This window comes from Patagioenas fasciata, chromosome 17, assembly GCF_037038585.1.
Source record: "Patagioenas fasciata isolate bPatFas1 chromosome 17, bPatFas1.hap1, whole genome shotgun sequence".
Lineage (NCBI taxonomy): Eukaryota > Metazoa > Chordata > Aves > Columbiformes > Columbidae > Patagioenas > Patagioenas fasciata.
Window position 1 is genome coordinate 14,573,430 of NC_092536.1, and position 70,140 is coordinate 14,643,569.

At 59.0% G+C, this 70,140-nt stretch overlaps 3 protein-coding genes across 3 annotated transcripts; 1 reads left to right on the forward strand and 2 right to left on the reverse strand.

The window, feature by feature from the left end:
- The first annotated feature begins 23,908 nt into the window (after window positions 1-23,908).
- Window positions 23,909-29,276, forward strand: LOC136109003 (uncharacterized). The gene is made up of 4 exons (XM_071815877.1): window positions 23,909-23,927; window positions 23,990-24,299; window positions 28,483-28,547; window positions 28,683-29,276. The coding sequence occupies exons 1-4, from the start codon at window positions 23,909-23,911 to the stop codon at window positions 28,970-28,972; spliced, it is 684 nt and encodes a 227-aa protein (XP_071671978.1). The 3' UTR covers window positions 28,973-29,276.
- A 1,116-nt stretch (window positions 29,277-30,392) lies between these two features.
- On the reverse strand, window positions 30,393-33,956 carry LOC139829254 (uncharacterized). The gene is made up of 4 exons (XM_071815878.1): window positions 33,778-33,956; window positions 33,276-33,479; window positions 31,087-33,122; window positions 30,393-30,397 (listed from the first exon to the last, which is right to left on the reverse strand). The coding sequence occupies exons 2-4, from the start codon at window positions 33,419-33,421 to the stop codon at window positions 30,393-30,395; spliced, it is 2,187 nt and encodes a 728-aa protein (XP_071671979.1). The 5' UTR covers window positions 33,422-33,479; window positions 33,778-33,956.
- Window positions 33,957-38,711: 4,755 nt separating this feature from the next.
- On the reverse strand, window positions 38,712-40,611 carry LOC139829260 (zinc finger protein 541-like). The gene is made up of 4 exons (XM_071815950.1): window positions 40,483-40,611; window positions 39,943-40,064; window positions 39,161-39,501; window positions 38,712-39,084 (listed from the first exon to the last, which is right to left on the reverse strand). Exons 3-4 carry the CDS (start codon window positions 39,319-39,321, stop codon window positions 38,850-38,852), a joined length of 396 nt encoding a protein of 131 aa, XP_071672051.1. The 5' UTR covers window positions 39,322-39,501; window positions 39,943-40,064; window positions 40,483-40,611; the 3' UTR covers window positions 38,712-38,849.
- Between the last annotated feature and the right edge of the window lie 29,529 nt (window positions 40,612-70,140).

Sequence of the window (70,140 nt, forward strand, 5' to 3'; positions counted from 1 at the left end):
AGGGTGCAGAGTTGGGGGGTGCAAGATTGGGGGTAGCAGGGTTTTGGGGAGCAGGGTTTAGGGGTCAGGCTTTAGGGGGACAGGGTTTGTGGGGCAGGGTTGGGAGGGATGATTTTGGGGTGCAGGCTTTAGGGCAGCAGGATCTTGGGGTGAAGGGGTTTGGTGTGAAGGGTTGGGTAGGACAGGATTTGGGGTGCAGGTTTTTAGGGTGCAACTTGTGTGGGTCAGGATTTGGGGTACAGGGTTTGGGGGTGCAGGATTTAGTGGTGCAGGGTTTGGGGGTGTGGGTCTTGGGGACGCAGAATTGAGGGTTCAAGTTTTTGGAGTTCAGGGATTTGGGGGTGCAGATTTTGGGTGTTCAGGACCTGGGGGTGCAGGATTTGGGGATGTAGGTTTGGGGTGCAGGGCTTAGGGTTTCAGTATCTTGGGTTGAAGAGGTTTGGGGTGAAGGGTTGTGTACGGCAGGATTTGGGTGTGCAGGGCTTTGGGCTGAAGGTTTGGGGGTGCAGGGTTCGCATGTTCAGGAACTGGGGGTGCAGGATTTGGGTTTGCAGGTTTGGGGAATTTTGCGGTAAAGGATTTGGGGTGCAGGGTTGGGGGACGCAGGATCTGAGGGTGCAGCGTTTGGGGTGCAGAGTTAGGGGCTGCAGGATCTGGGGTGCAGGGTTTGGGGGGCACTGTTTTGGGGGGAAGGATTTGGGGGATGCAGGGTTTAAGGGTTTAGAATTTGGAGGTGTCGAATTTTGGGGTGCAGGAGGTGTGGGGTTTGGGGTTGCAGGATTTGGGGGAGAATGGTTTGGGGGTGCAAGACTTGAGGGTGCAGGGTTTGGGGGTTTGGGACATGGGGCTGGAGGATTTGGGGGTGCAGGATTTGGGGTGCAGTGTGTGGGGGTGCAAGATCTTGGGGTGTACGAGCTTTGTGTGTGGGATTTGAAGGACAATGATTTGGGGGTGCAGGGATTGGGGGTGTAGGGTTTTGGGGTTGCTGCGTTTGGAGATTCGGGATGTGGAGGTCAAGGATTTAGGGGTACAAGGGCTGGTTGCAGGATTTGGGGTACAGAGTTTGGTTGCAGGATTTGGGGTGCAGGGTTTGAAGTGCAGGGCTAAAGGGGGCAGGATTTGGAGGTGCAAGATCTGGGATGAGGGGTTCAGGTGTTCAGCACCTGGGGGTGCAGGACTTGGGGGGTTGGAGGATTTGGGAGTTGGAGGATTTGGGGGTGCAGGGTTCTGGGGTGCAGGGATATGGGGTGCAACTTGTGGGGTGCAGAGTTTTGGGTATAGGGTTTTGGGGTGCAGAGTTTTGGGGGGGAGGATTGGGGGAGCAGGGTTTCAGGGTGCAAGGTTCAGTGGTGCAGGGTTCTGGGGGTGCAGGGTTTAGCGCCAGAATTGGGGGTGCAGGGTTTGGGATTGCAGGGTGTTGGGGGAAGGATCTGGGGGTACAAGATTTGGGGTAGCAGGGTTTTGGGGAGCAGGGTTTCGGGGTCAGGCTTTAGGGGGACAGGATTTGGGGGGCAGGGCTGGGAGGGATGATTTTGGGGTGCAGGGTTTAGGGCAGGAGGATCTTGGGGTGAAGGGGTTTGGGGTGAAGGGTTCGGTAGGACAGGAATTGGGGTGCACGATTTTAGGGTGCAACTTGTGGGGGCAGGATTTGGGGTCCAGGAGGTTGGGGGTGCAGGGTTTGGGGGTGTAGGATTTAGTGGAGCAGGGACTGGGGGTGAAGGTCTCGTGGAGGCAGAATTGGGGGTGCAGGTCTTGGGGAGGCAGAATTGGGGGTGCAGATTTTGGGTGTTCAGGACCTGGGGGTGCCAGATTTGAGGATGTAGGTTTTGGGGGGTAGATTTTGGGGTGCTGGGTTCGGGACATGGGTCTGGAGGTTTTGGGGTGCAGGGTTAAGGGGTTTAGGATTTTGGGGTGCACAGTTTAGGGTGCACGTTCTGGGCATGTATGATTTGAGAGTGCAGGGCTTTGGGGTACAGGATTTGGGGTGCAGGGTTTTGGGGTCAGGATCTGGGGGTGCAGGGTGTTGGGGAGAAGGATTTGGGGGTGCAGCATTTTGAAGTGCAGGGTTTGGAGGAGGGAGGTTTTGGGGGTGAAAGATTTGGTGGTTCAGGTTTTGGGGGTGCAGTGTTAAGAGGGTGGAGGATTAGGGGTGCAGGATTTGGGGGTTCAGGATTTGGGGCTGCAGAGTATGGGAGGGAAGGATCTGGGGCTTCACGATTTGGGGGTGCAGGGTTTAGAAGTCAGGTCTCAGAGTGCAGCGTTTGGGGTGCAGAGTGTGGGGTGCACAGGACTGGGGAACAGGATTTGGGGGTGTGCAGAGGGGGGGTGGGGTGTCAGGGTTCAGGATTTGGAGGTGTGGAGTTTTGGGGTGCAGGGGATGGGGGTGAAGAATCTGAGGGTGTAGGGTGGTGGGGGAAGGATTTGGGGGTGAGAGATTTGGGGTGCAGGATTTGGGGGTGCAGAGTTTTGGGAGGCAAGGATCCGGGGCTGCAGGATTTGGGGGTTCAGTGTTTAGGGCAGCACAATCTTGGGGTGCAGGGGTTTGCAGTGAAAGGTTTGGTAGGCAGGATTTGGGGTGCAGGATTCTGGGGTGCTGGGTTTGGGGTACAGGATTTGGTGTTGCAGGGATGGGGTTGAAGGGCTTGGGTTTCCAGGCCTTTGAGGTGCAGGATTTGGAGGTGCAAGGTTTGGGAGGGAATTCTTTGGGGTGCAGGGTTTGGGGTTCCAGGAGGTGGGGGAAGGACCTTGGGGTGTAGGGTTTGGGGGGCAGGGTTTTGGGGGAAGGATTTGGGGGTGCAGGGTTTTGAAGTGCAGCGTTTCAGGGGAGCATGATTTTGGGGGTGCACATGTGGGGGTCCAGGTTCGGGGCGTGCAGAGTTTGTGAATGGAGGATTTTGGGGTGCTGGGTTTGGGGCTGCCTAATTTTGGGGTGCAGTGTTTGGGTGTTCAGGACCGGGGGTGCTGCGTTTGGGAATGCAGGCTTTGGGGGTGCAGGGCTCAGGATTTGGGAGGGCAGCATTAGGGGGTGTAAGATTTCAGGATTTAGGGGTGCAAAGTTTGGTAGGGATGAATTTAGGGGTGCAGGATTTGGGGTGTAGGGTTTGGTGCTGCAGGATTTAGGGGTGCAGGGTTTGAGGGTGCAAGGTTTGGGTGTTCAAGATTTAGGGGAGCAGGATCTTGGGGTGCAGGGTTTGGGGCTGCAGGGGTTTTGGGTGAGGGATTTAGGGTTCAGGCTTAGGGGTGCAGGGTTTGGGGGCGCAGGGTGTTGGGGAAGGATTTGGGGGTACAGGGTTTGGAGGTGCAGTGTTTCAGGGATCGGGGTTTGGGGGCAGAATTTGGGGTGCAGGGTTTGGGATGGCAGGATTAGGGGGAGCAAGACTGTGGGGTGCAGGGGTTTGGGGTGAAGGGTTTGGTAGGGCACGATTTGGGGTGCAGGCTTTAGGAAGGAAGGAAGGAAAGAAGGATCTGGAGGTGCAGGATTTGGGGGTGCAGGGTTTAGGGGTGCAGGATTTAAGGGTGCGGGGGTTTGGGTGAAGGGCTTGGTAGGGCAGGAATTTGGGGTGCAGGGTTTGGGGGTGCAGGGTGTTTGGGGAACGATCTGGGAGTACAGGGTTTGGGGTGCTGCGTTTGGGGGTTAAAGGATTTGCGGGGGCAGGGTTCAGGTGTTCGGGACCTGGGTGTGCAGGCTTTGCGGGTTCAAGGTTCCAGGTGCATTGTTTGGGGTGAGAGGATTTGGGGGTGCAGAGTTTTGGGGTGCAGGGCTTGTGAGAGAGGAATCGGGGGTGCAGGATTTGGGGATTCAGGGTTTAGGGTAGCAGGATCTTGGGGTGCAGGATATGGGGGTGCAGTGCTTGTGGGTGCAGGGTTTTGGGGGTCAGGATCTGGGGGTGCATGATTTGGGGGCTCAGGTTTTGGGGATGAAGGGTCTTGGGGTGCTGGGCTTTGGGGTGCAGGGTTGGGGGCAGGTTTTGGGGTGCAGGGTTTAGGAGCGCAGGATTTGGGGGTGCAGGATTTGGTATTACAGGTCTTGCGGATTCATGGCTTGGGAGGAAGGATTTAGGGGTGCAGGGTTTCAAGATGCAGGATTTGGGGTGCAGTATTTGGGGTTGCAGGTTTGGGGGGTGCAAGTTGTGGGGCGGCAGGATATCGGGTACAGGGTTCTGGGCTGCAGGGTTTGGGGGTGCAGGATTTCAACGTGCAGGGTTCTGGGGTGCAGTATCTGGGGGTCCAGGGTTTGGCAGTGCATTGGCTTTGGGGGTTGAAGGATTTGGGGGTGCAGGATTTGGGGGTGCAGAGTTAGGGGGCAGGATTTTCAGTGCAGGCTTCAGGGCACAGAACTTGGTGGTGCAGGATCTGGGGGTGCAGGTTTTCGGTGGGGAATTTGGGGGTGCAGGGTGTTGAGGAAGGATCTGAGGGTACAATATTTGGGCTTTAAGGGTTTAGGGGGGCAGGATCTGGCAGTGCAGAGTTTGGGGACAGGATCTGGGGGTGCAGCGATTGGGGTTACAGGTTTGGGGGTGCAGGGTTAAGGGAATTGTTTGAGGTGCAGGGTTATGAGAGTGCAGGATTTCTGGGTGCAGAGTTTGGGGTGCTGGGTATGGGGCAGCAGGATCTGGGGGTGCAGGTTTTGGGGGTTCATTCGTTTGGGTGGAGGATCTGGGGGTGCAGGGTTTAAGGGTTCAGGATTTGGAGGTGTAGGGTTTTGGGGTACAGGGTTCTGGGTTGAGGTTTTGGGGTGCAAGATTTGGGGATGCAGTGTTAAGGGGTGGAGGCTTAGAGGTGCAAGATTTGGGGATGCAGGGTGTTCGTGTGTCTGATTTGGGGGTGCAAGATCCTGGAATTCAGGATCTGGGGCTTCAGGATTTGGGGGTGCACTGTTTGGGGGTGCAGGGTTTAGAAGTCAGGTCTCAGAGTGCAGCGTTTGGGGTGCAGGGGCTTGGGGGGAAATTTAAGGTTGCAGAGTGTGGGGTGCACAGGACTGGGGCACAGGATTTGGGGGTGCGGGGTTTCAGGGTTCAGGATTTGGAGGTGTGGAGTTTTGGGGTGCAGGGGTGGGGAGTGCAGGGTGGTGGGGGTGAGAGATTTGGGGTGCAGGATGTTGGGGTGCAGAGTTTTGGGACGCAAGGATCTGGGGCTGCAGGATTTGGGGGTTCAGTGCTTAGGGCAGCACAATCTTGGGGTGCAGGGGTTTGCAGTGAAAGGTTTGGTAGGCAGGATTTGGGGTGCAGGATGCTGGGGTGCACTTCAAAATGCTGCACCCCCAAATCCTTCTCCCCAACACCCTGCACCCCCAGATCCTGACCCCAAAACCCTGCACCCCAAATCCTGTACCCCAAAGCCCTGCACTCTCAAATCATACATGCCCAGAACGTGCACCCTAAACTGTGCACCCCAAAATCCTAAACCCCTTAACCCTGCACCCCCAAATCCTCCAGACCCATGTCCCGAATCCAGCACCCCAAAATCTACCCCCCAAAACCTACATCCCCAAATCCTGCACCCCCAGGTCCTGAACACCCAAAATCTGCACCCCCAGTTCTGCCTCCCCAAGACCTGCACCCCCAGTCCCTGCTCCACTAAATCCTACACCCCCAAACCCTGCACCCCCAACCTCCTGAACCCCAAATCCTGCCCCCACAAGTTGCACCCTAAAATCCTGCACCCCAAATCCTGTCCTACCCACCCTTCAGCCCAAACCCCTTCACCCCAAGATCCTACTGCCCTAAACCCTGCACCCCCAAATCATCCCTCCCAGCCCTGCCCCCCAAACCCTGTCCCCCTAAAGCCTGACCCCGAAACCCTGCTCCCCAAAACCCTGCTACCCCCAATCTTGTACCCCCAGATCCGTCCCCCAACACCCTGCAATCCCACACCCTGCACCCCCAATTCTGGCGCTAAACCCTGCACCCCCAGAACCCTGCACCACTGAACCTTGCACCCCAAAACCCTGCTCCCCCAATCCTCCCCCCAAATACTCTGCCCCCAAAACCCTATACCCAAAACCCTGCACCCCACAAGTTGCACCCTGAAATCCCTGCACCCCCAAATCCTCCAACCCCCAAGTCCTGCACCCCTAGGTGCTGAACACCTGAACCCCTCACCCCAGACCCCTCACCCCAAAACCCTGCACCCCAGTACCCCAGACCACCAAATCTTGCACCTCCAGATCCTGCCCCCTTTAGCCCTGCACTTCAAACCCTGCACCCCAAATCCTGCAACCAAACCCTGTACCCCAAATCCTGCAACCAGCCCTTGTACCCCTAAATCCTTGACCTCCACATCCTGAATCCCCAAAAGCAGCAACCCCAAAACCCTGCACCCCCAATCTCTGCACCTCCAAATAATTTTCTTTCAAATCCCACACCCAAAGCTCGTACACCCCAAGATTTTGCACCCCCACACACTGCACCCCAGATCCTGCAGCCCCGAATCCTCCAGCCCCATGTCCCAAACCCCGAAACCCTGCAGCCTCAAATCTTGCATCCCCAAAACCCCAGCACCCCAAACTGTTCTCCCCCAAATCCTGCAAACCGCAAATCCTGCACCTCCTGCACCCCAGAATTCAACACCTCCAAATCTTAAACCCTTAAACCCTGCATCCCCCAAATCCTTCCCCCCAACACAGAGCACCCCAAACCCTGCACCCCCAGTTCCTGCAGCCCCTAACTCTGCACCCCAAACGCTGCACCCTCAGATCCTGTGTCCCCCTAAATCTTCCACCTCCAAACCCTGCACCCCAACATCCGGCTGCCTTAAACCCTGAACCCCCATGTCCTGCACAGCCAAGCCCTACACCCCAAGATCCTTTCCTCCCGAACTCTGTACCCCTAGGTCCTGAACCCCAAAATCCTTCCCCCCCCCCACCCCGCACCCTCAAACCCTGCACCAACATCCCTGCACCTGCAAATCCTTCCCCCCAACACCCTGCACCCCAAAATTCTACACCTCCAAATCCTAAACCCTTAAACCTGACCCTCCAAATCCTTCCCCCCAACACAGTGCCCCCCAAACCCTGCACCCCAGATCCTGCAGCCCCTAACTCTGCACCCCAAACGCTGCACCCTCAGATCCTGCGTCCCCCAACCCTGCACCCCAAGTCCTTTACCCCAAAATTCCCAAACCTGCAAACCCAAATCCTGCACCCCCGGGTCCTGAACATGCGAACCCTGCACCCCAAAGCCTCAGCCTGAAGCCCTGCGCCCCCAAATCCTGCAGTACACAACCCTTCACCCCAAAACTCTTCAACCCAAGATACTGAAACCCTAAGCCCTGCACCCCCAAACCTACATCCCCAAATCCTGCACCCCCAGGTCCTGAACACCCAAAATCTGCACCCCCAAATCCCTGAACTCCAATAACCTGCACCCCCAATTCTGCCTCCCCAAGACCTGCACCCCCAAACCCTGCACCACTAAACCCTGCACCCCCAAACCCTGTACCCCAAATCCTGCCCCCCACAAGTTGCACCCTAAAAACCTGCACCCCAAATCCTGTCCTACCCAACCCTTCACCCCAAACCCCTTCACCCCAAGATCCTGCTGCCCTAAACCCTGCACCCCAAAATCATCCCTCCCAACCCTGCCCCCCAAACCCTGTCCCCCTAAAGCCTGACCCCGAAACCCTGCTCCCCAAAACCCTGCTACCCCCAATCTTGCACCCCCAGATCCTGCTGCTCCAAACCCTGCACCCCCAAATCCTCCAGCCCCACGTACCGATCTCCCAAACCCTGCACCCCACAACCCTGCACCCCACAACCCCTTCACCCCCAAATCCTGCACCCCCAACCCTACCCCCTAAACTTTCCACCCCCAATCCTGCCCTACCAAGCCCTCCACCCCAAACCCCTGCACCCCAAGATCCTGCACCCTAAACTCTGCACCCCCATATCCTCCTTCCCCAAACCCTGCACCCCAAAACACTTCACTCCAAACCACTGCACCCCTAAACCCTGAACCCCCAAATCCTGCACCCCTGGAACCTGCAACCCCAGACCCTGTAGCCCCAAATCAGGCCCCCCAAAATCCTGCTGCCCCAGCCTTGCACCCCCAAATCCTGCACCACCTAATCCTCCAACCCCCTAACACAACCCCCTAACCCCTTTGTCCCCAGGGCCCATTGTGACATCCCAGGACCCCCCATTGTCCCCTGGGCCCATTGTGACACCATGGGGAACCCCCTTGTCACTGGGGACCCATTGTGACACCATGGGGAGCTCCCCTTCTCCTCAGGGCCCATTGTGCCATCCTGGGGACCCCCATTATCCCCAGAGCTCACTGTGGCACCATGGGGACACCCTTTGTCACTGTGGCCCATTGTGACATCCAAGGACCTCCCATTGTCCCCAGGGCCCATTGCTACATCCTGGGGACCCCCTTGTCCCCAGGACCCATTGTGACACCATGGGGAGCCGCCCTTGTCCTCAGGGCCCATTGTGAACATCCTGGGGACCCTCCATTGTCCCCAGGGCCCATTCTGACATCCTGGGGAGCCCCTTTGTCCCCAGGGCCCATTGTGACGTCCCAGAACCCCCCATTGTCCCCAGGGCTCATTCTGACATCCTGGGGACCCCCTTGTCCCCAGGACCCATCGTGGCACCGTGGGGACCCCCCTTGTCACTGGGGACCCATTGTGACACCATGGGGACCTCCCATTGTCCTCAGGGCCCATTGAGAAATCCTGGGGACCCCCTTTATCACTGGGGACCCATTGTGACAGCCCAGGACCCCCCATTGTCCCAAGGGCCCACTGTGACATCCTGGGGATCCCCCTTTATCCTCAGGGCCCATTGTGACACCGTGGGGACCCCATTAGCCCCCAGGGCCCATTGTGACATCCGGAGGACCTCCCTTTGTCCCCAGGGCTCATTGTGGCACTATGGGGACGCCCTTTGTCACTGGGGCACATTGTGATATCCTGGGACCCCACTTTGTCCCCAGGGCCCATTGTGACATCCTGGGCACCCCCTTGTCCCCAGGACCCATTTTGACATCCCAGGATCCCTTATTGTCCCCAGGACCCATTGTGAAACCACGGGGACCCTCTTGTCACTGGGGCCCATTGTGACACCATAGGGAACCCCCCCCTTGTCCTCAGGGCCCATCGTGACATCCTGGGGACATCTCTTGTCCCCAGGGCCCATTGTGACATACTGGGGACCCCTCCTTCTCCCCAGGGCCCATTGTGACGTCCCAGGACCCCCCATTGTCCCCAGGGCCCATTGTGACACCATGGGGACCCCCGCCTTGTACTCAGGAGCCATTGTGACATCCTGGGCACCCCACATTGTCCCCAGGGCCCATTGTGACATACTGGGGACCCTCCTTTGTCCCCAGGGCCCATTGTGACTCCGTGGGGACCCCGCTTGTCCCCAGGGCCCATTGTCACATTCAGGGGACCCCTTTTTATCCCCTGGGCCCATTGTGACGTCCCAGGACACCCCGTTGTCCCCAGGGCCCATTGTGACATCCCAGGACCCCACTTTGTCCCCAGGGCCCGTTGTGGCACTGTGGGGATCCCCCTTGTCCCCAGGGCCCATTGTGACATCCCGGGGACCCCCTTAGTCCCCAGGGCCCATTATGACAGGGTGGGGACTCCACTTGTCCCCAGGGCCCATTGTGACAGCATGGGGTCCCCCCCTTGTCCCCAGGGCCCATAGCGGCTCCATAGGGACCCTACTTGTCACTGGGGACCCATTGTGACACCGTGGGGGTCCCCCCTTTGTCCCCAGTGTCCATTGTGACATCCCAGGACCCCCCTTTGTCTCTAGGGCCCATTGTGGCACCATGGGGACCCCCCATTGTCCCCAGGGTCCATTGTGACATCCTGGGGACCCCCTTTGAACCCAGGGCCCATCGCGACACCATGGGGCCCCCCTTGTCACTGGGGATCCATTTTGACACCATGGGGACCCCCCCTTTTCCTCAAGGTCCATTGTGACATCCTGGGCACCCCTCATTGTCCCCAGGGCCCACTGTGATATCCTGGGGACCCCCTTGTCCCCATGGGCTATCATGGCACCGTGGGGAACCCACCCTGTCCCCAGGGCCCATTGTGACACCGTGGGGACCCCCTTTGTCTCTAGGGCCCATTGGACGTCCCAGGACTCCCCGTTGTCCCCTGGGCCCATTGTGACATCCCTGGACCCCCCTTTGTCCCCAGGGCCCACTGTGACATCTTGGGACCCCCCTTTGTCACTGGGGCCCATTCTGACACCATGGGGACCCCCTTTGTACCCAGGGCCCATTGTGACATCCTGGGGACCCCCCCTTGTCCCCAGGGTCCATTGTGACATCCCAAGACCCCCTTTGTCCCCAGTGCCCATTATGACATCCCAGGACCCCACTTTTTCCCCAGGGCCCATTGTGGCACCATGGGGACCCCCTTTGTCACTGGTGCCCATTGTGACATCCCAGGAACCCCCTTGTCCTCAGAGCCCATCGTGACATCCCAAAACCCCCCATTGTCTCCAGGGCCCATTGTGACATCCTGGGGACCCCCCTTTGTCCCCAGGGCCCATTGTGACACCATGGGGACGCCACTTGTTCCCAGGACCCATTGTGGCATTCTAGGGACTCCGTTTGTCCCCATGGCCCATGGTGAAACTGTCAGGATACCCCAGGTCCCCAGGGCCCACTGTGACCTCCTGGGGAGACCCCATTGTTCCCAAGGCCCATTGTGGCACCATGGGGACCTCCTTTGTCCCCAGGGCCCATTGTGACATCCCAGGACCCCACTTAGTCACCAGGGCCCATTGTGGCACCATGTGGACCCCCTTTGTCACTGGTGCCCATTTTGACATCCCAGGACCCCCCTTGTCCTCAGAGCCCATCGTGACATCCCAAAACCCCCCATTGTCTCCAGGGCCCATTGTGACATTCAGGGGACACGCCTTTGTCCGCAGGGCCCATTGTGACACCGTCGAAATACCCCATGTCCCCAGGGCCCATTGTGACATCCTGGGGACCCCCCTTGTCCCCAGAGCCCATTGTGACATCCTGGGGAGCCCCCTTTGTCCCCAGGGGCCATTGTGACATCCCAGGACCCCCCATTGTCCCCAGGGCCCATTGTGACATCCTGGGGACCCACTTTGTCCCCAGGGCCCATTGTGGCACCATGTGGACCCCCTTTGTCTCCAGGGCCCCTTGTGACATCACAGGATGCCTCTTTGTCCCCAGGGCCCATTGTGACACTGTGGGGACCTCCCTTGTCCCCAGGGCCCATTGTGACATTCAGGGGACACCCCTTGTCCCCAGGGCCCATCGTGGTACCATGGGGACCCCCTTTGTCACTGGGGCCCACTGTGGCATCCCAGGACCCCACTTTGTCCCCAGGGCCCATTGTGACACCATGTGGACACCCTTGTCCCCAGGGCCCATCGTGGCACTGTGGGGACCCTCTTTGTCACTGGGGCCCATTGTGACATCCCAGGACCCCAATTTGTCCCCAGGGCCCATTGTGACATCCTGGGGACCCCTTTGTCCCAAGACCCCATTGTGACATCCTGTGTACCCCCCCATTGTCCCAAGGGCCCATTGTGACACCATAGGGATCCCCTTTGTCCCCAGGGCCCATTGCGACGTCCCAGGACCCCCCGTTGTCCCCAGGGCCCATTGTGACATTTTGGGGACCCCCCCTTGTCGCCAGGGCCCATTGTGACATCCTGGGGACCCCGTTTTTTCCCAGGACCCACTGTGGCACCATGGGGACCTCCTTTGTCCCCAGGGCTCATTGTGACACCATGGGGACTCCCTTTGTCCGCAGGGCCCATTGTGACATCCTGGGGACCCCCTTGTCCCTAGGGCCCATCGTTGCACCGAGGGGATCCCCTCTTTGTCCCCAAGGACAATTGTGACACTGTGGGGACCCCCTTTGTCCCCAGGGCCCATTGTGACATCCTGGGGATCCTATTGTCCCCAGGTCCCGTCCTGGCACTGTGGGGACCCCCTTTGTCCCCAGGGCCCACTGTGACATTCAAGGGAACCCCCTTGTCCCCAGGGCCCATTGTGACCTTCAAGGGACCCCCCATTGTCCCCAGGGCCCGTTGTGACGTCCCAGGACGCCACTTTGTCCCCAGGGCCCATTGTAGACACCATGGGGACCACATTTGTCCCCAGAACCCATTGTGACATCCCAGGACCCCCTTTGTCCCCAGGGCTCATTGTGACATCCTGGGCACCCCGTTTGTCTCCAGGGCCCGTTGTGACACCATGGGGACCCCACTTGTTCCCAGGACCCATTGTGGCATTCTGGGGACTCCCTTTGTCCCCATGACCCATGGTGACACCATGGGGACCCGATTTGTCACTGGGGCCCATTGTGACATCCCAGGACCGCCCAATTGTCCCCAGGGCCCACTGAGACATCCTGGGGACCCCCGCTTTCTCCCCAGATCGCATTGTCACATGCTTGGGACCCTCATTATCCCCAGAACTCATTGTGGCTCCATGGGGACACCCTTTGTCACTGGGGCCCACTGTGACATCCCAGGACCCCCCATTGTCCCCAGGGCCCATTGTGACATCCTGGGGTCCCCCTTTTGTCCCCTGGGCCCATTGTGACACTGTGGGGACGTCCTTTGTCCCCAGGGCCAATTATCACATCCTGGCGACCCCCTTTGTCCCCAGGACCCATTGTGACATCCTGGGAACCCCCTCGTCTCCAGTGCCCACTGTGACATCCCAGGACTCCACTTTGTCCCCAGGTCCAACTGTGACACCGTAGGGACCCTCTTTGTCCCCAGGGCCCATTGTGACAGAGTGGGGAACCCCGTTGTCCCCAGGGTCCATTGTGACTTCCCAAGATCCCCCTTGTCCCCAGTGCCCATTATGACATCCCAGGACCCCACTTTGTCCCCAGGGCCCATTGTGACACCATGGGGACCCCGCCTTGTCCCCAGGGCCCATAGTGGCACCATGGGGACCCCCCTTGTTACTGGGGAACCATTGTGACACCATGGGCCCCCCGCTTTGTCCCCAGTGCCTATTGTGACATCCCAGGACGCATCTTTGTCCCCAGGGCCCATTGTGGCACCATGGGGACCACCTTTGTCCCCAGGGCCCATTGTGACATCCCAGGACCTCCCATTGTCCCCAGGGCCAATTGTGACATCCTGGGGACCCCCCTTTGTCCCCGGATCCCATTGTGACATGCTGGGGACCCCCATTATCCCCAGAGCTCATTGTGGCACCATGGGGACACCCTGTGTCACTGGGGCCCACTGTGACATCCCAGTGTCCCCCTTGTCCCCAGGGCCCATTGTGACACTGTGGGGACCCCCCTTGTCCCCAGGGCCCATTGTGACATCCTGGGGACCCTCCCTTGTCCACAGGGCCCATTGTGACATTTTGGGACTCCACTTTGTCCCCAGTGCTCATTGTGAAATTCTGGGGACCCCCCTTGTCCTCAGGGCCCATTGTGACAGCCGAGGACCTTACTTTGTCCCCAGGGTCCTTTGTGTCATCCGGAGGACCCCCTCGTCTCCAGTGCCCATTGTGACATCCCAGGACTCCACTTTGTCCCCAGGTCCAACTGTGACACCGTAGGGACTCTCTTTGTCCCCAGGGCACATTGTGACAGAGTGGGGAACCCCCTTGTCCCCAGGGCCTATTGTGACATCCTGGGGACCTTCTTTGACCCCAGTGCCCATTGTGACATCCTGGAGACCCCCTTGTCCCCAGGGCCCATCGTGGCACCATGGGGATCCTCCTTGTCCCCAGTGCCCATTGTGACACCGTGGGGACCCCCCCTTTGTCCCCAGGGCCCATTGTGACAGGGTTGGACACCCCTTGTCCCCAGAGCCCATTGTGATATCCTGGGGAGCCCCCTTTGTCCCCAGGGCCCATTGTGTCATCCCAGGACACCCCATTGTCCCCAGAGCCCATTGTGACATCCTGGGGACCCCCTCTTTGTCTCCAGTGCCCATTGTGACGTCCTTGGGACCCCCCTTGTCCCCAGGGCCTATTGTGACATCCTGGGGACCCCCCCTTATCTCCAGGGCCCATTGTGACATCCCAGGACCCCCTATTTTTCCCAGGGCCCATTGTGAACATCCTGGGGACCCCCTCTTTGTCCCCAGGGCCCATTGTGACACCCTGAGGACCCCCTTGTCCCCAGGGTCCATCGTGGCACCGTTGGGACCCCCCCTTTGTCTCCATTCCCCGTTGTGACATCTTTGGGACCCCTCTTGTCACCAGAGCCCATTGTGACATCCTGGGGACCCCCTTTGTCTCCAGGGTTCATTGTGACACCGTAGGGACCCCACTTGTCGTCAGAGCCCATTGTGATATTCAGGAGACCCGTCTTTGTTCCCAGGGCCTATTGTGACATCCTGGGGACCCCTCTTTGTCCCCAGGGACCATTGTAACATCCCAGAACCCCCCCCTTGTCCCCAGGGCCAATTGTGACATCCCAGGACCTCCCATTGTCCCCAGGCCATTGTGACATTTCAGGACGCCACTTTGTCCCCAGTGCTCATTGTGAAATTTTGGGGACCCCCCTTGTACTCAGGGCCCATTGTGACAGCCGAGGACTTTATCTTGTCCCCAGGGCCCATAGTGGCACCGTGGAGATCCCTCTTGTCACTTGGGCCCATTGTGACACCATGGGGACCCCTGCTTTGTCCCCAGAGCACATTGTGACATCCCAGGACCCCCCATTGTCCCCAGAGCCCATGGTGACATCCTGGGGACCCCTCTTTGTCCCCAGGGCCCATTGAGATGTCCTAGGACCCCCCTTTGTCCCCAGGGCCCATTGTAAGACCATGGAGACCCCATTTGTCACTGGGGCCCATTTTGACATGCCAGGACCCCGCTTTGTTCCCAGAGCCCGTTGTGATATCCTGGGGATGCCCCCCCTTTGTCCCCAGGGCCCATTGTGACATCCAGGGGACCCCTTTTGTCCCAAGGGCCCATTGTGGCACCATGGGGACCCCTTTGTCCCCAGGGCCCATTGTGACGTCTCAGGATCCCCCGTTATCCCCTGGGCCCATTGTGACATTCTGAGGACCCCAAATGTCCCCAGGGCCCATTGTGACATTCTGGGGACCCCCTTTGTCCCCAGGGCCCATTGTGGCACCATGGGGATCCCCTTTGTCACTGGGCCCCATTGTGACATCCCAGGACCCCAATTTGTCTCCAGGGCCCATTGTGACATCCTGGGGACTCCGTTGTCCCCAGGGCCCATCGTGGCACCGAGGGGACTTCCCCCTTTGTCCCCTGGGACCATTTTGACACCGTGGGGACCTTCTTTGTCCCCAGGGCCCATTGTGACATCCTGGGGACCACCCTTTGTCCCCAGGGCCGACTGTGACATTCAAGGGACCCCCCCTTGTCTCCAGGGCCCATTGTGACGTCCCAGGACCCCCCATTGTCCCCAGGGCCCATTGTGACATCCTGGGGACCTTTTTTGTCCCCTGGGCCCATTGTGACACTGTGGGGACCTCCTTTGTCCCCAGAGCCCATTGTGACATCCTCGGGACAACCTTTGTCCCCAAGGCCCATCGTGACAGGGTGGGGACCCCCTTTGTCCCAAGGGCTCATTGTGATGTCCCAGGATCCCCATTGTCCCCAGAGCCCATTGTGGTGTCCTGGGGACCCCCTTTGTCACTGGGGCCCATTGTGACATCCCAGGACCCCGCCTGATCCCAAGGGCCCATGGTGTCATCCTGGGCACCCCCTTTGTCCCAAGACCCAATTGTGACATCCTGGGGACCACCCATTGTCCCAAGGGCCCAATGTGACACCATGGGGATCCCCTTGTCCCCAGGGCCCATTGTGATATCCCAGGACGCCCCTTTGTCCCCAGGGCCCATTGTGACATCCTGGGGACCACCCTTTGTCTCCAGGGCCCACTGTGACATTCAAGGGGCCCCCCCTTGTCCCCAGGGCCCATTGTGATGTCCCAGGAACCCTCATTGTCCCCAGGGCCCATTGTGACATCCTGGGCACCCCCTTTGTCCCCAGGACTCACTGTGGCACCATGGGGACCCCCTTTGTCACTAGGGCCCATTGTGGTACCATGGGGACCCCCTTTGTCACTGGGGCCCATTGTGACATCCCAGGACCCCCTGTTGTCCCCAGGGCCCATTGTGACATCCTGGGGACCCCCCTTGTCCCCATGGCCCATCGTGGCACCAAGGGGACACCCGCTTTGTCCCCAGGGACCATTGTGACACCGTGGGGACCCCCTCTGTCCCCAGGGCCCATTGTGACATCCTGGGGACCCTCTTGTCCCTAAGGCCCGTTGTGGCACCGTGGGGACCCCCTTTGTCCCCAGGGCCCATTGTGACATCCCAGGACCCCACTTTGTCCCCAGGGCCCACTGTGACATTCAAGGGAATCCCCCTTGTCCCCAGGGCCCATTGTGACGTCCCAGGAACCCTCATTGTCTGCAGGGCCCATTGTGACATTCTGGGCACCCCCTTTGTCCCCAGGACTCACTCTGGCACCATAGGGACCCCCTTTGTCACTGGGGCCCATTGTGACATCCCAGGACCCCGCCTGATCCCAAGGGCCCATGGTGTCATCCTGGGCACCCCCTTTGTCCCAAGACCCAATTGTGACATCCTGGGGACCACCCATTGTCCCAAGGGCCCATTGTGACACCATGGGGATCCCCTTGTCCCCAGGGCCCATTGTGATATCCCAGGACACCCCTTTGTCCCCAGGGCCCATTGTGACATCCTGGGGACCCCCTTTGTCCCCAGGGCCCATTGTGACATCCTGGGGACCCCCTTTGTCCCCAGAGCCCATTGTGACATTCTGGGCACCCCAAATGTCCCCAGGGCCCATTGTGACATTCTGGGGACCTCCCTTTGTCCCCAGGGCCCAATGTGGCACCATGAAGACCCCCTTTGTCACTGGGGCTTATTGTGACATCCCAGGACCCCAATTTGTCCCCAGGGCCCATTCTGACATCCCGGGGACCCCCCTTGTCCCCATGGCCCATCGTGGCACCGAGGGGACCCCGCCTTTGTCCCCAGGGACCATTGTGACATCTTAGGGACCCTATTGTTCCTGGGGCCCATTGTGACGTCCCAGGAACCCTCGGTGTCTGCAGGGCCCATTGTGACATTCTGGGCACCCCCTTTGTCCCCAGGACTCACTGTGGCACCATAGGGACCCCCTTTGTCACTGGGGCCCATTGTGACATCCCAGGACTCCACTTTGTCCCGAGGGCCCATTGTAGACACTATGGGGACCACATTTGTCCCTGGGGCCCATTGTGACATCCCAGGACCCCCCATTGTTCCCAGGGTCCATTGTGACATTTTGGGGATCCCGTTTGTCTCCAGGGCCCGTTGTGACACCATGGGGACCCCCCCTATGTTCCCAGTGCCCATTGTGACATTCTGGGGACCCCCTTTGTCCCCAGGGCCCATTGTGACACCATGGGGACCCCATTTGTCACTGGGGCCCATTGTGACATCCCAGGACACCCCATTGTCCCCAGGGCCCATTGTGACATTCAGGGGACACCCCTTTGTCCCCAGGGCCCATTGTGACACCGTCAGGTTACTCATGTCCCCAGGGCCCGTTGTGACCTCCTGGGGAGACCCCATTGTCCCCAAGGCCCATTGTGGCACCATGGGGACCCCCTTTGTCACTGGTGCCTATTGTGGCATCCCAGGAACCCCCTTGTCCTCAGAGCCCATCGTGACATCCCAAAACCCCCCATTGTCTCCAGGGCCCATTGTGACATCCTGGGGACCCCCCTTTGTCCCCAGGGCCCATTGCGAGACCATGTGGACGCCACTGGTTCCCAGGACCCATTGTGGCATTCTAGGGACTCCGTTTGTCCCCATGGCCCATGGTGAAACCGTCAGGATACCCCAGGTCCCCAGGGCCCATTGTGACCTCCTGGGGAGACCCCATTGTTCCCAAGGCCCATTGTGGCACCATGGGGACCTCCTTTGTCCCCAGGGCCCCTTGTGACATCACAGGACGCCTCTTTGTCCCCAGGGCCCATTGTGACACTGTGGGGACCTCCCTTGTCCCCAGGGCCCATTGTGACATTCAGGGGACACCCCTTGTCCGCAGGGCCCATCGTGGCACCATGGGGACCCCCTTTGTCACTGGGGCCCACTGTGGCATCCCAGGACCCCACTTTGTCCCGAGGACCCATTGTGACACCATGTGGACACCCTTGTCCGCAGGGCCCATCGTGGCACTGTGGGGACCCTCCTTGTCCCCAGGGCCCATTGGGACATCCTGGGGACCCCCTTTGTCCCCAGGGTCCATTGTGGCACCATGGGGACCCTCTTTGTCACTGGGGCCCATTGTGACATCCCAGGACCCCAATTTGTCCCCAGGGCCCATTGTGACATCCTGGGGACCCTCTTTGTCCCAAGACCCCATTGTGACATCCTGTGGACCCCCCCATTGTCCCAAGGGCCCATTGTGACACCATAGGGATCCCCTTTGTCCCCAGGGCCCATTGCGACGTCCCAGGACCCCCCGTTGTCCCCAGGGCCCATTGTGACATTTTGGGGACCCCCCCTTGTCGCCAGGGCCCATTGTGACATCTTGGGGACCCCGTTTTTTCCCAGGACCCACTGTGGCACCATGGGGACCTCCTTTGTCCCCAGGGCCCATTGTGATATCCGAGGGACCCCCTTGTCCCCAGGGCCCATAGTGTCACCTTGGGGACCACTCTTGTCACTTGGGCCCATTGTGACACCATGGGGACCCACTATGTGCCCAGGGCCCATTGTGACATTCTAGGACTCCCCATTTTCCCCAGAGCCCATTGTGACATCCTGGGGATCCCCCTTTGTCCCCTGGGTCCATTGTAATGTCCCAGGACCCCCTTGTCCCCAGTGTTCATTGTGAAATCCTGGGGATTCCCTTTGTCCCGAGGGCCCATTGTGGCACCATGGGACCGCCTTTGTCACTGGGGACCATTGTGACATTCCAGGATTCCACTTTGTCCCCAGGGCCCGTTCTGACACCGTGGGGTCCCCCATTGTCCCCAGGGCCCATTGTGACATCCTGGGGATCACCCTTTGTCCCAAGGGCCCATTGTGACAGGGTGGGGACCTTTTTTGTCCCCAGGGCCCATTGTGACATCTTGGGTACCCCCTTGTCCCCAGTGTCCATTGTGACATCCTGGGGACCCCCAATTGTCCCAGGGCCCATTGTGACATTCCAGGACCCCCCTTGTCTCCAGGGCTCATTGTGACATCACAGGACGCCCCTTTGTCCCCAGGGCCCGTTGTGACACAGTGGGGACCCCCCTGTCCCCAGGGCCCATTGTGCCATCCTGGGGACTCTCTTTGTCCCCAGGGCCCATTGTGATATCCTGGCGACCCCCGCTTTGTCCCCAGGGCCCATTGTGAACATCCTGGGGACCCCCTTTGTCCCCAGGGCCCATTGTGACATCCCTGGACCCCCCATTGTCCCCAGGGCGCATTGTGACATTCAGGGGACCCCCCTTTGGCCCCCGGGGCCCATTGTGATATCGTGGGGACCGTCTTTGTCCCCAGGGCCCATTGTGACACCATCAAGACCCCTCTTTGTCCCCAGGGCCTATTGTGACATACTGGGGACCCCCCCTTGTCTCCGGGGCCCATTGTGACGTCCGAGGACCCCCCCTTGTCCCCAGGTTCCATTGTGAACATCCTGGGGACCCCCTTTGTCCCCAGGGCCCATTGTGACACCGTGGGGACCCCGCTTGTCCTCAGGGCCCATTGTGACATTCAGGGGACCTCTCTTTGTCCCCAGGGCCTATTGTGACATCCTGGGGAACCCCCTTGTCTCCAGTCCCATTGTGATGTCCCAGGACCCCCCATTTTCCTTAGGGCCCATTGTGAAATCCGTGGGAACCCCCCCTTTCTCCTCAGGGCCCATTGTGACGTCCTGGGGACCCCCCTTTGTCCCCAGGGCCCATTGTGACGTTCAGGGGAACCACCTTTGTCCCCAGGGCCTATTGTGACATCCTGGGACACCCCCTTTGTCCCCAGGGCCCATTGTGACGTCCCAGGACCCCCCATTGTTCCCAGGGCCCATTATGAAATCCTGGGGACCCCCGCTTTGTCCCCAGGGCCCATCGTGGCACCATGGGGATCCCACCTTTGTCCCCAGGGCCCATTGTGACAGGGTGGGACCCCCCTTGTTCCCAGGGCCCATTGTGACATCCTGAGGATCCCCCATTGTCCCCAGGGCCCATTGTGACATCCTGGGGAGCCCCCTTTGTCCCCAGGGCCCATTGTGACATCCTTAGGATGCCCTTTGTCCCCAGGGCCCATTGTGATATCCCAGGACCCCCCCTTGTCCCCAGGGCCCATTGTGACATCCTGGGGACCCCCTTTGTCCGCAGAGCCCATTGTGACATCCTGGGGAGCCCCCTTTGTCCCCAGGGCCCATTGTGACATCCTGAGGATGCCCTTTGTCCCCAGAGCCTATTGTGACATCCTGGGGACCCCTCTTTGTCCCCAGGGCCCATTGTGACAGGGTGGGACCCCCCTTGTCCCCAGAGCCCATTGTGACATCCTGGGGACCCCTTTGTCACCAGAGCCCATTGTGATATCCTAGGGACCCCCGCTTTGTCCCCAGGGCCCATTGTGACATTCAGGGGACCCCCCTTTATCCCCAGGGCCCATTGTGACATCCTTGGGACCTCATTTGTCCCCAAGGCCCATTGTTGTACCATGGGGCCCCCCTTTGTCCCCACGGCCCATTGTGACAGCGATGACAGCGGTGTCAGTGATCAGGACACGGAACCACGGGCGCAGCTCCATGCGGTGCTTTATTCCAGCGCTGGGAAACCCGGGGTTCGCACCCAGAGCTTCCAACAGCTGATTCAGACTCCACCTTATTTATACAAGTTGGTCACATACATATTCCTTATGACCCCTGACAACCATGAGCACATCCCACACCTATTCTAACACAAACTGTCTGTCTAAGAGATGTTAAGCAACATTCGCATGTTTATCAGTTATTTCTAAGGTACCAACTTGAAAAGAATATATCATAAATGTATGTCAGCCTTAAGAATAAGGCTTGGTTACAGCTACCTGCTTTAAAAGAATATATCATAAATGTATGTCAGCTTTAAGAATAAAGCTTGGTTACAGCTACCTGCTTTAGAAGAATATATCATAAATGTATGTCAGCTTTAAGAATAAGGCTTGGTTACAGCTACCTATAAAGAATATATCGTAAATGTATGCCAACCTTAAGAATAAGGCTTGGTTACAGCTACCTATAAAGAATATATCATAAATGTATGTCAACCTTAAGAATAAGGCTTGGTTACAGCTACCTGCTTTAGAAGAATATATCATAACTGTATGTCAGCTTTAAGAATAAGGCTTGGTTACAGCTACCTTTAAAAGAATATATCGTAAATCTACGTCAACTTTAAGAATAAGGTTTGGTTACTATCTTAAAGTTAATCCAACCGTAACAGATCAGTGACACCCAGGGATCCAACCGTAACAGATCAGTGATACCCAGGGATCCAACCGTAACAGGTCAGTGATACCCAGGGATCCAACCGTAACAGATCAGTGATACCCAGGGATCCAACCGTAACAGGTCAGTGATACCCAGGGATCCAACCGTAAGAGGTCAGTGATACCCAGGGATCCAACCGTAACAGGTCAGTGATACCCAGGGATCCAACTGTAACAGGTCAGTGATACCCAGGGATCCAACCATAACAGGTCAGTGATACCCAGGGATCCAACCATAACAGGTCAGTGATACCCAGGGATCCAGCTGTAACAGGTCAGTGATACCCAGGGATCCAACTGTAACAGATCAGTGATACCCAGGGATCCAACCGTAACAGGTCAGTGATACCCAGGGATCCAACCGTAACAGATCAGTGATACCCAGGGATCCAACCGTAACAGATCAGTGATACCCAGGGATCCAACTGTAACAGGTCAGTGATACCCAGGGATCCAGCTGTAACAGATCAGTGATACCAAGGGATCCAACTGTAACAGGTCAGTGATACCCAGGGATCCAGCTGTAACAGATCAGTGATACCAAGGGATCCAACTGTAACAGGTCAGTGATACCCAGGGATCCAACCGTAACAAGTCAGTGATACCCAGGGATCCAACCGTAACAGGTCAGTGATACCCAGGGATCCAACCGTAACAGGTCAGTGATACCCAGGGATCCAACCGTAACAGGTCAGTGATACCCAGGGATCCAACCGTAACAGGTCAGTGATACCCAGGGATCCAACCGTAACAGGTCAGTGATACCCAGGGATCCAACCGTAACAGGTCAGTGATACCCAGGGATCCAACTGTAACAGGTCAGTGATACCCAGGGATCCAACCGTAACAGGTCAGTGATACCCAGGGATCCAACTGTAACAGGTCAGTGATACCCAGGGATCCAACCGTAACAGGTCAGTGATACCCAGGGATCCAACCGTAACAGGTCAGTGATACCCAGGGATCCAACCGTAACAGATCAGTGATACCCAGGGATCCAACTGTAACAGGTCAGTGATACCCAGGGATCCAGCTGTAACAGATCAGTGATACCCAGGGATCCAACTGTAACAGGTCAGTGATACCCAGGGATCCAGCTGTAACAGATCAGTGATACCAAGGGATCCAACTGTAACAGGTCAGTGATACCCAGGGATCCAGCTGTAACAGATCAGTGATACCCAGGGATCCAACTGTAACAGGTCAGTGATACCCAGGGATCCAGCTGTAACAGATCAGTGATACCCAGGGATCCAACTGTAACAGGTCAGTGACACCCAGGGATCCAACCGTAACAGATCAGTGATACCCAGGGATCCAACCGTAACAGGTCAGTGATACCCAGGGATCCAACCGTAACAGGTCAGTGATACCCAGGGATCCAACCGTAACAGATCAGTGACACCCAGGGATCCAACCGTAACAGATCAGTGATACCCAGGGATCCAACTGTAACAGGTCAGTGATACCCAGGGATCCAACTGTAACAGATCAGTGATACCCAGGGATCCAACTGTAACAGGTCAGTGATACCCAGGCATCCAACTGTAACAGATCAGTGATACCCAGGGATCCAACTGTAACAGGTCAGTGACACCCAGGGATCCAACTGTAACAGATCAGTGATACCCAGGGATCCAACCGTAACAGATCAGTGACACCCAGGGATCCAACTGTAACAGATCAGTGACACCCAGGGATCCAACTGTAACAGATCAGTGATACCCAGGGATCCAACTGTAACAGATCAGTGGTACCCAGGGCAGAGCCAGCCAAGGCCCATCCCATACCTGTTCCAGAAGGGAACACCTTGTAAAACCGATCCCGTCACTAACACCTGTGGCTGAACTTCATCAAATGCCGAGATCAGAAGTTTCACGGCACCAGCTGCAACCTTGAGGAGACGAGATCGCCAAGATTTCCAGCAAAAAGGGGGCGCCAGGCCGGGTTCAACCGCCTTGGCCGCTTGGGTCCCACCAGTTCCTCACAATGAGCCAAAGGGGCAAAGCCCACTGTGAGGAGGCTGAGGAGCCTTCACCCAAAGACCCCAAGGACCCCTCCTCAAATGCACCCAGTGCCACTGCGCAGGAGAACAGGGGGCTCAGGGCTGTGGAAACGGTTCTGAGATCACCTCATGAACATGCACAGTTCTGGGGTCATTATGAACACTTACTGTAATTAACACACTTCCTGTTGTTAAAGGTGTGCGTGTTGGGCCGAGCGAATCTCCCGCGCACCCAGCGCTGTTTCGCTTGTGCTCTCATGAACCCGCGTTTAAAGAACACAATTAAAGAATTGGATTAAACAGCAGCGAGAGCCCGCAAGGGGCGATGGCGCCATCGCGGGGCTGCGCGGGGGCTGCACTGCGCAGGCGCGGAGCCGTGTCGGGAAGGGGAGGGACTTCCCGCTGGAAGCGGCACAGCCAATGGGCATCAGGAGGCCGCCTCCAGGCCAATGGCGGCGAGGGACGGGTGCAAGGGACGGTGACGGGCCGGCTGTGTGGCCAATGGCGGTGCCGGGGGCGTGACCATGCAGCCTGCCCCGGGAGCAGCGGCCCGGCCGTGGCGGTTCGTCCCCTGCTGCCGCCGGAGCGCCGCTGCCACGGGCGGGTCCTGCGGCTGCAGCGGCTGCGGGGGCGGGCGGGGGGCCCGGGGCTGCGGCCCCGCTGGCCGGGGCCGGGCGGTCGCCGTGTTGCCCCCGGGCGGTCGCCGTGTTGCCCCCGGGCGGTCGCCGTGTTGCCCCCGGGCGGCAGTGGGGGGGTCCCGCTGGTCGCCCCCGCAGTTCCGCGGTTGAAAATCCTCCTCACACCGCGCTGGGACCGCGATCGCCGCCAGTTCCGTCCCGGGTGAGCGGCGGGGACGGATTTGGTTGGTGCGGGGGTTGTGGGGGGCGCGGGGCGGGTCTGGGGGTGCAGGGGAGCTGTGGGGGTTGGGATGCAGCCGGCAGGAGGGACCAGGTTTGGGGGGCCCTGAGTCCCTTTGCGGGAGAGGGGAGGCCCTGCTGACCCTGCCTCCCCCAGCAAATCCCCCTGCGGGGCTCCCCCCGGACCCCCCGATCGGTCTGCGCCCCCCGCGACTCCCTCAAGTCCCCCTGAACCTCAATCCCCCTTTTTGACCCCAAAACAGCCCCAAATGTGCCCCCCAATGTCCCTTTAACACACCCTCCCCCCAGTTCCCCTGCACCGAGGCCTCCAGTGTATAAATTAAATGTGTAACATTAAACGCGACATTTGAACGTTAACTAAAAAACAACAAATGTTGAAGTTTCGTTGAGGTTTTTGTTGAATTTTGGTTTCACGGAAGGGAGCGTTGTTGGAAATTTACTGGGATTAATGTTTTGCTTTAAAAACTTTTTGTATCTCAGAAGTGACCTGAACAGTTTGCTAAAGAACATTCCAAATTAAATTAATTTCCCATTAAATTTCTTGGGATTAAACGTCCGTCAGAGGCAGTGGTGCTTAAACCCCACTGCATTGGTCCCTCTCCGCATTCAAAATCCATAATTAAACAGTTAAATATTTCCCGTAATTAAACCCCTGTGATCTACATTCTGTAGTTTAAAAATGCGGTGACTGAGCGGTTGAACAGCCGATATCGCTCTGAGCGCGTGGCTCAATCTCTTGATTCATCTCAGTTCATCCCCACCAACCCCGTCGCCGTTCATGGGAACGTACCCGGGTGGATGGAGGGGGCGGGCGGTGGGTGTGGGCTCCCTGGGCTTCAGCAAAGCCTCTGACACCGTCTGCACAGCATCCGCACAGCTGAGCTGGGGAGGGGTGCTCTGGGCAGTGGGGAGTGGGGGGTGCAAACTGGCTGAGAGGGAGAAGCCAGAGAGTGGTGGTCAATGGGCAGAGTCCGGTTGAGGCCTGGATCCAGTGCAGGGCCTCAGGGGCCAATATTATTCAATATATTCGTTAACGATTCGGATGAGGGAATTGAGTGACTGTCAGCAGGTTTGCTGGGGACACCAAGCTGGGAGGAGCGGGTGACCCTGGAAGCTGTGCTGCCATCAGAGACCTGGACAGGCTGGAGAGCTGGGGGGGGATAACCTGGTGAGATTTAACAAGGGGAAGTGCAGAGTGCTGCACCTGGGCAGGAACAACCCCAGGGTCAGTATAGGCTGGGAATGAGCTGTTAGAGAGCAGGGTAGGGAAAGGGAGCTGGGGTCCTGGGGACAGCAGGGTGAGCATGAGCCAGCACTGGGCCCTTGGGGCCAGGAAGCCAATGGTACCTGGGGTGGGTTAGAAGGGGGTGGTCAGTGGGTCAGAGAGGTTCTCCTGCCCCTCTGCTCTGCCCTGGGGAGACCACACCTGGAATCTTGTGTCCAGTTGTGGCCCCTCAGCTCCAGAAGGACAGGGAACTGCTGGAGAGAGTCCAGCGCAGCCACCAAGATGCTGGAGGGAGTGGAGCATCTCCCGTGTGAGGAAAGGCTGAGGGAGCTGGGCTCTTTAGTTTGGAGAAGAGGAGACTGAGGGGTGACCTCATTAATATTTATAAATATATAAAGGGTGAGTGCCAGGAGGATGGAGCCGGGCTCTTCTCGGTGGCAAACAATGATAGGACGAGGGGCAATGGGATCAAGCTGGAACACAAGAGGTTCCACTTAAATTTGAGAAAGAACTTCTTCCCAGTGAGGGTGGCAGAGCCTGGCCCAGGCTGCCCAGGGGGCTGTGGGGTCTCCTTCCCTGCAGACATTCAAACCCCCCTGGACATGTTCCTGTGCGACCTCTCCTGGGCGTTCCTGCTCCATGGGGGATTGCACTGGATGAGCTTTCGAGGTCCCTTCCAGTCCCAAACACACCGTGATGCTGTGATACTGTGATTTCTGTGCTAAATCCTTTCCTTTCCCCCCGTGCCAGTGGGGGGGACCCAGAGGACCCACCCAGGCCCCCCCAGGTTTGTGGGAGCAGCACTGGGGAGGGGCCGCTTTTTCCCCCAGCTACGAATATAGAGACAATTTGTACAAAAGCTGTAAAGTGGGGGGAACGGCAACTCGGGGACCCCCAAACCACCACAGGGGGGTCCACATCACCCCATGCGCCCCATCACTTTTGGGGTGTCAGAGCCCCCCCCCCATGCAGCTGCCCCTCAGGGGTCCTGGGTGGGTTGTGAGGTCCCTGGGGGGCTGCAGGGGAGAAAGGGGGAAACCTGGGTTTGGGGGGGTCCCAGGGGTTCTTGCGAGTGGGTCTGGGGGGGTCTCAGTGGTTTCTGGGATCCCTGGGGGGTCCCTGAGATCAAAAAGAATTTGGAGGCTGGCAGGGAACTTTGTGAGGGGAAGATTGAAACATCGCTTTTCCCTCTGTTTCACAGCCCCAGCTTCTCTTCTCTGCCCTTCCTCCTCTCCCCTTCCTCCCCTCCCCTTCCTCCTCTCCCCTTCCTCCCCTCCCCTTCCTCCCCTCCCCTTCCTCCCCTCCCCTTCCTCCTCTCCCCTTCCTCCTCTCCCCTTCCTCCTCTCCCCTTCCTCCTCTCCCCTTCCTCCTCTCCCCTTCCTCCTCTCCCCTTCCTCCTCTCCCCTTCCCTCAGAACCCCATTCTGGTTTGGGATGAAGGGACCTCTGGAGATCATCCAGTCCAACCCCCCTGCTCCCGCGGGGTCCCAGAGCAGATCACACAGGATCCTAGGGGTCTGAATGTCTCACAGAAGGAGACTCCACACCCGCTCTGGGCAGCCTGGGCCGCGCTCTGGCACCTCCCAGCAAGCAAGTTTCTCCTTACGTTCAGATGGAGCCTCCTGGGTTTCAGTCTGTGCCCGTTGCCCCTCACCCCGGCGCTGGGCACCACTGAACAGAGTCTGCTCCATCCTGACACCCACCTGAGATATTGATCCCATTGATCACATCCCTCTCAGCTTCTCTTCTCCAGCTCAACAGCCCCATCTCTCTCAGTCTCTCCTGATCAGAATGATGCTCCAGACCCCTCAGCATCTCTGTGTCCCTCCACTGGACTCCCTCCAGTAACTCCTTGTCCTTCTTCAACTGGGGAGCCCAGAACTGGACCCAGAACTGCAGATGCAGCTTCCCCAGGGTGGAGCAGAGGGGGAGGATTCACCTCTCTCACCTGCTGCTCACACTCTTCTTAATAAATATCCCCCAGGTACCCTCGGCCTCGTGACCACAAGGACACATTGGTGACTTGTGGCCAACCCGATGTCACCCAGAACTCCCAAGTCCTTCTCGCAGAGCTGCTTTCCAGCGGGTCCACCCCCAAACCGTGCTGGTACTGGACCCCTGCTGCCCCAGGAGGGGCCGGTATCGCCCCAGTATCGCGATGGGTGGCACCGACAGCCCTGGTATTGCGATGGGTGGCACCAACAGCCCCGGTATCGCGATGGGTGGCACCGACAGCCCCGGTATTGCGATGGGTGGCACCAACAGCCCCGGTATCGCGATGGGTGGCACCAACGGCCCCGGTATCGCAATAGCGAGCACTGATGGTCCTGGTATCACGACAGGTGGCAACAACAGCGCTGGTATCGTCACAACAGCAGTGACGACGGCCCCAGTATCGTGATGGGCAGCAATGATGGCCCCGGTATCGCGATGGGTGGCACCGACGGCCCCGGTATCGCGATGGGTGGCACCGACGGCCCCGGTATCGCGATGGGTGGCACCGACGGCCCCGGTATCGCGATGGGTGGCACCGACAGCCCCGGTATCGCGATGGGTGGCACCGACAGCACCCTAACATGGTGCTCATCAGTAAGAAGGGAGGGAAGGGGGTTGCAGGGCAGCCATCGCTCGGGGTCTGCGGGATCTCCCTGTGCTTGTGGGAGCCCACGAGTCTTTGCATCACGCCTTGCGTTTTATTCTCTCTTCCTCTTTCAATTACTTATCTCACTTGGTTTTTTTATCTTAGCCCATGAGTTTTCTTACTTTTGCTCCTCATATTCTTCATTCCCATCCTACTGAGGGGTGCGTGGGGCTGCTCTGCCAGCCACGGCTGCCCCACCGCAGCTCCCCAGGCCCTCACGTCTCCCATCCCAGCAACAGCAGTGGCCGCGGCACTGATTTCTTTCCTCTCCCTTTTGCAGCCTCCTTGCGCTCGTCCTCTCCACGCCGATCTCTCCTGGCTTCCTCCAGCTGCTGTGTCCTCTGGGTAAGTGCAGCTCGACCCCTCCCAAGATGCTCTCGAGTTGGCTGGGGTTTCTAAAACAGAGGGAAAAGGGATGTCTCACTTTTCCTCAGGCAGAGTTTCCTCCCAGACCCCTTTTACCCCCTGCGCTCTCCACAGACCCCAGTTACCGTTTCTGTTCCGATGGGGAACATCTCACTGTGCTGTGCATGGCCAAGACGATGAGGACTCTGGACAGGAAATCCCTTCCAAGCGCAGCTTTCCTCTCACCGTTGGGCAGCGACAACAGCCCCGGTATCGCGACAGCAGCACCGACGGCCCCGGTATCGCGACAGCAGCACCAACAGCCCCGGTATCGCGACAGCAGCACCGACAGCCCCGGTATCGCGACGGGCAGCAGTGATGGAGCTGGTATTGCGACGGCAGCACCGACGGCCCTGATATTGTGATGGGCGGTGACAGGGGCCCTGGTATCGTGATGGGCAGAACCAACAGCTCCAGTATCGTGATGGGCAGCACTGACGGTCCCAGTATCGCGACGGCAGCACCGACAGCCCCGGTATCGCAATGGGCAGCAACAACGACCCCGGTATTGCGAAGGGTGGCACCGACGGCCCCGGTATCGCAATAGGGAGCACTGATGGTCCTGGTATCGCGACAGGTGGCAACAACAGCGCTGGTATCGTCACAACAGCAGTGACGACGGCCCCAGTATCGTGATGGGCAGCAACGATGGCCCTGGTAGCGCGATGGGTGGCACCGATGGCCCCGGTATCGCGATGGGTGGCACCGACGGCCCCGGTATCGCGATGGGTGGCACCGACAGCCCCGGTATCGCGATGGGTGGCACCGACGGCCCCGGTATCGCGATGGGTGGCACCGACAGCCCCGGTATCGCAATGGGTGGCACCGACGGCCCCGGTATCGTGACAGCAATAAATCTCAAGACCTCCCAAAATAAATCCCCCTTCCATCCCTCCTGGTGTGACAAGACCCTTAATTAACTTTTCATTAATCAAACAACTCAACCCCCCCTGTTGTCACAAATCGCTGCATTAACGAACTTCAACTCATTCCAGAACCCAGTTTATTAAGCAAAGAAGAAAGCGCGTTAAATAGAAAGAAAAACACCAAAACCCCTGTTTCTTGGCTCAGATCGGGGCGCTTTACGGCACCATTTTGCCACCATTTCCCTTTCCGGTTCTTCCCACCGTGAGCAGCCGCTGCCCGTTGATCTCACAGCGGCGTTTTTTCCCAATCTCACAGGATTTCAGCCCAATTCCGGCCCCGTTCCGTGCGCCCCCTGGTGCCGGAGATGACGATCGGGCGCTAGCTCTTCCCATCAAACCCGATGCCGAGAAACCAAACCCCCCATGGTCGCTTCTTCAAACACGCACAGATTCACCCCTTTTCTCCCCAAAAACCCCCTCTGGATGCGCCGTCCGGTGGGAAAGCCGACGGTGGTTTCGGCGCGGGGGTTTCCTGAGGGCGCAAACCTACCCCGGGCGCTGCTCCGGCGCCGCGATCCCCACTTCGGCTGGTTCCTCAATTTTAAGGCGCTTTGGGGGTGGCTCGGTCCCGGCTTGCGGCTCCGGCATCGCCATTTCGGATGGTTTGTCCTCAATTCTCCAGCGTTTTGGGGGCTGCTTGGTCCCAGCCTGCGGCTCCGGCACCAGCGCCACAATCGCCATTTCAACTGGTTTCTCCTCAATTTTAGGACGTTTCAGGGGCGGCTCGGTCCCGGCCTGCGGCTCCGGCTCCGGCATCGCCATTTCAGCTGGTTTCTTCTCAATTTTGCAGCACTTTAGGGGCAGCTCGGTCTCAGCCTGCGGCTCTTGCGCCACAATCACCATTTTGGCTGGTTTATCCTCAATCTTCAAAGGGTTCGGGGGTGGCTCGGTCCCAGCTTGCGGCTCCGGTGCCGGCACCACAATCTCCATTTCAGCTGGTTCCTCCTCAATATTCAGGCACTTTGAGGGTGGCTCGGTCTCAGCCTGCGGCTCCAGCATCGCCATTTCGGCTGCTTTCTCCTCAGTTTGAAAGCATTTTTGGGGGGGCTCGGTCCCTGCCTGCAGCTCTGGCTCCGCAATCACCATTTGAGCTGTTTTTTCCTCAATTTGAAAGCCCTTTGGGGTCGGCTCAGTCCCGGCCTGTGGCTCCGGTGCCGGCGCCACAATCGCCATTTCAGCTGGTTGGTCTTCAATTTCCAAGTATTTTGGGGGTGGCTCGGTCCCGTCCTGTGGCTCTGTCACCACAATCTCCATTTTAGCTGGTTCCTCCTCTATTTTCAGGCACTTTGGTGGTGTCTCGGTCCCGGTCTGCAGCTCCGGCACCGCCATCACAATTTCAGCTGGTTCCTCCTCAATTTCCAAGTATTTTGGTGGTGGCTCAGTCCCGGCCTGCAGCTCTGGCTCCGGAATCGCCATTTCAGCTGGTTCCTCCTCAATCTTCAAGCATTTTGGGGGCATCTCAGTCTCATCCTGCGGCTCCGGCACCGGTGCCACAATCACCATTTCAGTTGGTTTCTCCTCCATTTTAAAGCACTTTGGGGGCGGCTCGGTACAGGCCTCCGGCTCCGGCGCTGCAATCACTGTTTTGGTTGGTTCCTCATCAATTTTAAAGCCCTTCAGGGGCGGCTCAGTCCCAGCCTGCGGCTCTGGCGCCTCAATCACCGTTTCAGCTGGTTCCTCCTCCATTTTCAGGTATTTTGGTGGTGGTTCGGTCTCAGCCTGCAGCTCTGGCTCCGGCATCACCATTTCCGGTGGTTTCTCCTCAATTTTGAAGCGCTTTATGGGCAGCTCGGTCCCGACCTGCGGCTCCGGCTCCACAATCTCCATTTCGGCTGGTTTCTCTTCAATTTTCACACACTTTGGGGGCGGCTTCATCCTGGCCTGCGGCTCTGGCTCCACATTCACCACTTCGGCTGGTTTGTCCTCGATCTTCAAAGGCTTCAGGGGTGGCTCAATCCCGGTCTGCGGCTCCGGCGCCACAATCACAATTTCAGCTGGTTCCTCCTCAATTTTTAAGCGTTTCAGGGGTGGCTCCGTCCCGGCCTGCAGCTCCAGCTCCGGCATGGCCATTTCACCTGGTTTCTCCTTGATTTCAAAGCATTTTGGGGGTGGCTCGGTCCCCACCTGCAGCTCCGGTGCCACAATCACCATTTCAGCTGCTTTCTCCTCTATATTCAGGCACTTTGGGGGCAGCTCAGTCCCGGCTTGCGGATCCGGCTCCGGCGCCGCAATCTCCATTTTGGTTGGTTTCTCCTCAATTTGAAAGCCCTTTGGGGTCAGCTCAGTCCCGGCCTGTGGCTCTGGTGCTGGTGGCACAATCACCATTTCGCCTGCTTTCTCCTCAATTTCCAAGTATTTTGGGGGTGGCTCAGTCCCAGCCTGCGGCTCCGTCACCACAATCACCATTTCAGCTGCTTCCTCCTCTATTTTCAGGCACTTTGAGGGTGGCTCGGTCTCAGCCTGCAGCTCCGGCACCGGCATCACCATTTCAGCTGGTTTGTTCTCAATTTCCAAGTATTTTGGTGGTCGCTCAGTCCCAATCTGCAGCTCCGGTGCCAAAATCACCATTTCAGCTTCTTTCTCCTCTATTTCCAGGTATTCTGGTGGTGGCTCGGTCTCAGCCTCCGGCTCCGGTGCCGCAATCTCCATTTCAGGTGGTTTGTCCTCAACTTTCGCACACTTCAGGGGCTGCTCCGTCCCGGCCTGCAGCTCCGGCTCCGCAATCGCCTTTTCAGCTGCTTTCTCCTCCATTTCCAGGAAGTTTGGAGGCGGCTCGGTCCCGGCTTGCGGCTCCGACACCGGCATCGCCATTTCAGCTGGTTTGTCTTCATTTTCCAAGTATTTTGGGGGTGGCTCAGTCCCCATCTGCAGCTCCGGCACCAGTGCCAAAATCCCCATTTTGGCTGGTCTGTCCTCAATTTTAATGCATTTTGGGGGCGGCTCAGTCCCCACCTGCGGCTCCGTCACCACAATCTCCATTTCGGTTGGTTTTTCCACAATATTCAGGCACTTTGGGGGCGGCTCAGTCCCAGCCTGCGGCTCTGGTGCCACAATCCCCATTTCGGCTGGTTTGTTCTCAATTTCCAAGTATTGTGGGGGTGGCTCGGTCCCCATCTGCAGTTCCGGCACCGGTGCCAAAATCCCCATTTCAGCTGGTTTGTCCTCAATTTTCAGGCACTTCGGGGGTGGCTCAGTCTTGGCCTGCGGCTCCGGCACCGCAATCTCCATTTCGGTTGGTTTGTCCTCAAATTTCAGGTATTTTGGTGGTGGCTCAGTCCCGGCTTGCAGCTCTGGTCCCGCAATCACCATTTCGCCTGCTTCCTCCTCAATTTTGAAGCACTTTAGGGGCAGCTTGGTCTCAGCCTGCGGCTCCAGCGCCACAGTCGCCATTTCAGCTGGTTTCTCCTCAATTTTCACACATTTCAGGGGTGGCTCAGTCCCGGTCTGCGGCTCCGTCACCACAGTCACCATTTCAGCTGCTTTCTCCTCAATTTCCAAGCCCTTTGGGGTCAGCTCGGTCCCCGCCTGCAGCTCCCGCGCCCGGTGCCACCTCATGTGTGCGTTCTTGCCCCGCATCGTGGCAAACGCCCTGCAAACGGGGCGGAAAACCCAGGTTTTAGTGCTTTTTGGCTTCACCCTCTCTGGGTGCGTTTTGGCGCGGGTCCGGCGCCGTTTCTCGGCTCCGCGCCGGGTGGCTTTAACACCTTTTAACCTCTTTATCCCCAAATAAGCAACAACTCACCTGCCGCACTCCGTGCATGGAAAGGACTCCCCGGCGCCCTCATTTTGGGCCATTTGCTGCTTCATTTTGGCCCTTTCCTCGGGCGAGGGACGGGGCTTCTTCTTCGGGGGCTGGAAAGTGGCCTGGAAAGCAGAGATTCCCCTCATTCCCCCCTTTCACCAAAGGTCGAGAGCGCTGAGAATAAACCAGCTTGGAAACAAGACCCTATGGAACAGCCCATAGAGACAACTCAGCCAGGTGAGGCTAAAATAGCCAAAACCGGCTCTTTTTGTGACACAAACCACCGCTTTTTGGCAGGGAACGCACAGCAATTCCCTTCGGCGGCGAAGCCAAAACCACAGAATATCCCCCAAACCATTCAAACCCCACCAGGATCGTTAATACCTGGAATCACTGCAATCAACCTGCAGCCAATCGAGCCCATTTCGGGCCCAAAAAGCCGCTTTTTTGGCCTCAAGGCGGTTTTCCCGCGGCGCAAATTCCGCGTAAACGCGTTTTCTACCTTCTCCTCGGCCTTTTCCTTGTTTCTCTTGGCTTTTTTGCCCGTCCCTTTTGCTCGGTAGGACTTGAGTTTGGTCGTTTTCTTCCAGATGTAGTAATATTCAACACACTGGGCCACAGTCTTAGTCTGGACCTAAGCGAGGGGATAGGGGCGGTTTAGGATGGAAACGCCGCGGTAAATCACATTTACGCCTCGTTTTGTCTCATTCCGGTGCCTTTTTTGCAGCGTTAAGCAGCAAAATGACATTTGGAGAATGGGAGTTCGATGCGTGACTCAAAAACGCGGCTTTTTGGGTTAAAAACCGATGATTTTGGGGGATTTACCTTCGTGTGGATGCGATAAAAGTCCTTCTTGTGGGTGGCAAAAGCACGGTGGAAAAGCTGCTGCTCCAGTGGCGTCCACGTGTCCGAGCCTGCGGGGCAATGAGCGGGTTCGTTACGGGGAACGCAATTAGCAAACGGGGCGGGGGGGTCGTTATCGGCACCCCAAGATGTTTAAATCGGTGTGGAAAGGGTATCGTGGTGTCTGTTTGTGTCCTGGGGGGGAATGGGCCCCGTTCCTCGTTTACCTGCGTAATGATAATTGGCCAGAGGGTCCGATTCGGACTTGGGGGGCCCCCCCGAAAGCAGCATCTCCAGCGCCTTCTGCAAGAGGAAGAGGCTCGGGGTTCGCCTTCCATTCGGAGCAGGACGCCCCAAGTTGTGATTTTGGGGGTTTTGGGTGATATCGGGGGGGTTTTGGGGAGATATCGGGGGGTTTGGGGAGGTATCGGGGGGCTTGGGGAGATATCGGGGGGTTTTGGGGAGATATCAGGAGGTTTGGGGGTGATATCAGGGGGCTTTGGGGAGATATTGGGGGGTTTGGGGTGATATCGGGGGGTTTGGTGTGAAATCAGGGGGTTCTGAGGTGATATCAAGGGGTTTTGGGGAGATATCAGGGGTTTTGGGGTGATATCGATGGGTTCTGGGGTGATATCAGGGGATTTGAGGAGATATCAGGGGGTTTTGGGCTGATATTGGGGGGTTTGGGGTGATATCGAGGTGTTTTGGGGAGATATCGGGGTGTTTTGGGGAGATATCGGGGGGTTTTGGGGTGATATCGGGGGTTTTGGGGTAACATTGAGGGGCATTGGGGAGATATCAGGGGGTTTTGAAGAGATATCGAGGGGTTTTGGGGAGATATCAGGGGGTTTTGGGGTGATATCGAGGGGTTTTGGGGTGATATCAGGGGATTTGGGGAGATATCAGGGGGTTTTGGGGTGATATCAAGGTGTTTTGGGGAGATATCGGGGGGTTTTGGGGAGATATCGAGGGGTTTTGGGGAGATATCAGGGGGGTTTGGGGAGATATCAGGGGGGTTTGGGGAGATATCGGGGGCATGGGGGTGATATTGGGGCTTTTGGGGGTGATATCGGGTGGCTTGGGGGTGATATCGGGGGGTTCTGGGGTGATAACAAGGGGTTTTGGGGTGATATCGGGGGCTTTGGGGTGATATCAGGGGGTTTGGGGAGATATCGGGAGGTTTTGGGGTGATATCGGGGGGTTTGGGGTGATATCGGGAGATTTTGAGGTGATATCGGGGGGTTTTGGGGAGATATCATAGGGTTTTGGGGTGATATCAAGGGGTTCTGGGGTGACATCAGGGGGTTTGGGGAGATACCGGGGGGTTTTGGGGTGATATCAGGGGGTTCTGGAGAGTTATCAAGGGGTTTTGGGGAGATATCAAGGGGGTTTGGGGTGATATCGGGGGAGTTTTGGGTGATATCGGGAGATTTTGAGGTGATATCGGGGGGTTTGGGGAGATATCGGGGGGTTTGGTGAGATATCGGGGGCATGGGGGTGATATTGGGGCTTTTGGGGTGATATCGGGGGGTTCTGGGGTGATATCAGGGGGTTTTGGGGAGATATCAGGGGGTTTTAGGGTGATATCGGGGGGCTTGGGGGAGATATTGGGGGGTTTGGGGTGATATCGGGGGTTTTGGAGTGATATCGAGGGCATGGGGGTGATACTGTGGCTTTTGGGGGTGATATCAGGGGTTTTGGGGTGATATCAGGGGTTTTGGGGAGATATCGGGGGGTTTGGGGTGATATCGGGAGGGTTTGGGGTGATATAGGGGGGTTTTGGGGAGATATCGGGGGGTTTTGGGGTAATATCAGGGGGGTTTGGGGAGATATCAAGGGGTTTTGGGGAGATATCAAGGGGGTTTGGGGTGATATCGGGAGATTTTGAGGTGATATCGGGGGGTTTTGGGGAGATATCGGGGCTTTTGGGGAGATATCGGGGGTTTGGGGGAGATATCGGGGGGTTTTGGAGTGATATCGGGGGCATGGGGGTGATATCAGGGGGTTTTGGGGAGATACCGGGGTGGTTTGGGATGATATCAGCGGGTTCTGGGGAGATATCAAGGGGTTCTGGGGAGGTATCAAGGGGTTTTGGGGTGATATCAGGGGGTTTTGGGGTGATATCGGGGGGTTAGGGGAGATACCGGAGGGGTTTGGGGTGATATCAGCGGGTTCTGGGGAGATATCAAGGGGGTTTGGGGTGATATCAGGGGGTTTGGGGTGATATCGGGAGATTTTGAGGTGATATTGGGGGGTTTTGGGGAGATATCGGGGATTTTGGGGTGATATCGGGGGGTTCTGGGGTGATATCAAGGGGTTTTGGGGAGATATCAGGGGGGTTTGGGGTGATATCAGGGGCTTTTGGGGGTGATATCAAGGGGTTTTGGGAGATATCGGGGGTTTTGGGGAGATACCAGGGGCTTTTGGGGGTGATATCGGGGTGTTTTGGGGAGATATCGGGGTTTTGGGGTGATATTGGGGGGTTTTGGGGAGATATCAGGGGTTTTGGGGTGATATCGAGAGGTTTTGGGGTGATATCGGGGTTTTGGGGTGATATCGGGGGGTTTGGGGAGATATCGGGGATTTGGGGAAATACCAGGGTGTTTTGGGGAAATATCAGCGGTTTTGGGGTGATATCGGGGCTTTTGGAGTGATATCGGGGGCATGGGGGTGATATTGGGGCTTTTGGGGGTGATATCAGGGGGTTTTGGGGTGATATCGGGGGGGTTGGGGTGATATTGGGGGTTTTGGGGTCACTCACCATCACGTCGCCGCGTGCCGCGTGCAGGCAGTGCAGGGCCAGCTCCAGGTTAAGAACGGCGCCGGGGACGGCGCTGGAGCTCCCAGGGATGGCACTGGAGCTCCCAGGGATGGCGCTGGAGTTTCTGGGGATGGCGCTGGAGCTCCCAGGGACGGCACTGGAGCTCCCGGGGATGGCACTGGAGCTCCCAGGGATGGCACTGGAGCTCCCGGGGACAGCACTGGAGCTCCCGGGGACGGCACTGGAGCTCCCAGGGACAGCACTGGAGCTCCCAGGGACAGCGCTGGAGCTCCCAGGGATGGCGCTGGAGCTCCCAGGGATGGCGCTGGAGCTCCCAGGGATGGCACTGGAGCTCCTGAGGATGGCACTGGAGCTCCCGGGGACAGCACTGGAGCTCCCGGGGATGGTGCTGGAGTTCCCGGGGACGGCGCTGGAGCTCCCGGGGACGGCGCTGGAGCTCCCGGGGACGGTGCTGGAGCTCCCGGGGATGGTGCTGGAGCTCGCCATGGACAGCAGGGTCAACACTGCAACCAACACGGGGTGGGGGAAACGGGCTGATGGGACATGGGGATGTTGGGGTTCGGGGGGGAAATGGGGTGATATGAGGTGGGGATGTTGGGGTTTGGGGGGGAAAGGGGGATGTGACATGGGGGTGTTGGGGGAAAGGGGGATGTGACATGGGGGTGTTGGGGTTTGGGGGGGAAAGGGGGATGTGACATGGGGGTGTTGGGGGAAAGGGGGATGTGACATGGGGGTGTTGGGGTTTGGGGAAAGGGGGATGTGACATGGGGGTGTTGGGGGAAAGGGGGATGTGACATGGGGGTGTTGGGGTTTGGGGGGGAAAGGGGGATGTGACATGGGGGTGTTGGGGGAAAGGGGGATGTGACATGGGGGTGTTGGGGTTTGGGGGGGAAAGGGGGATGTGACATGGGGGTGTTGGGGGAAAGGGGGATGTGACATGGGGGTGTTGGGGTTTGGGGAAAGGGGGATGTGACATGGGGGTGTTGGGGTTTGGGGAAAGGGGGATGTGACATGGGGATGTTGGGGTTTGGGGAAAGGGGGATGTGACATGGGGGTGTTGGGGTTTGGGGGTGGAAATATGGGATCCAACAAGGAAAAGCTGGGGTTTTTCAAGGAAAAGCGTGATACGACAATGGGTACGATTCAAGGAAAAGTTGGAGTTGGTCAAGAAAAGATGCGATATGATAAAGGAAATGTTGGGGTTTGTCAAGAAAAGGTGTGATAGGACAAGGAAAAGTTGGGTTTTGTTGAGAAAAGACGTGATAGGACAATGGAAACGTTGGGTTTTGTCAAGAAAAGACACGATAGGACAAGCAAAAGTTGGGTTTATGTCAAGAAAAGACACGATAGGACAAGGAAAAGTTGGGTTTGGTTGAGAAAAGATGCGATAGGACAAGGAAAAGTTGGAGTTGGTCAAGATAAGACGCAATAGGACAAGGAAAAGTTGGGTTTATGTCAAGAAAAGGCAATAGGACAAGGAAAAGTTGGGTGTATGTCAAGAAAAGATGCAATAGGACAACAGAAACGTTGGGTTCTGTCAAGAAAAGATGTGATAAGACAAGGAAAAGTTGGGTTTTGTTGAGAAAAAATGCGATAGGACAAGGAAAAGTTGGGTTTTGTTGAGAAAAGATGCGATAGGACAATGGAAACGTCAGGTTTCGTCAAGAAAAGGTGCGATACAACAATGGGTACGATACGAGAAGGAAAAGTTGGGTTTATGTCAAGAAAAGACGCGCTATAACAAGGAAAAGTTGGGTTTTGTCAAGAAAAGGTGCGATAGGACAATGGAAACGTTGGGTTTGGTCAAGAAAAGGTGCGACATGATAATGGGTACGATACGAGAAGGAAAAGTTGGGTTTTGGGGACAAAAGGCGCGATACGGGACAGCGGAAAACGAGCCAACCAGGTGGAGCGGAGAGCAAGAAACACACGGAAAAACGTCACTATTTCTACCCAAAAGGCAGCGTTGGGAGCCCCAAGAGCAGCGACGACCCCCCCGGGGCCCAGGTGGGGTGGGCCAGGCACCCAATGCGTGCGATACCTGGGTCGGGCGCCTGCGGGTCGGTGTCCATGTCCCCCCAGGGCTTCCAGACCAGCTCCGCGCGCTCCTCGTCCTGCTGCGCCTGCGCTGGGTCGCGCAGGGCCGGCAGCTCCGCCTGGAAGCCGCTCCCCACGTTGATCTGCCTGGAGAGGGGACGGGAGGCGGTGACGGGGACCGCGGCGGCGCGGCGGGGGGGACGGGGGCGTTCTGAGCGCTCACGGCATCATCGTGCTCCGATCGGCACCGAAACCGCGCGGTTCGGCCGAAAACCACAGGGATTCGCTCCGAGACGCGGCAGAGTGGGAGAGACGCCCTGCGAGGGCTCGGAACAACAAAGCGTTGCCGGGGTTCCGCCGCGACATCAGCGCCGCCGGTGACATCAGCGCCTCGTGTTCCGTTCGGAATGGACGTCAATGGGTCCTGGTGGGCCAAACGAGGGGCAGGAAAAGCGCGACGCACCCGTTTTGCGCCCGTTTTTGGTGGTTTGGGGACTCACGGCCGGACGCTGATTTTGGGGGCGTCCTTCACCAGGCACAATCCCAAGTCGCCGTCCATTCTGCCTGCGGGATATTGAGAAATAGAGGGGAAAAGCAACGCTCAGGATCAAAATCATCGTGCCGAGACCGTTCCTCGGCGTCACAACCACAAATTGTCCCAATTCCCATCGTTTTGGTGAAATCGGTCGCTGATGGATCATCCCAATGGGGTTTTGCAGTCGATCGCAGCACTCGGGTGGTTTTTACACCCGATATCACAGCGAAACCCTGGGGGGTTGTTTCCATCCCATATTCCACAAAATCACCCATTTTGGGGGTTTTTGGGGAGCACAAGCTCTGCGTTTGTCACCACAAACCAGCGAGGGGACGCCGAACCCAAACCGGGTTCACCGGGCGGTTTTACACCGGGATCGCTCGGCCCGGGTTGAGATAAACCCCCGTAAACCACAACCATAAAGCGGGGTGTTCCCCCCAAAGCGCTACGTGGGGACATCCGCATCGCACCGAATTAACCCCGCGGGGCGGCAGAAAGCGCTTCAATCCCGGTGTCGGGATCACGAGGGGTTTCGGCCTCCGTCGCCTTTTTGCTGCGAGATCTTCCCATCCGGAGACGCATTTTCGGTGAGCTGGGCAACATCGAACAAGAAAAGGGTTAAAGGTGGAAAATGCACAAAATCACACGGGCGTTTATCTGCTTTTCCTCCTTTTTTGGCTCAAAAGCAAGCGGCGAACCCCAAAATGAGGGGTCTGGGGACCCTCCGGTCCTGCTGATGCTTCCTCCCTTTCACCCAACTCGAGGCGATCGCCGGGTTCCGTATTTCGGATCAATAACCCAGCGGGAGCCTGGAGCCTCCCAGAGCCCGTCCCTGGGGTAGCGGCCGCCGAGCGCGTCCCCATAGCGTTATTTGGGTGTAATTTGGGGGGTTTTGGGGCACGTAGCACCCTTGGTTCAGCCAGGGACACACACACGGGTGCTCCGGCGAGCAACTCCGGCACCGCCGGTTGCCGAATCATCGCACAACCATCCAAGTACTCCTCACCCACCTCGTTCCTTGTCACTGGAACCAACACCGGGATCACCAGGGGGGTGTTTTCGGACAGCGTCGGGGGTTCGGAGGCGCCGTTTCCATCTCCCAACGATGGTTTCGCGGTGTTTGCATCGCCCGCGTCGCGCACCTGAGCACAAACGGAACCGGGAGCGTCGGTGGCGCTGGAGGATATCAAAGCGCTTTGCAAACTGCTCTTCCCAATTATTTCTTCATTATATAACGAGGATAATAAAACCCGCTACGCTAAACACAACCCAAACCGGGCGGGAGCGCGCAACGCGAATCTTTACACCGCAGCGATTCCCTATTTCTCGTTTTCTCACCCCGTCGTCTCCACTCAATCGGCAGCGACTTTCACAAATCATCCAGTTATGCACAATTTGGTAACGACCCCCGCAAAGGGCTTCGACGGCACCGCCAACCCCCTCGCCGCCTTCGCTCAGATCCCCGCTCAATGAGCAGCACCCACGGGTGCCCGTTACCTGCCCCCTCTCGGCGTCCACCGACCACCCGTGGTTCCGGCACATGGAGACGCCGCCATCCTCAACCGGAGCAGCCGCCAAGTGGCTAAAGTGACAAAAATCAGGATAAATAGGTAAAAAAATCAACATGATAAAGCCGCGGCGCTTTTAGAACAGATGGCGTAGTCGGCACTGAAGCTCCAGGCAGGTGGAGCTTGCCCGGTGGAATCAATCGGCGTTCGGTCTCAAAGGTTTCAACCCAAAAGGGTTAAATAACAAGGATTAATAAATACTGACCCTCATTAATAAATACTGATTGTCACTAATAAACAGTGACCGTCACTAATAAATACTGATCGTTATTAATAAATACTGACCATCATTAATAAATACTGATCATCATTAATAAATACTCACAATCATTAATCGATACTGATTGTCATTAATAAATACTGACTGTTATTAATAAATACTGATCATCATTAATAAATACTCGCCATCATTAATCAATACTGATCATCATTAATAGTGACGGTCATTAATAAATACTGATCGTCATTAATAAATACTAACCATTATTAATAAATGCCGATCACCATTAACAAATACTGATCATCATTAATAAATAATAATCATCCTTAATAAATACCATCATTAATCAATACTGATTGTCATTAAGAAATACTGACCGCCATTAATAAATACTGGCCATTATTAATAAATACTGGTGGTTATTAATAAATACTAATTGTCATTAATAAATACTAACCATCATTAATAAATACTGGTTGTTATTAATAAATACTGATCACTATTAATAAATTATGACCATCATTGGTAAATACTGATCATTAGTAACCAGGCTCAGGTTGGGCTCCAGGTTGGGCTCAAGGCTCAGATTGGGCTCCAGGCTCAGGTTGGGCTCTAGGTTGGGCTCCAGGCTCAGGTTGGGCTCCAGGTCAGGCTCAAGGCTCAGGATGGGCTCCAGGTTCAGGTTGGGCTCCAGGTTGGGCTCCAGGCTCAGGCTGGGCTCCAGGTCGGGCTCCAGGCTCAGACTGGGCTCCAGGTCGGGCTCCAGCGCTTCCCCGCAGAGCAGCCCGGGGCTCTGGGCAAAGCCACGCAGCTCGTCGCCCAAGGGAAACAGGTCCATGGTCACCGGGCTCCAAACACCCCGGAGCAAAAACCAGAGCGGCCCCAGGACACCCGGGCTCCCAAAGAGCCTGGAAAAGGGACACAAAGAGTTAAATTGGGGGGAGTGAAGTGGCTGCTGATGCTGAGAAACCCCCGGGGGTTCGGGGCTGGGGGGAAAGGGGGGATCTGTATGAAAACTGCTCTGGGGAAAAGGGGGAAGGGGTTGGGCTGCACGGGAATGGGAGGAGGGACGGGAAAACGGGAGAGGGAAACGGGGGAAGAGGGAAAAGGGGGGAAAGGGGGAAAAAGGGGGGAAAGAGGGAAAAGGGGGAAAAAGGGAAAAGAGGGAAAAAGGGAGGAAAGAGGGAAAAGGGGGAAAAAGCAAGGAAAGAGGGAAAAGGGGAAAAAGGGGGAAAGAGGGAAAAGGGGGAAAGAGGGAAAAGGGGGAAAAAGGGAGGAAAGAGGGAAAAGGGGGAAAAAGCAAGGAAAGAGGGAAAAGGGGGAAAAAGGGGGAAAGAGGGAAAAAGGGGGGAAAGAGGGAAAAAGAGGGAAAAAGCGAGGAAAGAGGGAAAAGAGGGAAAAAGGGGGGAAAGAAGGAAAAATAGGGAAAAAGCGAGGAAAGAGGGAAAGGGGGGGAAAAGGGAAGAAACAGGGATAAAGGGGGAAAAGAGGGATAAGATGGAAAGACGGGGGAAGAGGGAAAGGGGGGAAAGAAGGGAAAAGAGGGAAGAGGGAAAAGGGGAGAAAAGGGGGGAAAGAGGAAAAAGGGGGAAAAGGGGGGAAAAGGGAAAAAGGGGGAAGAGGGAAAAGAGGGGGAAGAGGGGGGGAAGAGGAAAAAGAGGGAAAAAGGGGGCAAAGAGGGATAAAGGGGAAAGAGGGAAAAGGGCGGAAAGAGGGAAAAGAGGGATAAAGGGGGAAAGAGGGAAAAGGCGGAAAAGGGGGGGAAGAAGGAAAAAGGGAGAAAAAGGGGGAAAAGAGGGGGAAGAGGGAAAAAGGGGGGAAAGGGAGAAAAAGGGGGGAAACAGGGATAAAGGGGGAAAGAGGGAAAAGAGGGAAAAAGGGGGGGAAAAGGGGGAAGAGGGAAAAGGGGGGAAAGAGGGAAAAGAGGGAAAAACGGCGGAAAGAGGGAAAAGAGGGAAAAAGGGGGGGAAGGGAAAAAGGGGGGAAAGAGGGATAAAGGGGGAAAGAGGGAAAAGAGGGAAAAGGGGGAGGAAAGAGAGAAAAAGTCTGTGGGGGGATTGATGGCGGATCCGCCCCAGCCCCGGGGTCTCTCCTGGAGGGGAGGGACGGGCGGGCTCCAGCGGGGGTGCTGAGGAGATGAGGGGACACGAGGGGCCCCGAGGGACACGAGGGGACGATGAGGGGACCCGAGGGACACGAGGGGACACGATGGGACATGAAAGGACACGAGGGACCCGAGGGGACGCGATCTCCTCACCCGGTGTTTCCCGCCCCGGCGCTTCCCGCCCGCCGGCGCCGCGGCCACGCCCCCTCGCCGCCGGCCACGCCCCCTCGCCGGCGTCACGTCCGGGAGTGTGTGGCGGGAAAAGGCGGGAGGGAGGAGAGGGAGGCGCCGCCGTTTTGGTGGAGGTTGTGAGGGGAACTGGGGGTCGGCGTGAGGGGCATTGGGGGTCGGTGTGGGGGGAGGAATTGGGGTCGGCGTGAGGGGCATTGGGGGTCGGTGTGAGGGGGGGATTTGGGGGGCAGTGTGGTGGTGGGGATTTGGGGTCGGTGTGAGGGGGGAATTGGGGGGCGGTGTGGGAGAGGAACTGAGGGTCGGTGTGAGCAGGACATTGGGGGTCGGTGTGGGGAGGAATTGAGGATCGGTGGGGGGGTTTGGGGGGTCGGTGTGAGGGGGAATTGGGGGTCGGTGTGGGGGAAGTTGGGGGTTGGTCTGGGGAGGATTTGAGGGGTCAGTGTGGGGAGGATTTGGGGGTCGATGTGAGGGGCATTAGGGGTTGGTGTGGGGGGCAGGAACTGGGGGTCAGTGTGTGGGGGGGCATTGGGGGTCGGTGCGAGGGGGAATTAGGGTCCAGTGGGGGGGCACTGGGGGTCGGTGTTTGAGGGGGGAATTGGGGGGTCGGTGTGGGGGGGTCAGTGCAGGGGGGGCCTTGGGGGTTGGTGTGAGGGGGCATTGGGGGTCAGTCTGGGGAGGAATTGGGGGTCGGTGTGGGGGGGGGCATTGGGGATCAGTGTGGGGGGAATTGGGGGTCGGTGTGGGGGGGAATTGGGGTCTGGTGTGGGGGGGGGGACATTGGGGGTCGGTGTGGGGGGGAAGTTGGGGGTTGGTCTGGGGAGGATTTGAGGGGTCAGTCTGGGGAGGATTTGGGGGTCGATGTGAGGGGCATTAGGGGTTGGTGTGGGGGGCGTTGGGGGTCAGTGCGAGGGGGAATTAGGGTCCGGGGGGGGATTGGGGGTCGGTGTTTGAGGGGGGAACTGGGGGGTTGGTGTGCGGGGGCATCCTTGGGGGTCGGTGTGAGGGGGCATTGGGGGTCAGTCTGGGGAGGAATTGGGGGTCGGGGGGGCATTTGGGGGTCGGTGGGGGGGAGCTGGGGGTCGGGGTTTGGGGGGAGCTGGGGGTCGGGTGGGGGGTGGATTGAGGGTCGGTGTGAAGGGAATGGGGGGGCCATGAGGGGAACGGAGGCGCAGAAACAACTTTACAGCCTCCGGAGCCATGAACCTCCACACCCCGCAGGGCTCCAGAGCAGCTGCGTTCGTTTCGCCGTCGGGCGCAAGGGGAGCGATGGTTCCACCCCTCGTGCGCCGCTCCGAGCGGCAGGAGCTGCGTTTAAATACAGCGAGGTGCTCATGTCCCAGCGACCCCGGAGCGCCCGCGCACATCCATAACCTTTCCCGCTCATCACTGCCGTAGTCTCCGCCTGGACGCCCCCTGTTCGCCTGCGCGGCGCCACCTGGTGCTCTGGAGGAGGGGTCTTTGGATGAAGGCTCCTTCAGCTTCCTCAGGTTTGGCTCCTTGTGTTGAATGGACTGGGACCCAAGCTCCAGGTCGGTTGAACCCAGCCTGGCACCCCCTTTTTGCTGTAAATCTCGGTTCTCTCGTCCCCTCGAGTTCACAGCTGGTGCCGTAAAACTCCTGATCCTGGCACTGCTGGGTTCTGGTTTCCTTACCATGAGTTCACCTAAAGCTCTGAACTAAGGGCTCGTGTGGCTCAGCCCTAAAGTGTTGGCTCGTTAGTGGGCACCCAATTATGTTTTGTTAACCCTTAAAATGTTCGTGCCCTCTATCAGACCCAGGAGTTCGGGCGGGGATTCAGTTCAGGAGGGACCCGGGAGTAACCCTAAGGACCCAGTAGTTGGGGGGTGTCAAGGGTTAAGATCGTGAAACCGTGGGGACCCCTAATGTCCCCAGGGGCCATTGTGACATCCTGGGGACCCTGCATTGTCCCCAGGGTGTTGTGACACCATGGGGACCCACTTTGTCCCCAGGGCCCATTGTGACGTCTCAGGATCCCCCATTGTCCCCAGGGCCCATTGTGACATTCTGGGGACCCCAAATGTCCCCAGGGCCCATTGTGACATTCTGGGGACCCCCTTTGTCCCCAGGGCCCATTGTGACATCCCAGAACCCCAATTTGTCCTCAGGGCCCATTGTGACATCCTGGGGACCCCCTTTGTCCCCAGGGCCCATCGTGGCACCGAGGGGACCCCCCCCTAGTCCCCAGGGCCCATTGTGGCACCATGGACACCCCCTTTGTCCCCAGGGCCCATTGTGACATCCCAGGACCCCACCTTGTCCCCAGGGTCCCTTCTGACAGGGTGGGGACCCCCCTTTCTCCCCAGGGCTCATTGTGACGTCCCAGGACCCCTCGTTGTCCCCAGTGCCCATTGTGACATCCTGGGGACCCCCCTTGTCCCCAGGGCCCATTGTGAAATCCGGGGAACCCCCTGGTCTCCAGTGCCCATAGTGGTACCGTGGGGACTCGTCCTGTCACTTGGGTCCATTGTGACACCATGGGGACCCCGCCTTTGTCCCCAGTACCCATTGTGACATCCTGGGGACCCCTTTGTCCCCGGGGCCCATTGTGACATCCTGGGGACCCCCCTTTGTCCCCAAGGCCCATTGTGACACCGTGGGGACCCCACTTCTTTCCAGGGCCCATTGTGGCATTCTGGGGACTTCCTTTGTCCCCAGGGCCCATTGTGACATCCTGGAGACCCCCTTTATCCCCAGAACTCGTTGTCGCACCATGGGGACCCCCTTTGTCACTGGGGCCCATTGTGACATCCCAGGACCCCCCACTGTCCCCAGGGCCCATTGTGACACCGTGGGGACCCCGCCTTTTCCCCAGGGCCCATTGTGACGTCTCAGGACCCCCTTTGTCCCCAGGGCCCACTGTGGCACCATGGGGACCCCCTTTGTCCTCTGGGCCCATTGTGACATTCCAGGACCCCACTTTGTCCCCAGGGCCCATTGTGACACCGTGGGGACCACCCTTTTTCCCCAGGGCTCATTGTGACAATTAAGGGACCCCCTTTGTCCCCAGGGCCCATTTTGACATCCCAGGACCCCACTTTGTCCCCAGTGCTCATTGTGAAATTCTGGGGACCCCCCCCTTGTCCTCAGGGCTCATTGTGACAGCCGAGGACCTTACTTTGTCCCCAGGGCCCATTGTGACATCCCAGGACCCCCCACTGTCTCCAGTGCCCATTGTGACATCATGGGGACCACCCTTTTTCCCCAGGGCTCATTGTGACGTCCCAGGACCCCTTGTTGTCCCCAGGCCCCATCGTGACATCCTGGGGACCCCCCTTGTCTCCAGGGCCCATAGTGGCACTGTGGGGACTCATCACTTGGGCCCATTGTGACATCCTGGAGACCCCCCTTTATCCCCAGGGCCCATTGTGACACCGTGGAGACCCCATTTGTCACTGGGGCCCATTGTGACATCCCAGGACACCCCATTGTCCCCAGGGCCCACTGAGACATCCCGGCGACCACCCTTTGTCCCCAGGGCCCATTATGCACATTCAGGGGACACCCCTTTGTCCCCAAGGCCCATTGTGACATCCTGGGGAGACCCCATTGTCCCCAAGGCCCATTGTGGCACCATGGGGACCCCCTTTGTCCCCAGTGCCCATTGTGACATCTTAGGACCCCACTTTGTCCCCAGGGCCCATTGTGACATCCTGGGGACCACCTGTGTCCCCAGGGCCCATTGTGACATCCCAGGAGCCACCGTTGTCCCCAGGGCCCATTGTGACATCCTGGGGACCCCCTTGTCCCCAGTGTCCATTGTGGCATCCTGGGACCCCCGTTGTCCCCAGGGCCCATTGTGGCACCATGTGGACCCCCTTTTTCCTGAGGGCCCATTATAACGTCCCAGGACCCCCCATTGTCCCCTGGGCCCATTGTGACATCCTGGGGTCCCCCTTTTGTCCCCTGGGCCCATTGTGACACTGTGGGGATCTCCTTTGTCCCCAGGGACCATTGTGACACTGTGGGGACCCCCTTTGTCCCCAGGGCCCATTGTGACATCCTGGGGAATCCCTTTGTCTCCAGGGCCCATTGTGACGTCCCAGGACCCTGCTTTGTCCCCGGGGCCCATTGTGACATCCTGGGGAACCGCTTTGTCCCCAGGACCCATTGTGACGTCCCAGGACCCCCCCTTGTCCCCAGGGCTCATTGTGATGTCCCTGGATCCCCATTGTCCCCAGAGCCCATTGTGATGTCCTGGGAACCCCCTTTGACCCCAGGCTCCATTGTGACACCATGGGGACCCCCTCTTGTCCCCAGGGCCCATCGTGGCACCATGGGGACCCCCTTGTCACTGGGGACCCATTGTGACACTATGGGGACCCCCCTTTGTGCCCAGGGCCCATTGTAACATCCTGGGGACCCCCTTGCCTCCAGGGCCCCTTGTGACATCAAAGGATCACCCTTTGTCCCCAGGACCCATTGTGACATCCCAGGACCCCACTTACTCCCCAGGGCCCATTGTGGCACCATGAGGACCCCCTTTGTCACTGGTGCCCATTGTGACATCCCAGGACCCCCCATTGTCTGCAGAGCCCATTGTGACACTATAGGGACCCCCCTTGTCACTGAGGACCCATTGTGACACCATGGGCACCTCCCCTTGTCGTCAGAGCCCATCGTGACATCCCAAAACCCCCAATTGTCTCCAGGGCCCATTGTGACATCCTGGGGACCTCCCTTTCTCCCCAGGGCCCATTGTGACGTTCCAGGAACCCCCATTGTCCTCAGGGCCCATTGTGACATTCAGGGGACCCCCTTTGTCTTCAGGGCCCATTGCGACACCATGGAGACCCCATTTGTCACTCGGGCCCATTGTGACATCCTAGGACCCCCCATTGTCCCCAAGGCCCATTGCGACATCCTAGGACCCCCCTTTGTCCTCAGGGCCCATTGTGACATTCAGGGCACCCCTCTTTGTCCCCAGGGCCCATTCTGATACCATGGGGACCACTTTGTCCCCAGGGCCCACTGTGACATCCTGGGGACGCCCTTTGTCCCCAGGGCCCATTTTGACACCATGTGCACCCCCCTTTGTGCCCAGGGCCGATTGTGACATCCTGGGGACCCTCTTTGTCCCCAGGGCCCATTGTGACATCCTGGGGACACCCCATTGTCCCCAGGGCCCATTGTGAACATCCTGGGGACCCCCTTGTCCCCAGGGCCCATCGTGGCACCGTGGGGACCCCCCGTTGTCCCCAGGGCCTATAGTGACACCGTGGGTACCCCCTTTGTCCCCAGTGCCCATTGTGACATCCTGGGGACCCCCCTTGTCCCCAGGGCTTATTGTGACATCCTGGGGACCGCCTTTGTCCCCAGGGCCCATTGTGACATCCCAGGACCCCAAGTTGTCCCCAGGGACCATTGTGACACCGTGGGGACCCCCTTTGTCCTCAGGGCCCGTTGTGAACATCCTGGGGACCCCCTTGTCCACACGACCCATCGTGGCACCGTGGGGACCCCCCGTTGTCCCCAGGGCCTATAGTGACACCGTGGGTACCCCCTTTATCCCATGAGCCCATTGTGACATCCTGGGGACCCCCTTGTCCCCAGGGCCCATTGTGACACCATGGGGATCGCCTTTGTCCCCGTGGCCCATTGTGACATCCCAGGACCCCGCGTTGTCCCCAGGGCCCATTCTGACATCCTGGGGACCCCCCTTGTCCCCAGGGCTTATTGTGACATCCTGGGGACCCCTTTGTCCCAGGGGCACATTGTGGCACCATGGGGACCCCCTTTATCCCCAGGGCCACTTGTGACATCCTGGGGACCCCCCTTGTCCCCAGTGCCCATTATGACATTCTGGGGACCCCCTTTGTCCCAGGGGCACATTGTGGCACCACGGGGACCCCCTTTGTCACCGGGGCCCATTGTGACATCCCAGGACCCCAAGTTGTCCCCAGGGCCCATTGTGACACCATGGGTACCCCCTTTGTCCCATGGGCCCATTGTGACATCCTGGGGACCCCCTTGTCGCCAGGGCCCATCATGGCACCGTGGGGACCCCCCTTTGTCCCCAGTGCCCATTGTGACATCCTGGGGACCCCCCTTGTCCCCATGGCTTATTGTGACACCCTGGGACCGCCTTTGTCCCCAGGGCCCATTGTGACGTCCCAGGACCCCCCATTGTCCCCAGGGACCATTGTGACATCCTGGGGACCCCCTTTGTCCCAAGACCCCATTGTGACATCCTGGGGACCCCGCCTTGTCCCCAAAGCCCATTGTGACATCCTGGGGACCCTCTTTGTCCCCAGGGCCCATTGTGGCACCATGGGGACACCCTTTGTCACTGGGGCCAGTTGTGACATCCCAGGACCCCACTTTGTCCCCAGGGCTTATTGTGATACCATGGGGACCCCCCTTGTCCCCAGGGCCCATTGTGACATTCAGGGGGACTCCTCTTTGTCCCCAGGGCCTATTGTGTCATCCTGGGGATCTCCCCTTGTCTCTAGGGCCCATTGTGAGACTGTGGAAGACCCCCTTTGTCCCCAAGTCCCATTGTGACGTCCCAGGACGCCTCGTTGTCCCCAGGACCCATTGTGACTCCATGGGAACCCCCCCTTGTCCCCAGGGCCCATTGTGACATCCTGGGACCCCCCTTTGTCCCCAGTGCTCATTGTGAAATCCTGGGGACCCACTTTGTCCCCAGGGCCCATTGTGGCACCATGGGGAGCGCCTTTGTCACTGGGGACCATTGTGACATTCCAGGATTTTACTTTGTCCCCGGGGCCCATTGTGACATCCTGGGGATCCCCCTTTGTCGCCAGGGCCCACTGTGACACCGTGGGCACCCTCTTTGTCCCATGGGCCCATTGTGACCTTCAAGGGACCCCCCATTGTCCCCAGGGCCCATTGTGACATCCTGGGTACCCCCTTTGTCCCCAAGACCCATTGTGACATCCTAGTACCCCCCGCAGTCCCCAGGGCCCATTGTGACATCCTGGGGATCCCTTTGGCCCCAGGGCCCATTGTGACAGGGCGGGGATCCCCCTTGTCCCCAGGGCCCATTGTGAAACCGTGGAGACCCTCTTGTCCCCAGGGCCCATTGTGGCACCGTGGAGACCCCCCCTTTGTCTCCAGTGCCCATTGTGACATCCTGGGGACCCCCTTTGTCCCCAGTGCTCATTGTGACAGGGTGGGACCCCCCTTGTACCCAGGGCCTGTTGTGACATCCTGGGGACCCCCTTTGTCCCCAGGGCCTATTGTGACATCCTGGGGAGTCCCCTTTATCCCCAGGGCCCATTGTGACATCCTGGGGACCCCCTTTGTCCCTAGGGTTCATTGTGACATCCCAGGACCCCCATTGTCCCCAGGGCCCATTGTGAACAACCTGGGGACCCCCCTTTTTCCCCGGGCCCATTGTGGCGTCCCAGGATGCTTCGTTGTCCCCTGGGCCCATTGTGACATCCCGGGGACCCCTTTTGTCCCCAGGGTCCATTGTGACATCCTGGGGCCTCCCTTTGTCCCCAGGGCCCATTGTGACATCGCAGGAGCCCCCATTGTCCCAAGGGCACATTGTTACATCCTGGGGACCCCCTTGTCCCCAGGGCCCATCGTGGCACCGTGGGGACCCCCCCTTTGTCTCCAGTGCCCATTGTGACATTCTTGGGACCCCCCTTGTCCCCAGGACCCGTTGTGACATCTTGGGGACCCCTATGTCACCAGAGCCCATTGTGATATCCTGGGGAGCCCCCTTTGTCCCCAGGGCCCATTGTGCACATCCTGTGGACCCCTCTTTGTCCCCAGGGCCCATTGTGATATCCTGGGGAGCCCTCTTTTTCCCCAGGGCCTATTGTGACATCCTGGGGACCCCCTTTGTCCCCCGGGCCCATTGTGACATCCTGAAGACCCCCTTTGTCCCCAGGGCCTATTGTGACATCCCAGGACCCCCCTTTTCTCCAGGGCCCATTGTGATGTCCCAGGACCCCCCATTGTCCCCAGGCCCCATTATACACATCCTGGGGTCCCCCTTTATCCCCAGGGCCATTGTGACACCATGGGGACCCCCTTTGTCCCCAGGGCCCATTGTGACGTCCCAGGATGCCCCATTGTCCCCTGGGCCCATTGTGAAATCATGGGGACCCCCTTTGTCCCCAGGGCCTATTGTGACATCCCAGGACCCCCCATTGTCCCCAGGGCCCATTGTGACACCGTGGAGACCCTCCTTGTCCTCAGGGCCCATTATGACATTCAGGGGACTCCTCTTTGTCCCCAGGGACTATTGTGACATCCTGGGGACCCCCCTTTACTCCAGGGCCCATTGTGACACCGTGGAGACCCCATTTGTCACTGGGGCCCATTGTGACATCCCAGGACACCCCATTGTCCCCAGGGCCCACTGAGACATCCCGGCGACCACCCTTTGTCCCCAGGGCCCATTATGCACATTCAGGGGACACCCCTTTGTCCCCAAGGCCCATTGTGACATCCTGGGGAGACCCCATTGTCCCCAAGGCCCATTGTGGCACCATGGGGACCCCCTTTGTCCCCAGTGCCCATTGTGACATCTTAGGACCCCACTTTGTCCCCAGGGCCCATTGTGACATCCTGGGGACCACCTGTGTCCCCAGGGCCCATTGTGACATCCCAGGAGCCACCGTTGTCCCCAGGGCCCATTGTGACATCCTGGGGACCCCCTTGTCCCCAGTGTCCATTGTGGCATCCTGGGACCCCCGTTGTCCCCAGGGCCCATTGTGGCACCATGTGGACCCCCTTTTTCCCGAGGGCCCATTATAACGTCTCAGGACCCCCCATTGTCCCCTGGGCCCATTGTGACATCCTGGGGTCCCCCTTTTGTCCCCTGGGCCCATTGTGACACTGTGGGGACCCCCTTTGTCCCCAGGGCCCATTGTGACATCCTGGGGAATCCCTTTGTCTCCAGGGCCCATTGTGACGTCCCAGGACCCTGCTTTGTCCCCGGGGCCCATTGTGACATCCTGGGGAACCGCTTTGTCCCCAGGACCCATTGTGACGTCCCAGGACCCCCCCTTGTCCCCAGGGCTCATTGTGATGTCCCAGGATCCCCATTGTCCCCAGAGGCCATTGTGATGTCCTGGGAACCCCCTTTGACCCCAGGCTCCATTGTGACACCATGGGGACCCCCTGTTGTCCCCAGGGCCCATCGTGGCACTGTGGGGACCCTCTTGTCACTGGGGACCCATTGTGACACTATGGGGACCCCCCTTTGTGCCCAGGGCCCATTGTAACATCCTAAGGACCCCTTGCCTCCAGGGCCCCTTGTGACATCAAAGGATCACCCTTTGTCCCCAGGACCCATTGTGACATCCCAGGACCCCAAGTTGTCCCCAGGGCCCATTGTGACATCCTGGGTACCCGCTTTGTCCCCAAGACCCATTGTGACATCCTAGTACCCCCCGCAGTCCCCAGGGCCCATTGTGACACCATGGGGATCGCCTTTGTCCCCGTGGCCCATTGTGACATCCCAGGACCCCGCGTTGTCCCCAGGGCCCATTCTGACATCCTGGGGACCCCCCTTGTCCCCAGGGCTTATTGTGACATCCTGGGGACCCCTTTGTCCCAGGGGCACATTGTGGCACCATGGGGACCCCCTTTATCCCCAGGGCCACTTGTGACATCCTGGGGACCCCCCTTGTCCCCAGTGCCCATTATGACATTCTGGGGACCCCCTTTGTCCCAGGGGCACATTGTGGCACCACGGGGACCCCCTTTGTCAGTGGGGCCCATTGTGACATCCCAGGACCCCAAGTTGTCCCCAGGGCCCATTGTGACACCATGGGTACCCCCTTTGTCCCATGGGCCCATTGTGACATCCTGGGGACCCCCTTGTCGCCAGGGCCCATCATGGCACCGTGGGGACCCCCCTTTGTCCCCAGTGCCCATTGTGACATTATGGGGACCCCCCTTGTCCCCATGGCTTATTGTGACACCCTGGGACCGCCTTTGTCCCCAGGGCCCATTGTGACGTCCCAGGACCCCCCATTGTCCCCAGGGACCATTGTGACATCCTGGGGACCCCCTTTGTCCCAAGACCCCATTGTGACATCCTGGGGACCCCGCCTTGTCCCCAAAGCCCATTGTGACATCCTGGGGACCCTCTTTGTCCCCAGGGCCCATTGTGGCACCATGGGGACACCCTTTGTCACTGGGGCCAGTTGTGACATCCCAGGACCCCCACTTTGTCCCCAGGGCTTATTGTGATACCATGGGGACCCCCCTTGTCCCCAGGGCCCATTGTGACATTCAGGGGGACTCCTCTTTGTCCCCAGGGCCTATTGTGTCATCCTGGGATCTCCCCTTGTCTCTAGGGCCCATTGTGAGACTGTGGAAGACCCCCTTTGTCCCCAAGTCCCATTGTGACGTCCCAGGACGCCTCGTTGTCCCCAGGACCCATTGTGACTCCATGGGAACCCCCCCTTGTCCCCAGGGCCCATTGTGACATCCTGGGACCCCCCTTTGTCCCCAGTGCTCATTGTGAAATCCTGGGGACCCACTTTGTCCCCAGGGCCCATTGTGGCACCATGGGGAGCGCCTTTGTCACTGGGGACCATTGTGACATTCCAGGATTTTACTTTGTCCCCGGGGCCCATTGTGACATCCTGGGGATCCCCCTTTGTCGCCAGGGCCCACTGTGACACCGTGGGCACCCTCTTTGTCCCATGGGCCCATTGTGACCTTCAAGGGACCCCCCATTGTCCCCAGGGCCCATTGTGACATCCTGGGTACCCCCTTTGTCCCCAAGACCCATTGTGACATCCTAGTACCCCCCGCAGTCCCCAGGGCCCATTGTGACATCCTGGGGATCCCTTTGGCCCCAGGGCCCATTGTGACAGGGCGGGGATCCCCCTTGTCCCCAGGGCCCATTGTGAAACCGTGGGGACCCTCTTGTCCCCAGGGCCCATTGTGGCACCGTGGGGACCCCCCCTTTGTCCCCAGTGCCCATTGTGACATCCTGGGGACCCCCCCTTGTCCCCATGGCTTATTGTGACACCCTGGGACCGCCTTTGTCCCCAGGGCCCACTGTGACGTCCCAGGACCCCCCATTGTCCCCAGGGACCATTGTGACATCCTGGGGACCCCCTTTGTCCCAAGACCCCATTGTGACATCCTGGGGACCCCGCCTTGTCCCCAAAGGCCATTGTGACATCCTGGGGACCCTCTTTGTCCCCAGGGCCCATTGTGGCACCATGGGGACACCCTTTGTCACTGGGGCCAATTGTGACATCCCAGGACCCCACTTTGTCCCCAGGGCTTATTGTGATACCATGGGGAACCCCCTTGTCCCCAGGGCCCATTGTGACATTCAGGGGGACTCCTCTTTGTCCCCAGGGCCTATTGTGTCATCCTGGGTATCTCCCCTTGTCTCTAGGGCCCATTGTGAGACTGTGGAAGACCCCCTTTGTCCCCAAGTCCCATTGTGACGTCCCAGGACGCCTCGTTGTCCCCAGGACCCATTGTGACTCCATGGGAGAACCCCCCCTTGTCCCCAGGGCCCATTGTGACATCCTGGGACCCCCCTTTGTCCCCAGTGCTCATTGTGAAATCCTGGGGACCCACTTTGTCCCCAGGGCCCATTGTGGCACCATGGGGAGCGCCTTTGTCACTGGGGACCATTGTGACATTCCAGGATTTTACTTTGTCCCCGGGGCCCATTGTGACATCCTGGGGATCCCCCTTTGTCGCCAGGGCCCACTGTGACACCGTGGGCACCCTCTTTGTCCCATGGGCCCATTGTGACCTTCAAGGGACCCCCCATTGTCCCCAGGGCCCATTGTGACATCCTGGGTACCCCCTTTGTCCCCAAGACCCATTGTGACATCCTAGTACCCCCCGCAGTCCCCAGGGCCCATTGTGACATCCTGGGGATCCCTTTGGCCCCAGGGCCCATTGTGACAGGGCGGGGATCCCCCTTGTCCCCAGGGCCCATTGTGAAACCGTGGGGACCCTCTTGTCCCCAGGGCCCATTGTGGCACCGTGGAGACCCCCCCTTTGTCTCCAGTGCCCATTGTGACATCCTGGGGACCCCCTTTGTCCCCAGTGCTCATTGTGACAGGGTGGGACCCCCCTTGTACCCAGGGCCCGTTGTGACATCCTGGGGACCCCCTTTGTCCCCAGGGCCTATTGTGACATCCTGGGGAGTCCCTTTATCCCCAGGGCCCATTGTGACATCCTGGGGACCCCCTTTGTCCCTAGGGTTCATTGTGACATCCCAGGACCCCCATTGTCCCCAGGGCCCATTGTGAACAACCTGGGGACCCCCCTTTATCTCCGGGCCCATTGTGGCGTCCCAGGATGCTTCATTGTCCCCTGGGCCCATTGTGACATCCCGGGGACCCCTTTTGTCCCCAGGGTCCATTGTGACATCCTGGGGCCTCCCTTTGTCCCCAGGGCCCATTGTGACATCGCAGGAGCCCCCATTGTCCCAAGGGCACATTGTTACATCCTGGGGACCCCCTTGTCCCCAGGGCCCATCGTGGCACCGTGGGGACCCCCCCTTTGTCTCCAGTGCCCATTGTGACATCCTTGGGACCCCCCTTGTCCCCAGGACCCGTTGTGACATCTTGGGGACCCCTATGTCACCAGAGCCCATTGTGATATCCTGGGGAGCCCCCTTTGTCCCCAGGGCCCATTGTGCACATCCTGTGGACCCCTCTTTGTCCCCAGGGCCCATTGTGATATCCTGGGGAGCCCTCTTTTTCCCCAGGGCCTATTGTGACATCCTGGGGACCCCCTTTGTCCCCCGGGCCCATTGTGACATCCTGAAGACCCCCTTTGTCCCCAGGGCCTATTGTGACATCCCAGGACCCCCCCTTTTCTCCAGGGCCCATTGTGACGTCCCAGGACCCCCTATTGTCCCCAGAGCCCATTGTGACATCTCAGGACCCCCCATTGTCCCCAGGCCCCATTATACACATCCTGGGGTCCCCCTTTATCCCCAGGGCCATTGTGACACCATGGGGACCCCCTTTGTCCCCAGGGCCCATTGTGACGTCCCAGGATGCCCCATTGTCCCCTGGGCCCATTGTGAAATCATGGGGACCCCCTTTGTCCCCAGGGCCTATTGTGACATCCCAGGACCCCCCATTGTCCCCAGGGCCCATTGTGACACCGTGGAGACCCTCCTTGTCCTCAGGGCCCATTATGACATTCAGGGGACTCCTCTTTGTCCCCAGGGACTATTGTGACATCCTGGGGACCCCCCTTTACTCCAGGGCCCATTGTGACACCGTGGAGACCCCATTTGTCACTGGGGCCCATTGTGACATCCCAGGACACCCCATTTTCCCCAGGGCCCACTGAGACATCCCGGCGACCACCCTTTGTCCCCAGGGCCCATTATGCACATTCAGGGGACACCCCTTTGTCCCCAAGGCCCATTGTGACATCCTGGGGAGACCCCATTGTCCCCAAGGCCCATTGTGGCACCATGGGGACCCCCTTTGTCCCCAGTGCCCATTGTGACATCTTAGGACCCCACTTTGTCCCCAGGGCCCATTGTGACATCCTGAAGACCCCCTTTGTCCCCAGGGCCTATTGTGACATCCCAGGACCCCCCCTTTTCTCCAGGGCCCATTGTGACGTCCCAGGACCCCCTATTGTCCCCAGAGCCCATTGTGACATCCCAGGACCCCCCATTGTCCCCAGGCCCCATTATACACATCCTGGGGTCCCCCTTTATCCCCAGGGCCATTGTGACACCATGGGGACCCCCTTTGTCCCCAGGGCCCATTGTGACGTCCCAGGATGCCCCATTGTCCCCTGGGCCCATTGTGAAATCATGGGGACGCCCTTTGTCCCCAGGGCCCATTGTGACATCCTGGGGACCACCCTTTGTCCCCAGGGCCCATTATGCACATTCAGGGGACACCCCTTTGTCCCCAAGGCCCATTGTGACATCCTGGGGAGACCCCATTGTCCCCAAGGCCCATTGTGGCACCATGGGGACCCCCTTTGTCCCCAGTGCCCATTGTGACATCTTAGGACCCCACTTTGTCCCCAGGGCCCATTGTGACATCCTGGGGACCACCTGTGTCCCCAGGGCCCATTGTGACATCCCAGGAGCCACCGTTGTCCCCAGGGCCCATTGTGACATCCTGGGGACCCCCTTGTCCCCAGTGTCCATTGTGGCATCCTGGGACCCCCGTTGTCCCCAGGGCCCATTGTGGCACCATGTGGACCCCCTTTTTCCCGAGGGCCCATTATAACGTCCCAGGACCCCCCGTTGTCCCCTGGGCCCATTGTGACATCCTGGGGTCCCCCTTTTGTCCCCTGGGCCCATTGTGACACTGTGGGGATCTCCTTTGTCCCCAGGGACCATTGTGACACTGTGGGGACCCCCTTTGTCCCCAGGGCCCATTGTGACATCCTGGGGAATCCCTTTGTCTCCAGGGCCCATTGTGACGTCCCAGGACCCTGCTTTGTCCCCGGGGCCCATTGTGACATCCTGGGGAACCGCTTTGTCCCCAGGACCCATTGTGACGTCCCAGGACCCCCCCTTGTCCCCAGGGCTCATTGTGATGTCCCAGGATCCCCATTGTCCCCAGAGCCCATTGTGATGTCTTGGGAACCCCCTTTGACCCCAGGGTCCATTGTGACACCATGGGGACCCCCTCTTGTCCCCAGGGCCCATCGTGGCACCGTGGGGACCCCCTTGTCACTGGGGACCCATTGTGACACTATGGGGACCCCCCTTTGTGCCCAGGGCCCATTGTAACATCCTGGGGACCCCCTTGCCTCCAGGGCCCCTTGTGACATCAAAGGATCACCCTTTGTCCCCAGGACCCATTGTGACATCCCAGGACCCCACTTACTCCCCAGGGCCCATTGTGGCACCATGAGGACCCCCTTTGTCACTGGTGCCCATTGTGACATCCCAGGACCCCCCATTGTCTGCAGAGCCCATTGTGACACTATAGGGACCCCCCTTGTCACTGAGGACCCATTGTGACACCATGGGCACCTCCCCTTGTCGTCAGAGCCCATCGTGACATCCCAAAACCCCCAATTGTCTCCAGGGCCCATTGTGACATCCTGGGGACCTCCCTTTCTCCCCAGGGCCCATTGTGACGTTCCAGGAACCCCCATTGTCCTCAGGGCCCATTGTGACATTCAGGGGACCCCCTTTGTCTTCAGGGCCCATTGTGACACCATGGAGACCCCATTTGTCACTCGGGCCCATTGTGACATCCTAGGACCCCCCATTGTCCCCAAGGCCCATTGCGACATCCTGGGGACCCCCCTTTGTCCTCAGGGCCCATTGTGACATTCAGGGCACCCCTCTTTGTCCCCAGGGCCCATTCTGATACCATGGGGACCACTTTGTCCCCAGGGCCCACTGTGACATCCTGGGGACGCCCTTTGTCCCCAGGGCCCATTTTGACACCATGTGCACCCCCCTTTGTGCCCAGGGCCGATTGTGACATCCTGGGGACCCTCTTTGTCCCCAGGGCCCATTGTGACATCCTGGGGACACCCCATTGTCTCCAGGGCCCATTGTGAACATCCTGGGGACCCCCTTGTCCCCAGGGCCCATCGTGGCACCGTGGGGACCCCCCGTTGTCCCCAGGGCCTATAGTGACACCGTGGGTACCCCCTTTGTCCCCAGTGCCCATTGTGATATCCTGGGGACCCCCCTTGTCCCCAGGGCTTATTGTGACATCCTGGGGACCGCCTTTGTCCCCAGGGCCCATTGTGACATCCCAGGACCCCAAGTTGTCCCCAGGGACCATTGTGACACCGTGGGGACCCCCTTTGTCCTCAGGGCCCGTTGTGAACATCCTGGGGACCCCCTTGTCCACACGACCCATCGTGGCACCGTGGGGACCCCCCGTTGTCCCCAGGGCCTATAGTGACACCGTGGGTACCCCCTTTGTCCCCAGTGCCCATTGTGACATCCTGGGGACCCCCTTGTCCCCAGGGCCCATTGTGACACCATGAGGATCGCCTTTGTCCCCGTGGCCCATTGTGACATCCCAGGACCCCGCGTTGTCCCCAGGGCCCATTCTGACATCCTGGGGACCCCCCTTGTCCCCAGGGCTTATTGTGACATCCTGGGGACCCCTTTGTCCCAGGGGCACATTGTGGCACCATGGGGACCCCCTTTATCCCCAGGGCCACTTGTGACATCCTGGGGACCCCCCTTGTCCCCAGTGCCCATTATGACATTCTGGGGACCCCCTTTGTCCCAGGGGCACATTGTGGCACCACGGGGACCCCCTTTGTCACCGGGGCCCATTGTGACATCCCAGGACCCCAAGTTGTCCCCAGGGCCCATTGTGACACCATGGGTACCCCCTTTGTCCCATGGGCCCATTGTGACATCCTGGGGACCCCCTTGTCGCCAGGGCCCATCATGGCACCGTGGGGACCCCCCTTTGTCCCCAGTGCCCATTGTGACATCCTGGGGACCCCCCTTGTCCCCATGGCTTATTGTGACACCCTGGGACCGCCTTTGTCCCCAGGGCCCATTGTGATGTCCCAGGACCCCCAATTGTCCCCAGGGACCATTGTGACATCCTGGGGACCCCCTTTGTCCCAAGACCCCATTGTGACATCCTGGGGACCCCGCCTTGTCCCCAAAGCCCATTGTGACATCCTGGGGACCCTCTTTGTCCCCAGGGCCCATTGTGGCACCATGGGGACACCCTTTGTCACTGGGGCCAGTTGTGACATCCCAGGACCCCACTTTGTCCCCAGGGCTTATTGTGATACCATGGGGACCCCCCTTGTCCCCAGGGCCCATTGTGACATTCAGGGGGACTCCTCTTTGTCCCCAGGGCCTATTGTGTCATCCTGGGGATCTCCCCTTGTCTCTAGGGCCCATTGTGAGACTGTGGAAGACCCCCTTTGTCCCCAAGTCCCATTGTGACGTCCCAGGACGCCTCGTTGTCCCCAGGACCCATTGTGACTCCATGGGAACCCCCCCTTGTCCCCAGGGCCCATTGTGACATCCTGGGACCCCCCTTTGTCCCCAGTGCTCATTGTGAAATCCTGGGGACCCACTTTGTCCCCAGGGCCCATTGTGGCACCATGGGGAGCGCCTTTGTCACTGGGGACCATTGTGACATTCCAGGATTTTACTTTGTCCCCGGGGCCCATTGTGACATCCTGGGGATCCCCCTTTGTCCCCAAGACCCATTGTGACATCCTAGTACCCCCCGCAGTCCCCAGGGCCCATTGTGACATCCTGGGGATCCCTTTGGCCCCAGGGCCCATTGTGACAGGGCGGGGATCCCCCTTGTCCCCAGGGCCCATTGTGAAACCGTGGGGACCCTCTTGTCCCCAGGGCCCATTGTGACAGGGCGGGGATCCCCCTTGTCCCCAGGGCCCATTGTGAAACCGTGGGCACCCTCTTTGTCCCATGGGCCCATTGTGACCTTCAAGGGACCCCCCCATTGTCCCCAGGGCCCATTGTGACATCCTGGGTACCCCCTTTGTCCCCAAGACCCATTGTGACATCCTAGTACCCCCCCGCAGTCCCCAGGGCCCATTGTGACAGGGCGGGGATCCCCCTTGTCCCCAGGGCCCATTGTGAAACCGTGGGGACCCTCTTGTCCCCAGGGCCCATTGTGACAGGGCGGGGATCCCCCTTGTCCCCAGGGCCCATTGTGAAACCGTGGGGACCCTCTTGTCCCCAGGGCCCATTGTGGCACCGTGGAGACCCCCCCTTTGTCCCCAGTGCTCATTGTGACAGGGTGGGACCCCCCTTGTACCCAGGGCCCGTTGTGACATCCTGGGGACCCCCTTTGTCCCCAGGGCCTATTGTGACATCTTGGGGAGTCCCCTTTATCCCCAGGGCCCATTGTGACATCCTGGGGACCCCCTTTGTCCCTAGGGTTCATTGTGACATCCCAGGACCCCCATTGTCCCCAGGGCCCATTGTGAACAACCTGGGGACCCCCCTTTTTCCGCGGGCCCATTGTGGCGTCCCAGGATGCTTCGTTGTCCCCTGGGCCCATTGTGACATCCCGGGGACCCCTTTTGTCCCCAGGGTCCATTGTGACATCCTGGGGCCTCCCTTTGTCCCCAGGGCCCATTGTGACATCGCAGGAGCCCCCATTGTCCCAAGGGCACATTGTTACATCCTGGGGACCCCCTTGTCCCCAGGGCCCATCGTGGCACCGTGGGGACCCCCCCTTTGTCTCCAGTGCCCATTGTGACATCCTTGGGACCCCCCTTGTCCCCAGGACCCGTTGTGACATCTTGGGGACCCCTATGTCACCAGAGCCCATTGTGATATCCTGGGGAGCCCCCTTTGTCCCCAGGGCCCATTGTGCACATCCTGTGGACCCCTCTTTGTCTCCAGGGCCCATTGTGACGTCCCAGGACCCCCTATTGTCCCCAGAGCCCATTGTGACATCTCAGGACCCCCCATTGTCCCCAGGCCCCATTATACACATCCTGGGGTCCCCCTTTATCCCCAGGGCCATTGTGACACCATGGGGACCCCCTTTGTCCCCAGGGCCCATTGTGACGTCCCAGGATGCCCCATTGTCCCCTGGGCCCATTGTGAAATCATGGGGACCCCCTTTGTCCCCAGGGCCTATTGTGACATCCCAGGACCCCCCATTGTCCCCAGGGCCCATTGTGACACCGTGGAGACCCTCCTTGTCCTCAGGGCCCATTATGACATTCAGGGGACTCCTCTTTGTCCCCAGGGACTATTGTGACATCCTGGGGACCCCCCTTTACTCCAGGGCCCATTGTGACACCGTGGAGACCCCATTTGTCACTGGGGCCCATTGTGACATCCCAGGACACCCCATTGTCCCCAGGGCCCACTGAGACATCCCGGCGACCACCCTTTGTCCCCAGGGCCCATTATGCACATTCAGGGGACACCCCTTTGTCCCCAAGGCCCATTGTGACATCCTGGGGAGACCCCATTGTCCCCAAGGCCCATTGTGGCACCATGGGGACCCCCTTTGTCCCCAGTGCCCATTGTGACATCTTAGGACCCCACTTTGTCCCCAGGGCCCATTGTGACATCCTGAAGACCCCCTTTGTCCCCAGGGCCTATTGTGACATCCCAGGACCCCCCCTTTTCTCCAGGGCCCATTGTGACGTCCCAGGACCCCCTATTGTCCCCAGAGCCCATTGTGACATCCCAGGACCCCCCATTGTCCCCAGGCCCCATTATACACATCCTGGGGTCCCCCTTTATCCCCAGGGCCATTGTGACACCATGGGGACCCCCTTTGTCCCCAGGGCCCATTGTGATGTCCCAGGATGCCCCATTGTCCCCTGGGCCCATTGTGAAATCATGGGGACGCCCTTTGTCCCCAGGGCCCATTGTGACATCCTGGGGACCACCCTTTGTCCCCAGGGCCCATTATGCACATTCAGGGGACACCCCTTTGTCCCCAAGGCCCATTGTGACATCCTGGGGAGACCCCATTGTCCCCAAGGCCCATTGTGGCACCATGGGGACCCCCTTTGTCCCCAGTGCCCATTGTGACATCTTAGGACCCCACTTTGTCCCCAGGGCCCATTGTGACATCCTGGGGACCACCTGTGTCCCCAGGGCCCATTGTGACATCCCAGGAGCCACCGTTGTCCCCAGGGCCCATTGTGACATCCTGGGGACCCCCTTGTCCCCAGTGTCCATTGTGGCATCCTGGGACCCCCGTTGTCCCCAGGGCCCATTGTGGCACCATGTGGACCCCCTTTTTCCCGAGGGCCCATTATAACGTCCCAGGACCCCCCGTTGTCCCCTGGGCCCATTGTGACATCCTGGGGTCCCCCTTTTGTCCCCTGGGCCCATTGTGACACTGTGGGGATCTCCTTTGTCCCCAGGGACCATTGTGACACTGTGGGGACCCCCTTTGTCCCCAGGGCCCATTGTGACATCCTGGGGAATCCCTTTGTCTCCAGGGCCCATTGTGACGTCCCAGGACCCTGCTTTGTCCCCGGGGCCCATTGTGACATCCTGGGGAACCGCTTTGTCCCCAGGACCCATTGTGACGTCCCAGGACCCCCCCTTGTCCCCAGGGCTCATTGTGATGTCCCAGGATCCCCATTGTCCCCAGAGCCCATTGTGATGTCTTGGGAACCCCCTTTGACCCCAGGGTCCATTGTGACACCATGGGGACCCCCTCTTGTCCCCAGGGCCCATCGTGGCACCGTGGGGACCCCCTTGTCACTGGGGACCCATTGTGACACTATGGGGACCCCCCTTTGTGCCCAGGGCCCATTGTAACATCCTGGGGACCCCCTTGCCTCCAGGGCCCCTTGTGACATCAAAGGATCACCCTTTGTCCCCAGGACCCATTGTGACATCCCAGGACCCCACTTACTCCCCAGGGCCCATTGTGGCACCATGAGGACCCCCTTTGTCACTGGTGCCCATTGTGACATCCCAGGACCCCCCATTGTCTGCAGAGCCCATTGTGACACTATAGGGACCCCCCTTGTCACTGAGGACCCATTGTGACACCATGGGCACCTCCCCTTGTCGTCAGAGCCCATCGTGACATCCCAAAACCCCCAATTGTCTCCAGGGCCCATTGTGACATCCTGGGGACCTCCCTTTCTCCCCAGGGCCCATTGTGACGTTCCAGGAACCCCCATTGTCCTCAGGGCCCATTGTGACATTCAGGGGACCCCCTTTGTCTTCAGGGCCCATTGTGACACCATGGAGACCCCATTTGTCACTCGGGCCCATTGTGACATCCTAGGACCCCCCATTGTCCCCAAGGCCCATTGCGACATCCTGGGGACCCCCCTTTGTCCTCAGGGCCCATTGTGACATTCAGGGCACCCCTCTTTGTCCCCAGGGCCCATTCTGATACCATGGGGACCACTTTGTCCCCAGGGCCCACTGTGACATCCTGGGGACGCCCTTTGTCCCCAGGGCCCATTTTGACACCATGTGCACCCCCCTTTGTGCCCAGGGCCGATTGTGACATCCTGGGGACCCTCTTTGTCCCCAGGGCCCATTGTGACATCCTGGGGACACCCCATTGTCTCCAGGGCCCATTGTGAACATCCTGGGGACCCCCTTGTCCCCAGGGCCCATCGTGGCACCGTGGGGACCCCCCGTTGTCCCCAGGGCCTATAGTGACACCGTGGGTACCCCCTTTGTCCCCAGTGCCCATTGTGATATCCTGGGGACCCCCCTTGTCCCCAGGGCTTATTGTGACATCCTGGGGACCGCCTTTGTCCCCAGGGCCCATTGTGACATCCCAGGACCCCAAGTTGTCCCCAGGGACCATTGTGACACCGTGGGGACCCCCTTTGTCCTCAGGGCCCGTTGTGAACATCCTGGGGACCCCCTTGTCCACACGACCCATCGTGGCACCGTGGGGACCCCCCGTTGTCCCCAGGGCCTATAGTGACACCGTGGGTACCCCCTTTGTCCCCAGTGCCCATTGTGACATCCTGGGGACCCCCTTGTCCCCAGGGCCCATTGTGACACCATGAGGATCGCCTTTGTCCCCGTGGCCCATTGTGACATCCCAGGACCCCGCGTTGTCCCCAGGGCCCATTCTGACATCCTGGGGACCCCCCTTGTCCCCAGGGCTTATTGTGACATCCTGGGGACCCCTTTGTCCCAGGGGCACATTGTGGCACCATGGGGACCCCCTTTATCCCCAGGGCCACTTGTGACATCCTGGGGACCCCCCTTGTCCCCAGTGCCCATTATGACATTCTGGGGACCCCCTTTGTCCCAGGGGCACATTGTGGCACCACGGGGACCCCCTTTGTCACCGGGGCCCATTGTGACATCCCAGGACCCCAAGTTGTCCCCAGGGCCCATTGTGACACCATGGGTACCCCCTTTGTCCCATGGGCCCATTGTGACATCCTGGGGACCCCCTTGTCGCCAGGGCCCATCATGGCACCGTGGGGACCCCCCTTTGTCCCCAGTGCCCATTGTGACATCCTGGGGACCCCCCTTGTCCCCATGGCTTATTGTGACACCCTGGGACCGCCTTTGTCCCCAGGGCCCATTGTGATGTCCCAGGACCCCCAATTGTCCCCAGGGACCATTGTGACATCCTGGGGACCCCCTTTGTCCCAAGACCCCATTGTGACATCCTGGGGACCCCGCCTTGTCCCCAAAGCCCATTGTGACATCCTGGGGACCCTCTTTGTCCCCAGGGCCCATTGTGGCACCATGGGGACACCCTTTGTCACTGGGGCCAGTTGTGACATCCCAGGACCCCACTTTGTCCCCAGGGCTTATTGTGATACCATGGGGACCCCCCTTGTCCCCAGGGCCCATTGTGACATTCAGGGGGACTCCTCTTTGTCCCCAGGGCCTATTGTGTCATCCTGGGGATCTCCCCTTGTCTCTAGGGCCCATTGTGAGACTGTGGAAGACCCCCTTTGTCCCCAAGTCCCATTGTGACGTCCCAGGACGCCTCGTTGTCCCCAGGACCCATTGTGACTCCATGGGAACCCCCCCTTGTCCCCAGGGCCCATTGTGACATCCTGGGACCCCCCTTTGTCCCCAGTGCTCATTGTGAAATCCTGGGGACCCACTTTGTCCCCAGGGCCCATTGTGGCACCATGGGGAGCGCCTTTGTCACTGGGGACCATTGTGACATTCCAGGATTTTACTTTGTCCCCGGGGCCCATTGTGACATCCTGGGGATCCCCCTTTGTCCCCAAGACCCATTGTGACATCCTAGTACCCCCCGCAGTCCCCAGGGCCCATTGTGACATCCTGGGGATCCCTTTGGCCCCAGGGCCCATTGTGACAGGGCGGGGATCCCCCTTGTCCCCAGGGCCCATTGTGAAACCGTGGGGACCCTCTTGTCCCCAGGGCCCATTGTGACAGGGCGGGGATCCCCCTTGTCCCCAGGGCCCATTGTGAAACCGTGGGCACCCTCTTTGTCCCATGGGCCCATTGTGACCTTCAAGGGACCCCCCCATTGTCCCCAGGGCCCATTGTGACATCCTGGGTACCCCCTTTGTCCCCAAGACCCATTGTGACATCCTAGTACCCCCCGCAGTCCCCAGGGCCCATTGTGACAGGGCGGGGATCCCCCTTGTCCCCAGGGCCCATTGTGAAACCGTGGGGACCCTCTTGTCCCCAGGGCCCATTGTGACAGGGCGGGGATCCCCCTTGTCCCCAGGGCCCATTGTGAAACCGTGGGGACCCTCTTGTCCCCAGGGCCCATTGTGGCACCGTGGAGACCCCCCCTTTGTCCCCAGTGCTCATTGTGACAGGGTGGGACCCCCCTTGTACCCAGGGCCCGTTGTGACATCCTGGGGACCCCCTTTGTCCCCAGGGCCTATTGTGACATCTTGGGGAGTCCCCTTTATCCCCAGGGCCCATTGTGACATCCTGGGGACCCCCTTTGTCCCTAGGGTTCATTGTGACATCCCAGGACCCCCATTGTCCCCAGGGCCCATTGTGAACAACCTGGGGACCCCCCTTTTTCCGCGGGCCCATTGTGGCGTCCCAGGATGCTTCATTGTCCCCTGGGCCCATTGTGACATCCCGGGGACCCCTTTTGTCCCCAGGGTCCATTGTGACATCCTGGGGCCTCCCTTTGTCCCCAGGGCCCATTGTGACATCGCAGGAGCCCCCATTGTCCCAAGGGCACATTGTTACATCCTGGGGACCCCCTTGTCCCCAGGGCCCATCGTGGCACCGTGGGGACCCCCCCTTTGTCTCCAGTGCCCATTGTGACATCCTTGGGACCCCCCTTGTCCCCAGGACCCGTTGTGACATCTTGGGGACCCCTATGTCACCAGAGCCCATTGTGATATCCTGGGGAGCCCCCTTTGTCCCCAGGGCCCATTGTGCACATCCTGGGGACCCCTCTTTGTCTCCAGGGCCCATTGTGACGTCCCAGGACCCCCTATTGTCCCCAGAGCCCATTGTGACATCTCAGGACCCCCCATTGTCCCCAGGCCCCATTATACACATCCTGGGGTCCCCCTTTATCCCCAGGGCCATTGTGACACCATGGGGACCCCCTTTGTCCCCAGGGCCCATTGTGACGTCCCAGGATGCCCCATTGTCCCCTGGGCCCATTGTGAAATCATGGGGACCCCCTTTGTCCCCAGGGCCTATTGTGACATCCCAGGACCCCCCATTGTCCCCAGGGCCCATTGTGACACCGTGGAGACCCTCCTTGTCCTCAGGGCCCATTATGACATTCAGGGGACTCCTCTTTGTCCCCAGGGACTATTGTGACATCCTGGGGACCCCCCTTTACTCCAGGGCCCATTGTGACACCGTGGAGACCCCATTTGTCACTGGGGCCCATTGTGACATCCCAGGACACCCCATTGTCCCCAGGGCCCACTGAGACATCCCGGCGACCACCCTTTGTCCCCAGGGCCCATTATGCACATTCAGGGGACACCCCTTTGTCCCCAAGGCCCATTGTGACATCCTGGGGAGACCCCATTGTCCCCAAGGCCCATTGTGGCACCATGGGGACCCCCTTTGTCCCCAGTGCCCATTGTGACATCTTAGGACCCCACTTTGTCCCCAGGGCCCATTGTGACATCCTGAAGACCCCCTTTGTCCCCAGGGCCTATTGTGACATCCCAGGACCCCCCCTTTTCTCCAGGGCCCATTGTGACGTCCCAGGACCCCCTATTGTCCCCAGAGCCCATTGTGACATCCCAGGACCCCCCATTGTCCCCAGGCCCCATTATACACATCCTGGGGTCCCCCTTTATCCCCAGGGCCATTGTGACACCATGGGGACCCCCTTTGTCCCCAGGGCCCATTGTGATGTCCCAGGATGCCCCATTGTCCCCTGGGCCCATTGTGAAATCATGGGGACGCCCTTTGTCCCCAGGGCCCATTGTGACATCCTGGGGACCACCCTTTGTCCCCAGGGCCCATTATGCACATTCAGGGGACACCCCTTTGTCCCCAAGGCCCATTGTGACATCCTGGGGAGACCCCATTGTCCCCAAGGCCCATTGTGGCACCATGGGGACCCCCTTTGTCCCCAGTGCCCATTGTGACATCTTAGGACCCCACTTTGTCCCCAGGGCCCATTGTGACATCCTGGGGACCACCTGTGTCCCCAGGGCCCATTGTGACATCCCAGGAGCCACCGTTGTCCCCAGGGCCCATTGTGACATCCTGGGGACCCCCTTGTCCCCAGTGTCCATTGTGGCATCCTGGGACCCCCGTTGTCCCCAGGGCCCATTGTGGCACCATGTGGACCCCCTTTTTCCCGAGGGCCCATTATAACGTCCCAGGACCCCCCGTTGTCCCCTGGGCCCATTGTGACATCCTGGGGTCCCCCTTTTGTCCCCTGGGCCCATTGTGACACTGTGGGGATCTCCTTTGTCCCCAGGGACCATTGTGACACTGTGGGGACCCCCTTTGTCCCCAGGGCCCATTGTGACATCCTGGGGAATCCCTTTGTCTCCAGGGCCCATTGTGACGTCCCAGGACCCTGCTTTGTCCCCGGGGCCCATTGTGACATCCTGGGGAACCGCTTTGTCCCCAGGACCCATTGTGACGTCCCAGGACCCCCCCTTGTCCCCAGGGCTCATTGTGATGTCCCAGGATCCCCATTGTCCCCAGAGCCCATTGTGATGTCTTGGGAACCCCCTTTGACCCCAGGGTCCATTGTGACACCATGGGGACCCCCTCTTGTCCCCAGGGCCCATCGTGGCACCGTGGGGACCCCCTTGTCACTGGGGACCCATTGTGACACTATGGGGACCCCCCTTTGTGCCCAGGGCCCATTGTAACATCCTGGGGACCCCCTTGCCTCCAGGGCCCCTTGTGACATCAAAGGATCACCCTTTGTCCCCAGGACCCATTGTGACATCCCAGGACCCCACTTACTCCCCAGGGCCCATTGTGGCACCATGAGGACCCCCTTTGTCACTGGTGCCCATTGTGACATCCCAGGACCCCCCATTGTCTGCAGAGCCCATTGTGACACTATAGGGACCCCCCTTGTCACTGAGGACCCAATGTGACACCATGGGCACCTCCCCTTGTCGTCAGAGCCCATCGTGACATCCCAAAACCCCCAATTGTCTCCAGGGCCCATTGTGACATCCTGGGGACCTCCCTTTCTCCCCAGGGCCCATTGTGACGTTCCAGGAACCCCCATTGTCCTCAGGGCCCATTGTGACATTCAGGGGACCCCCTTTGTCTTCAGGGCCCATTGTGACACCATGGAGACCCCATTTGTCACTCGGGCCCATTGTGACATCCTAGGACCCCCCATTGTCCCCAAGGCCCATTGCGACATCCTGGGGACCCCCCTTTGTCCTCAGGGCCCATTGTGACATTCAGGGCACCCCTCTTTGTCCCCAGGGCCCATTCTGATACCATGGGGACCACTTTGTCCCCAGGGCCCACTGTGACATCCTGGGGACGCCCTTTGTCCCCAGGGCCCATTTTGACACCATGTGCACCCCCCTTTGTGCCCAGGGCCGATTGTGACATCCTGGGGACCCTCTTTGTCCCCAGGGCCCATTGTGACATCCTGGGGACACCCCATTGTCTCCAGGGCCCATTGTGAACATCCTGGGGACCCCCTTGTCCCCAGGGCCCATCGTGGCACCGTGGGGACCCCCCGTTGTCCCCAGGGCCTATAGTGACACCGTGGGTACCCCCTTTGTCCCCAGTGCCCATTGTGATATC

Bases quoted from the DNA above. Each gene is read 5' to 3' on its own strand.
- LOC136109003 (XM_071815877.1), top strand. The intron at 24,300-28,482 runs GTGAGCGGCGGG...TCCCTTTTGCAG, and splicing joins CGCCGCCAGTTCCGTCCCGG to CCTCCTTGCGCTCGTCCTCT. The intron at 28,548-28,682 runs GTAAGTGCAGCT...CGCTCTCCACAG, and splicing joins CCAGCTGCTGTGTCCTCTGG to ACCCCAGTTACCGTTTCTGT.
- LOC139829254 (XM_071815878.1), bottom strand. From the start codon at position 33,421: ATGAGGGGAATCTCTGCTTTCCAGGCCACTTTCCAGCCCCCGAAGAAG. The intron at 33,123-33,275 runs GTGAGTTGTTGC...CCCCGTTTGCAG, and splicing joins CCATGCACGGAGTGCGGCAG to GGCGTTTGCCACGATGCGGG.
- LOC139829260 (XM_071815950.1), bottom strand. From the start codon at position 39,321: ATGTCACCGGCGGCGCTGATGTCGCGGCGGAACCCCGGCAACGCTTTG. The intron at 39,085-39,160 runs GTGAGCGCTCAG...TCCCCTCTCCAG, and splicing joins GATCGGAGCACGATGATGCC to GCAGATCAACGTGGGGAGCG.